General features: G+C 42.3%; 1 protein-coding gene across 2 annotated transcripts; it reads left to right on the top strand.

Annotated features, from left to right (window-relative positions):
- The first annotated feature begins 46,923 nt into the window (after positions 1-46,923).
- Positions 46,924-56,077, top strand: SERPINB1 (serpin family B member 1). Of its 2 annotated transcripts, none has more exons than XM_021696991.2 (7): positions 46,924-47,012; positions 48,514-48,689; positions 50,708-50,845; positions 51,491-51,608; positions 52,611-52,753; positions 52,859-53,026; positions 54,732-56,077. In XM_021696991.2, exons 2-7 carry the CDS (start codon positions 48,522-48,524, stop codon positions 55,131-55,133), a joined length of 1,137 nt encoding a protein of 378 aa, XP_021552666.1. In that variant the 5' UTR covers positions 46,924-47,012; positions 48,514-48,521; the 3' UTR covers positions 55,134-56,077. The 2 variants fall into 2 exon arrangements, with proteins under 2 accessions (XP_021552666.1, XP_021552667.1); XM_021696992.2 differs by lacking the exon at positions 46,924-47,012 and adding an exon at positions 47,437-47,593.
- The last annotated feature ends 9,726 nt before the right edge of the window (positions 56,078-65,803 follow it).

Raw genomic sequence — 65,803 nt, 5'->3', positions numbered from 1 at the left:
GACACTGCTTTCAATTCTTAGAAATACTTTCCCATTGAAGCCAGCACGGCACCTATATTTTCTTCTAAACTGTTATGTTTTTAATTGATTTAACTATTTAATCCATCTGAAATTTGTTTTTGTGTTGTTGACATTCAGGAGAAAATATAATTGTATTTATTTACAAATGGCCAACTTCTCAACATTAATTGTAAATAATCTGTTTTTCCCTAGTGTTCACGGTGATTTTCTCATCTTCATTCTTCAAGGTGAACGTCAGAATAATTTTGCAATACTCAAAATAATGTTTTTAACTTTGGTATTTTTTGGAGGGATTAGTGTGACATTAAACATATAAATTTGGGGATAAATTAATCTATTTACAGGGTTTAGTCTTGTTCGGGAAATGTGAGGAGTCTCCATTTATTCAAATCTTTTTTATCTCCCTCTCTCTCTATATATTTATGTATATATATATAGACAGAGAGAGAGAGAGACATAGTTTTGTTTTTCTTGTTATGGTATTTCTAAGTTTTATTGTCATTATAATAATTGTAGTGAGAGCATTTTTCCCTCATTTGGTTATGGGTGGCATATAAGCAAATGAAGTTTAGTACATACTAAAGAGAAACATCATTTCTCCCTCCTCCTACTAAATACTTTTGACCCGAGTTGTGTGGGTTTTTCCACACCAAGCAGTTCTCCGCTTCTCAGGGACACCGACTGGGTGCCTTACAATTTAACTGAATTTTATTTTTTCCGCAATAGAAGAATTTAATTCATTTATATTATGCAATACTCTGCAGAACATTTTTTTTAAATTGTGAAGGGTCTATATGCAGTTCCTGAAAAAGGTCATGAAAACAAATTAAGTGAAAAATACAGCTTTCAGTACAACGTGCCTACATGATGCACGCATTTATGTGAACAGACCCTGTATGTCTACACGTAAATTCACATATGTGAGTCTCTGGGAAAAGGTTTAAAAGGCTAAGCCATCACCTTTAACAGAGGTTATCTCTGGGAAAGGTTTTGAGGGGGCATGGGAGGAAAACTTCCAGTTTTTACTCTCTGTGTTTCAATATTATTTAATGTTTCAGCTAGGAAAATCTAATCCTGTGATCTGCACATAATTCAAAGGAAGAACTCCAGGATATAACCACATGTGTAATTCTGAGTGACACGGTATTGAAACTGAAATAAAATCTACATAAACAGCTTTAAAATATTTTATTCTTGGCTTTTAGAATAAATTTTAATAAGAATGTCTGTCAAACACGTATCTTCCTCTTTTCATGAATAAGGTTCATTTCCAGCTTTTTTTTTTAAATTATTTTTCAAAGCTTTATTTCCTGTTCTGTGAGCTGACTTCATATACTTTGCTCATATATTCCCTAGGGTTGTGTGGATGAGGAGGAGTGGTTTCACACGACTTTTAAGATAAAGATTAAACGCCCGCATAGAGCTAACCAGTAAGGAACTGGGTTGTGTTCCCTCCAAATGTACATGTCAATGCCCACACCCCCTCCCCAGTACCTCAGAATGTGATTATGTTGAGACATAGAGCCTTTAAGGAAGTAATTAAACTTAAATGCGGTCAGAAGGGTATGATCCTAATCTCCTTATAAAAAGAAGAGGGCCTGGGTGGCTCAGTGGGTTAAGTGTCTGCCTTCAACTCAGGTCATGATCCCAGGGTCCTGGGATAGAGCCCCGCATCAGACTCCCTGTTCAGCAGGGAACCTACTTCTCCCTCTGTCTGCCGCTCCCCCTGCTTGTGCTCTCGCTCTCTGTCTGACGAAGTCTTTAAAAAAAAAAGAAGAGATACTAGGGCAAACAAGCTCAGAGAAAATGCCACGGTGAGAAGGTGGCCATCCGCAAGCCACGGAGAGAGGCCTCAGGAGAAACCTGCCCTGCTGACATCTTGATCTCTGACTTAAAGCCTCCAGAACTGTGAGAAATGTCTGTTGTATAAGCCACCCAGTCTGCCGTATTTGATTATGGCAGTCTGAGCAAGCTAATACAAGACGCTTCCTAATTTAGCCCACTCTCCTGTCCATCCTTTGCCTTTCTCCAAGGACAATCCTCAACTCTAGCCTGACTAAACTATTTACAGCTTCCTGAGGATAGATTGATTCCATGCTCTGTCTTTCCTCTGGAGCTTCACGCTTTCCACATTCTACCTTGAAACCCTTCTTCCCCATCCCTCCCCCTCCATTCACCTCCCCCAGCCCCAAACCCTCCATCAGCAGCTAATACTCACTAATCCTTGTGGGTGAAATACTCCACCTGTGTGTTTAATTCTTTGAAGCTGAAGCTTTTGGTACACTGAATATAAATGAACTATCCACCCACCTGCCCAAGATTGTAAAGTCCTGGAGGGCAGGAGTTGTCCCACAGTTGTCCGCCCAGCACCCCGCACCTAGCACCAGCTACACAATTTATGAGGCCCTACTACAAAGGAAAATGAGGTCTCTCGTTTGAATTTCAGGACAGTATCGAATCAGGGACAGGGCATTTGCGAGCGCGGGGCCTTTTGCAAATCCGCAGGTCCCGTGCTGCTGAAGCTGGCGCTGCTTGAACACCACCAATCACACAAGCCCGGTACATAGTCTGGGTTTTGTGAGATTTGAGAGAGCATTTCAACTTTCTAATCCTTGGCTGTCAAGGGAAACAGAAACACTATTTTTTCTGAATCGGGTTCTAACAGGATACGACCGTGGGAATCTTTTAGTTTTGCCTGAAACACATAGTAGATGTCCAAGGCTAAAACAAACACCAACAGGGCTAAAAAATGTCAGAGCTGAGGTCATTAACTAGCCAGGCAAGGGAGCAATCAGAAATTCCATGAGTAGTTTGCCGAGAGGAAAAAGTCAAGGATGCTTTAAAGGCTGAAAAGAGGGCGCTTTTGGAACTCAGCACTCTGGCCAAGACAGAAGGAGCCCTCACGTTTGTAAAAGCTCACGGGACAGCAGTGTCTTCAGTCAGGTCTTCTACAGACCTGGTGTCTGAGGGTCACTTAAGGTTTCATGGTCCCTCATCCGCCTCCCTGGCTAGGGCACTGTGATGAGCTGCAGTGAATTATGGGGCGGTTCGGGTAAGGTGCAGGGAGGGGAAGTTACCTTCTCGTGGAATGTGTGACTGATGTCTCTCCCCGAGGACATCACCCAGATCTCTAGACCTCTCCCAGGTAAGAGGGATTAGAGAGAAGCTTTTGAAAGGGTATTTGTGAGAGATTCTTCCTCAGAGAGATATGGTGTGCTAGGACCCACTCCCCCAACCCCTGTGCATGGGGGAAGCAGGGGAAGACAGAGCCTGTTGAGTGAGTTTGGCTCATGCAGAGAGAGAGAGGACAGAGGCAAGAGACAGATGGATCGAGATAGAGATAGAAACTCTGTAAGTGGGCTTGACTCATGTCCCCTGGATATGCCAGACATTTGGATATTGCCCAGGAGAAACGTGCAGGGAGTGCAAATATTGATCCCAACAAACCAAAATGGGCCAAACTAGAGTTGCATGGCCTCTCTGGGCTCAGCTCCTGGCCCATAAAATGAGAGAGCAATTTGATTGTGATGTGAGGGTGGATAAGGTTCACAGAGCTGGGTCACACAACAGTGAAGGTCAAAAGCACTTGGCGATATTGCCAAGCTTCTAAAAGGGAGTGGTGACTGCAGGGACCAACGGCCTTTCTTCTTTGTTCTCTGGGGTTTGGGCTGCTTCTCCAACGTCTCAGGAGCTAAGGTCCTTTGTATAATGTGGGCGGGAAGAGTGGAAGTTTCCAGTCCCGGACCATGATGCTAATCCTCAAGTGGGAAGGCTGAATCCTAATACCTCCCTCCCCACTACCTGCTGTGGGAGCCAGGCCCTGACCTTCCAGGGCTGCGCAATAAGGAAGTCCATTTGGACAAGACTTCCCGCTCCAACATTCCCCAAGCCTGTTTCTGGATCTCTTCTCGACAACCAGGCAAAGATGACATCAGCATAGCCTAAGCCCCCAAGGAGAGGTGGACTCCCCTGAAAAACTATGAGGCAGAGAAAAAACGAGATCTAGTAATCCCTTCCTTTTTGGGGGGAAGGAGGAATTAGCATTTGTGAAATCCTGCTATGCACCAGAGACTGTGCTAGGCACTGCACGTGCATTACTTTACTTAGTCCTCACAGCAACCTGGGCAGGTAAATATTGATAAGAAAACTGAGCTTCAGAGAAGTTAAGCAACTAGTTCACTTAGGTAGTTCAAAGCTGGCAAGGGAAATGAAGCCAGAGCTCTCAGACTGCAAAGTCAGAAGGGACCGTGGCAGAGCCTCTGTGAAAAGCACGCACCCCGACTCCAAGATGCATGGACTCCCTGTTCACTAGCCTTGCCCAGATGCCCTCCCAGCAGCTTAGCTGTTCCACAGTGACACGTTGAGTTGCCAGTGTTTTGTCCTTGTTTTCTTTAAACATTAAGGAGGCTCTATTGCCGGAAGTTTCAGGCGAAGCGGGCTGGAGGGCGAGGATCTATCTGATCTCTGCAAGGAAGGATGGCTTATTGATGCCCCAGACCTTGCGCCACCACCCTGGGACCTCCGGCCTGGGTAGACAGGATGAAGCGGTATTCGGTGTAGGAACTGCCTGGAGTGAAGTCAGGTTGGTCCAGAGCTCGGGGTGCTGGCATGGTGGACAGCCGCTCTGCGGAGTTCACCAGGTTTCAGGCTGTCCAGCGAAGCCCCGCCCCGCCCCGCCCCGCCCCGCCCCTCCGGGTCCGACTGGTCCCGCCCCGCCCCGCCCCGCCCCTCCGGGTCCGAATGGCCCTGCCGCGGCCCTCCAGGCCCCGCCTCCCCCAGACTTTCCCCTCCCCTCCTCCCCCACTCCCCTCCTCCCGCCCGCGGAGGCCCAATCGCTGGAACCGGAAGAGGAGGAGCAAGGGCTGCGGGACACTTTAGAAGGGAGGAAGGGGAAGCTGTGGGGTTGATATCAATCTCAGCGGTTCGCTGGCTCCTGCGCGTGTCCCTGGAGAGCCCTAGGGCTCGAGGGGAGTCACTTTGGCTTTGGGAGAGGACAAGGAAGGACCACCAGGATCCAAGCATCTCGTGTGTGCCTAGGATTAGAAAACAGGGCTGCGTTGTTTAGTAACTACAGTTGCACTCGCGGGGACAAGACCTCAGTGTCCGTTTTCTTTTAAGGCCAAGGCTTTTGATTCCTCTTCAGAGAGAAGCTGGGAAGGGTCCCGAGGGAAGGCTCTGAGAGCCAGGACGTTATATGTCCTTATATGAGCACTGATTTTAGATACTGACCGTGTGGGACCTGGAATTAGTCATTGACTTGGGCAGAAGCCTGATGAGGCTAATCTTTAACCAGTATGCAGCAATATGGCCTCATTGGTTGTGTTTGGCCAGCATTTACTCTGATTGGCCACTGCCCAGGATAGTCTCACCACCACCCTGGGGCCTGCCCTCTGTCACAGATCAGCTCTGTGACCGCCCCGGCCCCCCTCCACTACCTAGTAAGCACCCTCTCCTTGGTCAGTGGGGCCTTCCAGAGGTAAGCCGAAGATAGTAGCCCAGGTTTGGGGTCCAAGGAGAGCGCTCCGCTCCTCTCAGGCCAGACCTTGGGGAAGCAGAGCTCTCAGGCAGGCATCTAGGTCATCAAAGCCGGGATGGCTTTGCCGGCAAGCGCTGGGAGGGACTCAAGTCCTGCAAGGACAAGAACTGGGACAGGGTTCTGGACTTACCTAGGGCAAGGAGAGGAGGGCCTTGGCATGGGAGGAGGATCCTCTGGTGTCCATCAGAAGACCCTGGTCTGGGAGTGCTCTGGCTGGGGGCCAAGCAAAACTCTGCCCCTGAGTTGCCTGAAATTTCCGAAATCAAGATCCGCTGGGTGTGCTTTGATCAGTCATATAAATTAGCGGAGCCCAAAGGCAGCACAGTGGTTAGGCTGCTGAGTTCCGCACCTGTGCAGCCTGGGTGTGACCCTTATTGTGCCACCTACTGACTGGACTCTCTTAAGTGAGTGCAGTTCTCCAGCCTGAGTTCCTCATCTGTAAGGATGCCTATCTCAAAGGATTAGGGTTGTGATACACTTGGGACAATAGGCGACTGACAGTAAGAGCTTGATGAATGTTAGCTTCTGTGACTGTTTCAAGTTAATCAGATTGTTCTCTTCCTGAGGCATAATTAAGGCCACAGAAAATGGGGAATGAAACCTTTTATGGGCAGATGGTGAAGAAAAGCAGTGGAATGATGAAGAGACAGGCGTTTATTAATGAATGCAGGGTCTGGGGGAGGGGTTCGCTGACCTGGGCCTCTGTGGGGGCCATCCTTGGACAACCAGAGGCAGCGTAAGGGAAGGCCATGAGTGGTGGACGGGCAGGGGAGAAGCGTGATTGCAAGTGAAGGGGCTAACGGGGAGTGGTGATTCAGATCTGACAGGTCCTCCCTCCTCCCTGTCAGATGGCGGCTGGGAGCTGCCATTGGCATGGCTCCCTCCCTTGGCAAGCATAACCTCCTGCTTCGCTGCTGCCCAGCCTTGCCGGGCCATCACCCTGCTTTGCAGAGTCCTCTGAGGGAGAGTGAGGAGAAAAGAGAAGAGGCAGCTTCTCAAGCACCCCCCCAGCCCTGCCACTTCCTTGGGCTGTACAGCAGCCAAGCTTCTCCTCCCCTCCAACCCCTTGAACACTCTGCTTGAGAAGCCACCTGTCCTTGAGGACAGCGAACTGTCAAACACACAAAATACATTTCTCTCTGTGCTCTGGTTCCAGACCCCCCACCACGGATGCCCTCTCAAGCAAATGGCAACTTTGCTATCCATCTTTTAAAGAAACTATATGAAGAAAACCCTTCACACAATGTGGCTTTCCCCCCCTCTCTCCCGAATGTCTCCTCTGCTTCGGCCATGCTTTTCCTGGGGGCAAAGGGAAACACTGCTGTCCAAATGCCCAGAGGTCTCCACGGCAGATGGAGGAGGAGGAATTGTGTTGTAGTTGTTAGAATCATGTGCCAAAAGTTTCTGGGTTTCCTCCCTTCTTGCACTTGGCAGGATTGTTTTTTTTTTCTGGCTCCCTTGTGGGGCCACATGACCCGTTTTAAGGCCACTGGGTTACGTGTAGAAGGGACACACACAGGAATATTAACTGACAGTTCGAGGTCCGCTAGAATTCTTTGTGTCGCTCTAGCATGGCGTCAGCAGCATTTGAGATGATGGTTACCCCACTGGCCTGGGACCCTCAGTGCCCCTGCCTATCCATAATGGACATACAGCCTGAAGATTAAATGACTCTTTGTTATTTTAAGCCACTGAGATTTGAGCAATTATTTGTTACCAAAGTGTAACCAAGCCTATCCTGACTGATACAATCAAACATTGTTTTTTTTCCACACCATCATAGAGCTGCTCATGAGGACTTTTGCTGGTGCTGTTGGAATGGGAAAGGAAGTGAAAAATGTGGTAGGACCTTGAAGATCTGTGATAACTTCCTCCATGGCTCACTTTTCACATAAACTCCAGAGGTGTTTTGTGGGAAGGCCCTGGGCTTGGAGCGAGTCAATCAGCTTTCAAATCCAGGCTGTGCCTCTGATCCACTAAGGAACCTTTCCTAAGCCACATAACTTTTCAGAACCTTATAAAAGGCAGATAATATCAGCTTGGCTTGTATTCACAAAACACAGAACATCTGTAAACTAATGAAATATGTATGTGAAAGTGCTTTCTAAACTGTTAATGTGTATCTTAGCCATAAAAATATTGACTCTGGGGGCGCCTGGGTGGCTCAGTTGGTTAAGCGACTGCCTTCGGCTCAGGTCAGGATCCCAGGGTCCTGGGATCGAGTCCCGCATCGGGCTCCCCGCTCAGCGGGGAGTCTGCTTCTCCCTCTGACCCTCCCCCCTCTCATGCTCTCTCTCTCTATCTCATTCTCTCTCTCAGATAAATAAAATCTTTAAAAAAAAAAGCAAAAAAAAAAAAATATTGACTCTGTAATACCTGAAGATTTTTCTAGTTCAAAAAGTTTCTGTAGGGCACCTGGGTGGCTCAGTCGTTAAGCATCTGCCTTCGGCTCAGGTCATGATCCCAGGGTCCTGGGATCGAGCCCCACATCGGGCTCCCTGCTCTGCGGGGAGCCTGTTTCTCCCTCACCCTCTGCTTGACTCTCTGCCTACTTGTGCTCTCCCTCTCTCTCTCTCTGTCAAATAAATAAAGAAAATCTTTAAAAAAAAAAAAGTTTCTGTAACTGCATAAGAGTTTATTCAAGAGAATAAATCTAACTTTTACACTGAAAACCCATATTGTAGGTGGAGAAAGTGTTGCCTGGACTGAGAAATAGTTCTGAATATGGGGAGAATTATACGCCAGATGTACAGCTTTAAGAGTGTGAGGACCTTTTGCCTAATTCAAATTGGTGCCGTTTTGAGAGTCCTCTCTTGGATGTCATCTCTGCTGGGGTGCTCATGTGTCCCATCTTTTGGAGCTGGGAATTCTACTTGGCAAGACTTCCTTGTCCTGCCATCTTGCTTTCCTTCCCCAGGTGAATAATGTCATTGTCCCTCCATTGCTTTGCAAGTTCCCCTCTGTATATCATGGATTTCTAGAAAGTCAGCACCGGAATGGCCACTAGAAACATCTAGCCTAGGGGTTCTCCACATTGGCCACATAGGAAAATCTCCTGGGGAACTACTCATCCTATCTAGGCCTTTTCAGTGTACTCCTTTGCAGTGTTTGAATTTTTATCATAAATGTGGTTTTAACAATCAATATAATTAAATCAATGAAAAGAAAATAATGATGTACACATTGAAGTTTGCACATAAAATTAGTTCTCCTTGGCCTCCTGGATGAGTGAGGATGGATGGAACAGTTCTAAAGACAGGTCTACTATTAAAACAAAAACATCCCGGGGCGCCTGGGTGGCTCAGTCGTTAAGCGTCTGCCTTCGGCTCAGGTCATGATCCCAGGGTCCTGGGATCGAGCCCCGCACCGGGCTCCCTGCTCTGCAGGAAGCCTTCTTCTCCCTCTCCCACTCCTCCTGCTTGTGTTCCCTCTCTCGCTGTGTCTCTCTCTCTCTGTCAAATAAATAAATAAAAATCTTTAAAAAAAAAACAAAAACATCCCAAGCCTAGCTTCCACTGGGAATTTTTTTAGGTTGGTGCCTCAGCATTGGTATTTTTAAAAAACCTTTATGTACTACCAAGGTTGAAACATATAGATCTAGCCCAGTGGTTCTCCAGAGTGTGGTCTTGTATAAGCAACATTGCAAACACCCGGAAATTTGTTAGAAATGTACATTCTCTTTTTTAAAAAAGATTATTTATTTATTTATTTATTTATTTATTTATTTATTTGAGAGAGAGAGGTGGAGCACACATGAGCAGGGGTAGGAGCAGAGGGAGAGGGATAAGCAGACTCCATGCTGAGTGTGGAGCCCAGTGCAGGGCTCAATCCCACAACCCTGAGATCATGACCTGAGCTGAAATCAAGAGTTGGACGCTTAACCGACTGAACAACTCAGGCACCCCGAAATGTAAATTCTTGTATACCCCCACACCAGACCTCAGTAATTCTGAGGATGAAGCCCCTCCAGGTGGTGCTAATGTTTGAGAACCACTGATCTAGCCCAATGCCTCATGCCACAGGTGTTGGTGAACCTGAAGTTCAGAGATTAATAAGCAAGTTGATGTCACTTCTAGTTCTAGGCAAGATGGAGTAACAAGCATTGGACTTGACTTCCCATTGTAATTAACCATGAAACTGAACAATATGTATGAACTAGCTGCTTTCAGGAATTGGGTGGACAGTGCAAGGCTGTGATCTTTGAAAGATGGGCAACACATGTGATGAGGTCTATATTCTACCTGAGTCACTTTCCAAACTGTAGCACAGGGAAGAGGAGCCCAAACAGAAAGGAGTAGTCTCACTGGGTAGAACGAACAAAGATCAGAGTCTGAGGTTGCTGGAGCAAGTTGCAATTGCAGGACATGGTGCCACAGAAAAGAGAGAAACACAGAAATGTAGCTCCCAAAACATGCAGAGAAGTTTCCTGGCGTCTTTGTCTGAATACTAAACTGCAAGATGAGATGAGATTCTGTGAGATTGGGCAGAGAACAGACTGGGTCATGAGGGCTGAACCAAGATTCCAGATCGCATGGTGCTGCAATGCAGTCAGACTGAATTGTTAGGTTTCTGACCTTACAGAGTTAAGAAACCCCTGCTGAGCAATGTGGGCATCTGATTGAGAGTCCAGGAAGCTCAGGTCTTAGGACTAGGACTAGTAGCCCAAGAAAAAGGGCTACTCTAGACCCTCCCTAACAAAACGTAACCTCAGCAGCATCAAACTGAGCCACCAAGTAAGAACAAAACTCAACTCTATTTAAAGGAAGGCAACATAAACCACAATGTCCAGCATAGAGTAAAACATTACTAATTATATCAAAGTGTAAGTAAATATGACCCATAACCAGGGGAAAAAAGCAGTCAAGAGAAACAGACACAAAAATGGTGCAAATGTTGAAATTAACAGCCAAAGATTGCAATGTAACTATTATAAGTATGTTAAAGGATTTAAGGAATCCATGGCATAATGAATGAACAGATGTGAAAACCCAATAGAGAAATAGATACTAAAACACACACATATACACACACATACACGAGAAAGAAAATTCTAGAATTGAAAAACCTGAAATAAAAAACTTAGTAGATGGTCTTAACAGTGGATCAGACATTGCCTTAAAAAAAAAAAATCAATGAATACATTATTACTTTTACTCCTAAATACTTTGGTATGCATTTCTTTTTTTTTTTTTAAAGATTTTATTTATTTATTTGAGAGAGAGAGAATGAGAGACAGAGAGCACAAGAGGGAAGAGGGCAGAGGGAGAAGCAGACCCCCTGCTGAGCAGGGAGCCCGATGTGGGACTCGATCCCGGGACTCCAGGATCATGACCTGAGCCGAAGGCAGTTGCTTAACCAACTGAGCCACCCAGGTGCCCGCATTTCTTTCTTTTAAAGAAGATATTTTCCGGGTACCTGGGTGGCTCAGTTGGTTAAGCATCTGCCTTGGGCCCAGGTCATGATCCCAGGGTCCTGGGATCAAACCCCACTTCTGGCTCCCTGCTCAGCGGAGAGCCTGCTTCTCCCTCTCCCTCTGCCTCTCCCCCTGCCTGTGCACTCTCTCTCAAATAAATAAATAAAATCTTTTTTTTTTAAAAAGACATTTTCCTATGTAATTATAATACCACTTACCAAATGAAAAATTATTTCCTCATATCCAATCCACATTCAAATTTCCCTGTGGTCCTGGAAATATCTTTTTTTTTTTTTTAAGATTTATTTATTTATTTGAGAGAGAGAGAGAGTGAGAGTGGGACCAGGGAGAGGGGCAGAGGGAGAGAGAGAATCCTCAAGCAGACTCCCCACTGAGTGCAGAGCCCAAAGATGTGGGGCTTGATCCTAGGACCCTGAGATCATGACCTGAGCTGAAATCAAGAGTCCGTGGCTCAATCGACTGCACCCAGGCATCCCTGGAAATGTCTTTTACAGCTCTTTTCTCCTCATGAGAATTCATTCAAGGGTTCGTCTTCAAATTTTAGTGTTATGTCTCTTAAAACTCTTTAAATCAAGAAGAGCTTCTCTGAATACCCCAGCTCCTTTATTTTCTGAGACATTGAAAAAGAAGAGATCATTCTTGTACCATGTCCTGCGAACAAGATTATTGTTGCTACTCCGTTGATTTCAGCTAAAACAGGATTGGGAGAAGAAAAGATACACAAAATAAACAATTTCTGGAACTTTATGAATTTAGCCCCTAAATCAGCTAGTGATGTCCTACTTACACATTTCACTTAACTAAATATCACATACGCTTTTTTCAATGTCCATAAATACATTTCTATGGCAGCTTTTTATTTTCACAGTCAGTCTTGATCACCTTTTCTTTATCCCTTCTCCCTCTCTTATACTGTCATGCATAGAAAGCCTTCTTGGCGCTAAAATTATATAAATATTCACCTATATTTTTCTTTAGAGTTTTAATAGTTTATTTCTTTTTAAAGAGTTTTTATTTATTTTTTGACAGAGACATAGCGAGAGAGGGAACACAAGCAGGGGGGGTGGGAGAGGGAGAAGCAGGCTCCCCGCAGAGCAGGGAGCCCAATGCGGGGCTCGATCCCAGGACCCTGGGATCATGACCTGAGCCGAAGGCAGACGCTTAACAACTGAGCCACCCGGGTGCCCCATTAATAGTTTTATTTTTTATATTGATCTATTTTGGAATTTATTTCAGACTAACATGAGGAACCAAATTTTTAAGCTAATAGGTTTTTGTGTTTATTAAAAATAGTGATGATATTAGTTAATTCAGTTTTATTGGACAAAGACATGGTAGGAGTCCTCCAAAACACCTGCATCTGTAACTCTGTCTTGAGGAACAAGTCAACGTGCATGGCTAGAGCAAGGCAACCACAAAGTGCTCCATATGTCCTTTTATTAATTAACCACAAAGGATTAATCCCAATATGTGAACATAACAGCTTTGATGATAGCTTGGGCTCAGAGCACTTCTGTCCACATGCAGATCAGATGTTGGAATCGTCATATTTGTTCACTGGTGATGAGTCAGGTACAGAACAAGTTTCAGCCCACGAAATATTAACACTGCTGCTTGGTCCCTTTCTAATTTTATACATGATTGTTCCCCGAAAGTGTGAACCTCCCAGACAACGTCACCCCACCTTTCTGTTAAGACAGGAAAGACCCAGTGGAGCTTAGTAGAAAAATTTTCCTTGACACCCACTGTTCTTGGAAACAGAAGCATAACACCTAAGGTAATTTATTTTTCTTTTTCTGAAAAGTACTTTCTGTAAATAGAGGTAAAGACGTTCGTTAAGATTTGCATGTTAACCTTACTTCTCATTAACATCAACAAACTGGAAACTGAGTACTTGCTTAGAATGGCCAATAGGCTCGTTGGAGAGAAGACATGATTTCCTCTAAGTCACACCTAATGAGATCATGACTGACAAGGAAAAAGTGGTTATGAATTTAGCAACACTATTAGTAAGTAGGAGTCCTTGAGAGGTTTTTTCTCACATGACAATTCTGTGACACCAACTGGCTGTCCAAAAATTCAGTTCAATTTTGTACACTAGCTACCCAGAGTTAGTGCAGACGTCACAAGTTGAAGAGCTTAGCCCCACCAGACTCCTCCCTGAAGTGGGGATGCTAGCTGCAAATGGGGTGCCCAGGAGACTTCTATTTCTGCCCAGATTACTACAAATTTGAAGGTCCCATGACCAACCCCTACATTCAATAATTTGATAGAATGTCTCACAGAACTCAGGAAGGCACTTACAGTTACTGGTTTCTTATAAGGGATGTCACTGCATAGAGCAATGTATGTGGGGAGGGGCACAGAATTTTCTGGGCATGCCACCGTCCCAAGCACTTTCATGTGTTTGTCAACCTGGAAGCTCTCTAAACCCCATTGTTTAGGGATTTCTATGTAAGTCCGATTGATTCATCATTGGCTTCATTACGGAACTCAGTCTCCAGCGCCTCTCCTTTCCCCAGAGGTCAGAGGGTGGAGCTGAGACTTCCTATCCTCTACTTGCCTGTTTTAGGAGCTCTGTGCTGGGAACTGGGAATGACGACTACTATTTTTTTATTATGCTCCACCCCAAATGAAACTAACTTACTAGGAAGCCTGAAAAAGAATAGAATGACTGGTTATGAGTCAACTGCTGAGTGACATCTGCTAGATGTTGGAGAGCAGAGGAAGGGGTCACAAAAGTGTACAATAAAATGCCATCTTTAAGGACCTTAAAATTCAGCCATGAAACAAGATGGCAAATGGGCTGATTGTTGTAGGATTGAGCCTCTCTGCAACAGGCTGCCCCTCTCTCCATCTGTGCCTGGCTGGTTGTCGGGGTTAATGTAGAGCATGAAATCGGCCATAATACCTGGCTTGCTAAAATGTCACACGGAGGCCGCTGGGGACGAGGGACGGTTTCTGAGAAGGGCATAGACCTTTGGAATGCCAGGGCCCACGTGACCAATCTGCCGTTGGAATGCCGGGGAGTTGCCTTCCCTGAAGCTCTCTTAGCCCAAACAGCTGCCCTGTGATCTAAGAGATGTGTGCATTGTCCCTTAGGCTGTGTTTAGCAGAACACGCAGATTAGCATATCTTTTCTTTCCCGTAAATCCTCCCAGTTCCAGTAAGACCCTTTGTCACATATCATGTGCTTGAGAGACAGTGATAAGGATTTGTGATTATCCTGAAGGACCAATAAAAGCGGGAGCAAAGGCGAGCAAAGGGTCTTCATCTCTGAGTGTGGACCGCCCTGCCTCCTCTTCTCTGTCATGGCGGAGTTTGGCGTCATCATTCATCCATCGGTGCAGGTTTTGCTGGCCATTCCCGGCAGCTGGTCAGTTACAGATCTCACTCTCTGCCCTCTGCCATGTAGTCCTGTATACATGGCCCCCTGGGGTTGTTGGGAGGAAGCTATCTCATCAGCATAATTTTTAGGATTTTCATTTCTCAGAAAAGTTACTGGCTATTTAGCAATGAGAAGGATTGCTTTAATTCTGGTCTTTCCAGTAGGACTTTATCTTGCCAGCAGTGTTATCAGGCAGGACCAGAGGGGCTGACCTTTGCTGGGGCTGTCAGCGTATCCAGGCAACACATTCGCATGCCTGGTGGGTGGGGGGCCCACAAAGCACCTAAGGGGAGAGCTTGAATCGTTGTGGTCTTATTAGGATTTTCCATGGATATTTCTGCTACGTATAAATGGGTAACATTTTTACATTAAGGAAAAGTGCTCTACTTTTAATTATTCCGGGAGACTTGTAAAAACAAACTTTATCACAATAGTCATCAGCAAATAATTTGTCCCTTTAGTTATCTCTGCACTTGGCACTGGAGCGGCGGTATACCTCATAGCTCAGTAATGTGCTCATAGCAGCCAAAAAATGCAAGGTATCCGAGGCAGCTTCCTTTGGTTTGGCTTTGTTTAAGGAACACATATGAATGCTGACTTTGGCCCAGAAGCTGCGGAAACAACAGAGCACCCCTCCCCCCCCAAACCCCACCTTGCCTGTGGGCTTTGGCATTACGAGTGGGAATGATTCCTGCATTCCTCAGCTCAACCCTACCTTCCATCGGGGGCTCTGCGAAGTCCCATTACTCTTAGCGTCCTGTGGGGGTCACCTTAGGACCTTCCTCCCAGGGATTATGCTGTGAGGATGAACCACTTTTATGTTTCTCATGTCCTTGGGGCAATGCCTGGGACGTGATCGGTCCCAGTGAGGACGCTGGTGTCTCATCCCAGACACCCCCCTTCCACCACCGGCCACACTGCGATTCCAGTCAGACAAGGTACATTTTCCTCATGCCGCCCTCCAATCCCACTCTGGATTTCTCCACACCCAGAGCAGGAGGATTCCCTTCACTCTTTCATTTCTTCTTTCTTCATAAAGCCAGATACAGCTACAACTTCACTATCTTCAATTTGCTCATTTATTTTAGAACCATTTCTCTGTTTATAAACGACTCAATATTGCTCTTCTGTTTCTTCCTCACGCCTTTTTAAGAGATTTATAATTTGCCCTCTGGCAGAGACAACAGTCAGCGCAAACTCTCTGCACTCCATTTGGTCCAGAATAGTTTCAGACACCCTGTGAAAAGTGCAGATTACTGTTTGATTAATTCGATTTCTAGGCATGATAACCATAACGCAGTTTGAGAAGTTGGTCCTCAGCTCATGATATATCCTTTATGTGCGTTATCATAGCATTACTTAGACCTGTCGTCTTCCTTTTTAAAAAAGACAAAATTGTAGACATATTGCCTGCCAATTCAACTGGTTTATTGACAAAACTGGCCCTTAATCAGTGCTGCATACTTCAAAGGAAAGCAGTCTTAGGCAGTTTGATGAAAAAATACACAGAAGAAACCTTTTTAAAATTAGCACGCTAAGCCTACGTCTACCTGTGCAGAAACTTGCCTGGAAACATTGGGATATTGCTACGAGCGGAACTGTGTCCCCTTGAATTCACGTGTTGAGGTCTTACCCCCCAACACCTGAGAGTAGGTACTATGTTTGGAGGTGGGATTTAAAGAGACCTTTCGAGAGGAATTAAATGAGGTCATGTGGGTGGGCCCTAACTCAGTAGGAAATTTGGCCACAGACACCGTGGGAAGACGATCTGTAGACACGTGTACAAGTCAAGAAGAGGCAAAACTACTGACACCTTGATCTTGGGCTTCCCGCCTGCGTCACTGGGAACTGATAAACTTCAGTTGTGTAAGCCCCCTCATCTATGGTAGTGGATTAAAGCAGCCACAAGAAAGTAATTCAGATTTTAAGAATCGCTACGATTTCTTTCGGGTTTTTAAATGCAAATGAGTGCCTAAACGCCAGAGGTGGTTTTCTTTTGGTCTACGGTCATGTGAGTATTCTGAGTCAGTTTTGATGTTGAGTAAGACCTTTGGCCTTCCCCTTCAGTCCCCTGGTTGTGGTTACCTAGTTAACACCTGCTTTGTTTTAGAATGAGAACAGATGGGGCTCAGGATGGACCAGCCGCTGGAGCTGCCCCACGTCCCTGGGGGGCTGAGCATGGCCATTCTGCTCCCTGATGTCAATGTCAACGGGGATCTAAATGCCGTGAGTCTTTGCTTGTTGTTGTGCTCTCTACACCCACTTCTAAAATATACCCTTCCCAGCACTGGTTCTTGGGTAAGAAATGGTTTAAAAATATCAATGCAACTTAAATTGTGGCAGAGCAAGGACAACTCATTTTCTGAGATGTTAGGATCCTCTCCTGGTTGGGGGTGGGGAGGGGAAGGGCCTCATTTGTTTGCAAAGCTCCAGAGCAAGGCATCCATGTTGAGTGTGACAGGTATGTTATCCCTGGAGCTGGGCAACCCTGTGGCCTGGCCCTCTGGCAGAGGGCTGAAGCATTGTTGAAATGTGCTAGAAACTGTGAGAAACCTGGAGAGAATTCTGACATGGTCCTGTTCTGCAAGGGGTTAACCACATATGAAAGAAAAGCAAGTCTACATGTAATACAAGGTAGCACGTGATAATAGGATAGGTATAGAGTACTTTAACAATTTAGACAACGCTTTCGATCTATTTGTGTATTCGATTTTTTTTTTTAAAGATTTTATTTATTTATTCGAGAGAGACAATGAGATAGAGAGAGCATGAGAGGGGGGGAGGGTCAGAGGGAGAAGCAGACTCCCCGGCCGAGCAGGGAGCCCGATGCGGGACTCGATCCCGGGACTCCAGGATCATGACCTGAGCCGAAGGCAGTGTCTTAACCAACTGAGCCACCCAGGTGCCCTGTGTATTCGATTTTTACAACAGCTCTAGGCCACAGGCAAAGCCAGAAGCAAATGAAGAATTTAGGACAAAAAGGTTTAGAAACTTGGCTAAGATCTCACAGACAGTCAGTGGCAGAACTGGGACAGAGAGAGACAAACAAGAGAGGAGGAAAACTGCAGGCCCCAGTGTCATCACTTAGCCTGAGTCCCCAAATTGAGGCTTAATACCTAATTAAGTTGCGGTCTCAACCTTCACCAGAAGTCTTACCGGGCTGGTCAGAAATTTTCCATCACCAGTGAGTCTGGCACAGGGGGCTCTCCATCCCCAAAGGAGGATGAGGTCATCTGCATGATAAAGACTCCTTGCTTTTCCCTCGAAGGGAAAGAGGCCTTGCCCAGAACAATCTTTTTCTTTTGCTAGTACTTTCTTGCCCCACCCTCTTTCTATAAAGACCTTCCATTTTGTAGAACTTCTCAGAGCACCTCTCTACGTGCTAAATGGGGTGCTACTGATTCAGGAATTGTTTCATAAGGCCAATTAGATCTTCAAATTTCCTTGGTTGAATTTTTGTTATTTGACAAAGTTAAACTCAAAAACTCAAGGAAAAGGCTGATGAGCTGAACAGATAGGGCATTCTAAGCTACTTGATCAGCAGGGACAAAGGTGAGGGGAGAGAAAACCCATCCAACGGTCACAGAAGGGACGGACAGAGAAGAGACAGGGAATAGAGCGGTAAGGGCTGGAGCCATCTTTAACCTGTGCTTAATTCCAGGCCCTTGTTTAGGATCAGTGGAGTAACATAATCTTGAAGGTTTCTTCAAGATTAGGTTCTTTCTACCATGAGAGACTATGGACTCTGAGAAACAAACTGAAGGTTCTAGAGGGGAGGGGGTAAGGGGATGGGTTAGCCTGGTGATGGGTATTAAAGAGGGCACGTTCTGCATGGAGCACTGGGTGTTACACGCAAACAATCATGGATCACTACATCAAAAACTAACGATGTAATGTATGGTGATTAACATAATAAAATAAAATTTAAAAAAATTAGGTTCTTTCTTCCCTTCTAACCTGATTCCTGGCACTTTACTCAAAACGGCACTGTAAACCTTTATGGTAAAAATAAGAGGTCAGAGGATGATCTGGCAGCCAGACAGTGGCTAGTTGGGTTGTGGGAGGAGAGGCGGGGAGGCCTGAACCAGAGGTGGGCATGAGAAAAGGGGACTCCTGACAGGGAGCTGGACTGGGCTCTGTTTGTTCAAGAAGACAGTGTATTTTGATGTGTATTTTGAAGGTGCCTGCAGTCAACTGGAGAAAATGAAATGAAACCAAACTATTTTTTGCATACCTTGAGTGAGAACTCTCTCTTTTTCTAGCTGCATAATAAAAGAAAGGGAGGGAGGGAGAGTATACAGTTTGGTATCATTGAATACATCCACCCTGTTGTGCAACCATCACCACTATCCACCCATAGAACTTTTTCATTTTCCCAGAGACTCATTAAGCATTGTCCCCATTGAACACTCACTCTCCCTCCCCCACTGCCCCAGCCCCTGGCAGCCCCCATCCCACTTTCATTTCTCCATTCTACTGTTAATATGAATTTGACTACTCTAGGTCCCTCATATAAGTGGAATCATGCAGTCTTTGTCCTTTTGTGACTGGCTTTTTTCACTTATCATAATGTCCTCAAGGTCCAATCCATGTGATAGCATCTGTCAGAACTTCCTTCCTTTTTAAGCCTGAATAATATTCCACAGTTTATACGCACCATATTTTGTCCAGTCCGAGGACACATGGGGTGCTTCCACTTTTTGGCTGGTGTGAATAATGCTGCTGTGAACATGGGTGTACAGATACCTTTTCAAGAGTCTGTTTTCAATTCTTTGGGTATGTACACAAATGTGAAATTCCTGGATCATAGGATAATTCTATATTGAATTTTTTGAGGAACCATCATACTGTTCCTCACAGTGTTGTACCAAAAGTGTGCAAGGGTTCAACTTTCTCCACATCCTCACTCAGGAACCTTTTTTGAAAAGGCATTTGTGCTTCTCCTTTGCTCATTTTTTCAGTGATCACGGGTCCCTCCAGTCTGACTCAGGCTGCCTATCAGCAGACCCTCTCCATACCACCTTCCAGTCTCCTGTTTCCAGCAAGACAGTTCCTCTCTTCTGCCTCCCCAAACATACCTCAGAGCCTGCAATCCTCTCCCTTTGGTCAAATCATGGAGGCAGCACAACCCATGCCCTTTTCAGTGACATCCTGGGACCTGCCTTATGCCTCCTCTAGCCTGTCTTCCTCTGGTTCCACTGTCTGAGTTCTTTGAAGTACCTCTGTGCCCCAAGGGGGATTTCTTGCTTTCTGTCACAGGCTAGTAGACACTGCTCAAGAACATCCTACTGCTTGTATTTTTTTGGTTTTAAAAAAAACCATGCTGGGCATGGACCCTGAGATCAAGACCTGAACTGAGATCAAGAGTTGATGTTTAACCTACTGAGCCACCCAGATGTCCCTCCTACTGCTTGTTTTATCCAAACCAGCTGGCCTCCCCACTAAGAGTACCCATGTAAGTAAAGTGAAAATAAGGCTTCTTACCCCTACTTCCATGGAAATGCCTTATGGGTTTAATTCATAACGGTTGGTTGCTCTTTTTCTGAAAATCCAATAGTACACAATTAGCTCTCTCCTTGTGGAAATTATTTGACTATTTTATCAAAGTACAGACTTTCTGGATCAAGTTTCATTTGCATTTTGAGATGAAAGAAAACAATACTTAGAACAAAATCTCTTAGCACTTCAAAATTACTCAAATGTCAGATGCAAAACTGCAGACAGGTTCAAAGGGTTCAAAGGAATATATGCACCCTTTGCACGCTTATGCTTATTGCAGCATTATTTACAATAGCCAAACTACGGAAGCAACCCAAGTGTCCATCCATAGATGAGTGGATAAAGAGGAGGTGGCGTGTATATATATATATATATATATATATATATATATATATTACACACACACACATATTTACATTTATATTTATATATATTATATATATAAAGTGGCATTTTATTAAACCATAAAAAGAATGAAATCTTGCCATTTGCAACAACATGGATGGATCTAGAGAGTATAATGCTAAGTGAAATAAGCCAGTCAGAGAAAGACAAATACCATATGATTTTACTAATATATCAATTTAAAAAACAAATGAATAAAGGAGAAAAAAAGAAGAGACAAACCAAAACAGACTCCTAACTTTAGAGAACAAAGTGATGGTTCCTAGAGGGGAGATGGGTAGGGGGATGGTCGAAATAGGTGATGGGGATTAAGGACTGAGCTTGTCTTCGTCATGAGCACTGGGTGACATATAGAAATGTTGAATCACTATATTGTACACCTGAAGCTAATATTATTTTAACTATACTGGAACTAAAATTAAAAAAAAATAACTGCAGGGGCGCCTGCGTGGCACAGCTGGTTAAGCGTCAGACTCTTGGTTTTGGCTCAGGTCATGATCGCAGGGTCCTGGGATTGAGCCCTGCTCAGCAGGGAGCCTACTTCTCCTTCTCCCTCTGCTGCTCCCCCTGCTTGTGTGCACACACTCTCTTTCTCCCTCTCTGTCAAATAAATAAATAAAATACTTAAAAAAAAAAAAAAACAACTGCAGATAGGCTCAAAGATGTAGGCTAAATTCTTTGCCAAGGAGATGAGAAACTCTTTACTGTCAGCTCTATAGCAATTCATGAATAGATTCAGAGTAGCCAATAAAACATAAAAATACAACCAATTAGTAATTAGTAATTAATCAGTCATTTGAAATCAACTTGACCAGCATCTTAAACCAGCTGTTGGGGATGGGAAACTCAAATATTTTTGAACTTTAACTCCAGTTTGACCTGTTGCACACAAACACCTCCCTCCAGGGCCCAGGTGACCGATCAGAGCTAATGTCAGGGTACTTGGGGATCTGGCGTAGTTTCCAGGCCTTGGGATGCCAGGCAGCAGGGCCTGTGACTCACCTCAAAGTTCAACTGTTGACATTATTTTCTAATGTCAATTTATGTAGAATCTAGAGATAGATACTGAAAAGATGGACAGACAATACTTTAATTATAAAATTTAGGCTCATGTCCCATAAAAGAAACCATTGTAACAGTGTCTTATTTATAAATCCTATAGTTAACTTGGGGATAGCACAACTATATTGCATTGCATTTTTAAAAGCATCCATTTGTTAAATACAAAATTTTAAAACATACCATAATGCTTGCATTTCTTAATTTTTTTTTTTTATTAAACTAGGAGACTCAAATCAAAAAGTGATACTGGTCTGGGCCTTGTCTGAATCTCCATGAAGCCCTACCTCATGGACAGAGGGATTTGTGATGCCATGGTCCTGGGTAATTCCACGGGAAAGCAGTGTAGACCCAAGTGACTGGCCCACCATCTGAACCTTAGGGCTCTTTCCTCTCTTCTTCCAGGTGAAAAACGAGCTTACACATGGCCAACTCAGTGAGTGGACAAAGCCAGTAGCAATGGACAACAAAAAAAACTGCAGTGTGGAGTTAGGGAATTACCAATGCTTTTGATGATACCAAACCTGACTTTTCTGGAATGTTCTCCAAGACAGAGCTGTCTCTATCCAAGTTTGTGCACAGGTCCCCTGTGGAGGCCAATCAGGGAGGCACAGGAGTGGCTCTTGTGAGCACTGTTGTGGTTGAGGTGGCAAAATGCACAAATCCCAAATGTTGAATACAGATCATCCATTCTTTTCTTCATCTAGCACCACAGAACAAAGAGCATTCTGTGGAAGGTTCTCCTCTCCCTAAGCTGATTCCTGCTGGCTGCTGTGCTGCATGCTTCTCTTTCCCATTACAATATCTGTGTAGCTGACCTCAACCCCACAGTGGGGAGAACACCCTAATAAAGGAGCTCATTTGAAATTCTGAGCTCAGAGCTTAATGATACGTGCACTTAAGCTTTATGCTGTGATTTTCAAACAACTTTAGAATGTCCTGAAGCTACATTGGAAATTAGAGCAGGAGTGGAATGAATGTTAATTTGGGTTTAGAAAGAAAATGCTTATCCTTGGTTTAGAGGAGCAAATAGCTATTTGCAGTTTTCTCCACAAAGGGTACATCTCCAATCCCCTGGATGTCTGTCTGTCTGTCCGCATTCACACCTTGACCCTTACAAAGGCTTCCAGTGCTTCAAGCCACCTACTCTCGTCTCAGTAGTGACAAATTTCTGTCCTCCGCTTTCAGGATAAAGATCCCAGATAAAGATGCCTCTGTTGTTCGACTCTTTTAAATAGCTTGAAAGTGCACTTGAAACATCTCTCCTTCTGAGAGATGATGTGGAAAGATAAAAGGGCTGATCTACTTGTGGGTTTTTTTTTTAAGACTTTATTTATTCATTCATGAGAGACAGAGAGAGAGAGAGAGGCAGAGGGAGAAGCAGGCTCCTCAAGGAGTAGGGAGCCCGATGCGGGACTTGATCCCAGGATGCCAGGATCATGACCTGAGCCAAAGGCAGACGCTCAACCATCTGAGCCACCCAGGCGCCCCTGATTTACTTGTTTTTGAGAATACTCTTACCTAAGAGAACTGTAAGAGCTAACAGAACTTCCTGACCTGTTGGTTCACTTGACTGGACTCAGATTCTTCTCTCAGGAGTAGTTGTTAGAATCTGTCCCATGGGTATGCCTTATTTACCATCCTGGTTGGCAATGTGGTCATGCTGCATTACATTCTCAAGAGGGAAGCTCTTGGCCAAGATTGCTGTTTGGCATTGGTTATCTGTTCTGGTTCTCTTTAAGGCACAGGATCTTCAAACACAGCCTTACACAGAATAAGAAATAAGGGAATTTTAGGCCGTTTGGACACCCACATAAACACAATTGACTGTAAGTTTTAAGGAGAAACCACAAAGGTGATTTTACCCAGGGAGAGTAGCAGTTTGATTTCTTTTTTTTTTTTTAAGATTTTATTTATTTATTTGAGACAGAGAGAATGAGAGACAGAGAGCATGAGAGGGAGGAGGGTCAGAGGGAGAAGCAGACTCCCTGCCGAGCAGGGAGCCCCATGCGGGACTCGATCCCGGGACTCCAGGATCATGACCTGAGCCGAAGGCAGTCGCTTAACCAACTGAGCCACCCAGGCGCCTGCAGTTTGATTTCTTTAGAGTAAGTTTCAGACCAACTTTTATAACTGAACAGGAAATTGTGTGAATTTTTTGGAAATGTCAAAAAATTTTAATGTTGACCTCCACACAAACTTTCCAATTTCAACATTAGCTGTAAGTATGCTTACTCCCAAGGTTACTAAGCAGCCTCAGTTATTCGGCAGATTGAAGATAAAGAAATGAAACTGTGAGAAAATCAAGGGGGTTTCATTTGAGGAATTGTAACTAGACATTTCTTGCCTGGTTTCGGTATCAAGGGGTCTGAGGGACTTTCTCCATGCCTCTCTTGATTAAAAGTAATATTACTAATGAACAATTAAGTAGATGGATGGTGGGAACAGGTTTCTCATTGTTGGAGTGGGAGAGTTACAGCACAGTAACCTGACAAACATTACCTCGGTCAGGTGACCAAGGTCAACAACAACAGTAAATAATCATGTTGATATAGCCTGTATCTTTGATATGATTTGATGAGAATGGCACTTTACCTCTGTGATCTTTCTTCTAAAGCCCACAACCCCTGTTTAACCATGAGAAAAATGTCATACAAATCCCAATTGAGAGGTGTTCTACAAAATACCTGAACAGTACTCTTCCAGACTCTTATGGTCATCAAAAGCAAAGAAAGTCTGATAAACTGTCACAGCTAAGATAAACCTGAGGACTACATGTGAGGACTGAATATAATGTTTTGTCCTGACTGGGATCCTGGAATAGAAAGAGAACGCTGGGTAAAAACTAAGAAAACATGAATCAATTATGGACTTTAATGATGTATCAGTATCGATTCATTAGTTGTGACAAATGTACTACATTAATGTAAGATGTTAACAACAGGGGAAACTGTACTATCTCTGCAACTTTTCTTTAAATCTAAAACTATTCTAAAAAAAGTTTAGTTTTCAAAAAAAAAAGAGATGTAGGAGACATATCAACTACAAACAGTGATACTAGTTCTAGCTAGTGTAATAAGGAAAGAAAAAAATAAAAGGCATATAGATTCGACTTGAGGGAATAAAACTGTTCTTTTTCACAGATGACATGATTGTCTATGTAATAACTCTAAAGGAATCCACAAAAGAAAGCCCTCTTTGAATTAATAAATGAATTCAGTCACTTAAAAGTGAGTAGAATCACTCCAAAGAAAATAATATATTTAGGTACAAGTGTAGTAAAACATGTACAGGATCTGTATTTGAAAATTACAAAATGCTGATGAAAGAAAGAAGAGCTAAATAGAGAGACATACCATGTTCATGAATTGGAAGACTCAACATAGTAAAGACTGAGTTCTCCTCAATGATCTATAGGTTTTGGATGATTCCTATCAAAATCCCAGCAGGGTTTTTTGTAGACACAGACAAGCTTATTTTAAAATTTGTATGGAAAGGCAAAGGACAGAGAATAACTTAAAAAGTTTTTGAAAAAGATTAAACTGGGAGGAATTACTCTACCCAGTGTTGAGGCTTACTGTCTAGCTACAATAATCAAGACAGCATGGTATCAGTGGGGGGTTAGATACATAGATCAATGGCACAGAATAGAGAACTAGAGAACTCAGAAATAGACCCACACAAATATGCCCAGATGATTTTTGACAAATATGCAAGAGCAATTTAATGGAGGAAGGATAGCCTTTTCAAGAAATGGTGCTGGAACAACCAGACATCCATAGTAAAAAAGAAAAAAAGGAACTTTGACTTAACTCTCACATCTAATACAAAAATTAACTCAAAATGGATTATGGACTAACACGTAAAATATAAAACTATAAAACTTTAGACCAAAAAAAAAAAAAGGAAAAATCTTAAGGACCTAGGGTTAGATGAAGAGTTCTTAGACTTGACACTAAAAGCACAATCCATAAAAGGAAAACAATTGATAAATTGGATTTCACCAAAGGTAAAATGTTTTTCTCTGCAAAAGACTCTGGGAAAAGAATGAAAAGACAAGATACAGACTGGGAGAAAATATTTGCAAACTGTATATCTGAAATATGACTTGTATCTAGAATGTATAAAGAGCTCTGAAAATCCCACGCAAAACAAAAAGTCTAGTTAGAAAATGGGCAAAAGTCATGCTCAGCATTACAGTGGAGAGGATTAATAGATGGCAAATAAACACATGAAAAGATATTTAGTATCATTAGCCATTAGGAAAATGCAAACTAAAATCACAATGTGGTATCACTCCACACCTACTGGAATGACTAAAACAAAAAATTGTGGTAGCACCAAATGCTGGCAAGGATTTGGAGAAACTGGATCACTCAGACTTCATCGCTGGTAGGGTACAGACACTCTAGAAATAGTTGGTAGTTTCTTTAAAAAACGAGACCTGTACTTAGTATATGCCCCAACAACTGTGTCTTGGACATTTGTCCCAGAGTAAAGAAAACTTTTGTTCACAAATAAACATGAATACAAATGTTTATAGTGGCTGTATTCATTATAGTCCCAGACTGGAAACCACCCAAATGTCCTCAATAGATGAATTGTTTAAAAAGCCATTTACGGGCACCTGGGTGGCTCAGTTGTTAAGCATCTGCCTTTGGCTCCGGTCATGATCCCAGGGTCCTGGGATCGAGCCCCTCATCGGGCTCCTTGCTCAGCGGGAAGCCTGTTTCTCCCTCTCCCTCAACTTGCCGATCCCCCTGCTTGTGCTCTCTCTGTCTGTCAAATAAATAAAATCTTAAAAAAAAATAAAATAAAAAGCCATTTACCATGGGATACTTCTCAGCAATAAAAAGGAATGAACAATTGATACAATTTGGATGGATCTCAGAAGTATGCTGAGTGAGAAAAAGCCAATCTCTAAATGTTACATACTTTATAATTCTATTTATATAATTTTCTTGAAATTATTTTCTTGAATATATTGGTGGTTGCCAGGGGCTGGGGGAAGGGGACGGGTAGATTGGTGTAGCTAGAAAGGGGTGGCAAGAGGGAACTTTGTGGTGAAGGAGTGGTCACGTATCTTGATTGTGGTGATTAAACAAATCTGCACATGTGATCAAATTGCACAGAACCATACATTGTTAAAATCTCCTGTCAACCCAGAAAACCTCTCTACAAAGGTAGAAGAGAAAACAGTTTATGATTGAACCAGAATGTGATGTGCATCCCAGGCAATGCACTAAAACATTGCAAAGATAGAAAGAACTTTCTATTAGCCTTTTATATCACCAGGCAGGTACAATCCATTACACACATGTTCTTGAGATAAACACTAACCAGCGCTCAAATAAAAGGACCTGACAGTGCCATTTATTACACATAGTTCATTCTAAATTCATCTGATAGTTGAGGTGACCATCTGTGTTAGCTACAACCAGAGATAGGTTTGCAACTTGGAAGGAGATGCCCACTGAAGTTAGGCTTATACTCTCCCATAGGGACTAGGAGACAGGAATGCTGTCTTCCTTGATGATTGCATTTCAAAGAGATGGTTCCCAAGTCCTTGAGAGAAATTTCATTTAGATTTCAAAAAGGTTTACAAGTGACTCAAAGGGATAGCGAAAGAATGTATAATTACAACTTTTCTTAAAAAGTGCTCTGAAAGAGAAGGGGGTGGGGGAAGAGTTTCTTTTCCTTTTTGTACCATGCAAAATTAATGTTTTGATTCTATTTGTATTTGCCCTTACAACAACAAAAACAGCAAATGCATGCATGCATAAAATGGGTGAAATATGAATAAATCCTGAAGATTGTACCAATGTCAATTTCCTGGCCTTGCTATTGTACCTCAGTTGTGCAAGATGGGACCACAGTACCAGGAAGAAGCCTGGTGAAGGGTGCACAGGACATTCTTGTACATTTCTTACAACTTCCTATACATCTGTAATTGTTTCAAATAAAAGGCTTTTCAAAAACATGGTATTAGACTGGCATTGAGAGAATTGGACAGCAACATGCAAAAGAATGAAACTGGACCACTGGCTTACACCATACACAGAGAAAATAAAAATGGATTAAGGACCTAAATGTAAGACCTGAAACTATAAGAATCTTAGGAGAGAGCACAGGCAGTAATTTCTCCCACACTGGGTGTAGGAACTTCTTTCTAGGTATGTCTCCTGAGGCAAGGGAAACAAAAGCAAAAATAAACTATTGGGGCTACATCAAAATAAAAAGCTAATGCACAACGAGGAAACAATCAAAACTAAAAGACAACTTGGTGAATGGGAGAAGATATTTGCAAATAACATCTCTGATAAAGAGTATCTAAAATATATAAAGAACTTAAAAAACTCAACACCCCAAAAACAAATGATCCAGTTAAAAAATGAGCAGAAGACATGAACAGACATTTCTCCAAAGAAGACATACAAATGGCCAACAGACACATGAAAAGATGCTCAGCATCACTCATCATCAGGGAAATGTAAATCAAAACTACAATGAGATATCACCTAACACCTGTCAAAATGGCTAAAATCAAAAACATAAATAATAAGTATTGGAGAAGATATTCTCCACATCCTCATGCACTGTTGGTGGGAGTGCAGACTGGTGCAGCCACTGTGAAAAACAGTATGAAGTTTCTTCAAAAAGTTAAAAATGGAACTACCCTATGATCCAGTAATCGCACTACTGGGTATTTACCCAAAGAATACAAAAACACTAATTCAAAGGGATACATCTACCCCTATGTTATATATATAACAAGATATTATTCAGCCATAAAAAAAGAATGAAATCTTGTCATTTGCAACAACAGGGATGGAGCTAGAGAGTATAATGCTAAGCAAAATAAGCCAATCAAAGACAAAAACCATATGATTTCACTCATATGTAGAATTTAAGAAACAAAACAAATGAAAAAGGGGGAAAAAGGAGAGAAAGACAAACCAAGAAACAGACTCTTAAGAGAACGAACTGATGATTACCAAGAGAATAAACTGAGGTGGTTGGGGGTTGGGTGAAATAGGTGATGGAGATTAAAGAATACACTCATCATGATAAGCACAGAGTAATGTATAGAATTGTTGAATAATAAATAAAATCTTTAAAAAAATGTCAGCAGTGTAGATGGAGATTTTTTAAATTATGTTCAATTAGCCACTGTATAGCACATCATTAGTTTTTGATGTAGTGTTCAGTGATTCATTAGTTGCATATAACACCAAGTGCTCATCACAATATGTGCCCTCCTTAAGTGCAGCAATGGATTGAATCACCTAAGGAAGATAATAAAATGAGGAAATGCAAAGTCTAGGACAGAACCAGGAGAGACAAAGCATAAAATGAACTCTCAAAAACCTCTGACACCATTGGTTTACACTACCCTATATTTAATGACCTCAACACAAAACTACCATAGATAAGATGAAATCTATCACCAGTAGTTGAGCCATACACAAGATGAAAGTAGTATGCCAACAAAGATTTCTCGGAATGTGAAATGCAGATTTCAAGTCAGAATCACTGCCATTCTAAGATATATTACAATTAATATTCATGTATCTGTGTTCATGATATCTACTCAGCCAACGTAATGTCATTCATTCACATCTTTCGAGAAGATTACTCTTGTGTTAAATATGATATGCTGCAATTTGTTCTATATAAACCACGTGATTGGAAATAAACTACAAGGTTATGTATTTAAAAAAATTATTTACTTTTTGCACCTTAATAATAATATATATATAAAAAAAAAAACTATGCCAAGCCCACTGAAATATGCTGAGATGCTTGCTACAGGGCATATAGCCGTTCCACCAAAATTAACCCAAAACTCTGTTAAGGTGAATGTGACAGCATGAAAGCCTCAGGGCAGAACTTCTACCTGATCTGGGGGAAATACAAGGGATAGTTTTATTCCAGAAAATGTGCTTATGTTCCAATATGTACGAGTTGATAGGTAATTCTACATTCTTTGTAACCTGACTTCATTTGTAAAATAATTTCAAAGTCAATAACATCTCATGTGCAGAGAACATTATTGCAAAGGTATTCTTCAGGAGGATGATCGTCTTATTTACCTTCTGTTTGTAATTTAGTTGAGGATATTTTACTTCCATATATTTTCTTGTGGTTATCATTTGCTTTATATATCCTTGAACTTTTTATTGAAATATAAATTACATGCAGAAAATAATAGCATTCATAAGTATACAGTGCAATGAATTTTCACTTATTGAACTAACTCATATAAAAAAATACTCAGATCAAGTAATAGAACATTAACCACACCACAGAATTATCCTTCCAATCATTGTTACTCTTCCTTTCAGGGTTATGCTGATTTTGAACATTGTAAGTTAGCTTAGTCTGTTTTGGGACTTTTTATTTAAATGTAATCTTACTTTTTCACAAATTCATGGTTAGCTTTTCCCCTAAATATATTACACAAGAAATTCCTCTGTATTTTTTAGTTCAGTTGTAGTTTATTCTCATTGCAGCATGCCATTGTATTGTGTAAATATGCCATTGTATTTGTCCATTCTACTGCTGATAGAAATTTGCATTGTTTCCATTTGGGTCCATTATGAACAGGGATGTTACAAACACTCATTTAGTGAAACTATGAGAGGACCTTTATTAGAGACATCACCATTAAACATCCTGTAATTTCAAGGAATTTACAGTACCCCCTCTGTGGCACATGAGGGCTTGCATTATCTTCAGGTGGTAGATTAAGAACCTGAGATTGCCTTTTGGTTTCACTGATTGTTTCCTTTGCTGTGCAGAAGCTTTTTATCCTGATGAAGTCCCAATAGTTCATTTTTGCTTTTGTTTCCCTTGCCTCCAGAGACATGTCTAGTGAGAAGTTGCTGTGGCCGATGTCAAAGAGGTTGCTACCTGTGTTCTCCTCTAGGATTTTGATGGTTTCCTGTCTCACATTTAGCTCTTTCATCCATTTTGAATTTATTTTTATGTATGGTGTTGGAAAGTGGTCCAGTTTCATTCTTCTGTGTGTGGCTGTCCAGTTTTCCAGCACAATTTGTTGAAGAGACTGTTTTTTTTTTTCCATTGGACATTCTTTCCTGCTTTGTGGAAGATTAGTGGACCATAGAGTTGAGGGTCCATTTCTGGGTTCTCTGTTGTGTTCCATTGATCTATGTCTGTTTTTGTGTCAGTACCATACTGTCTTGATGATGACAGCTTTGTAATACAGCTTGAAGTCTGGCATTCTGATGCCTCCAGCTTTGGTTTTCTTTTTCAAGATTACTTTGGCTATTTGGGGTCTTTTCTGGTTCCAAACAAATTTTAGAATTGTTTCTTCCAGCTCTGTGAAAAATGCTGGTGGTATTTTGATAGGGATTGCTCTTACACTGTTGGTGGGAATGCAAGCTGGTGCAACCACTCTGGAAAAGAGTATGGAGGTTCCTCAAAAGGTTGAAAATAGAGCTACCCTATGACCCAGCAGTTACACTACTGGGTATTTACCCCAAAGATACGAATGTAGTTATCTGAAGGGGCACCTGCACCCCATGTTTATAGCAGCAATGTCCACAATAGCCAAACTATGAAAAGAGCCCAGATGTCCACTGACAGATGAATGGATAAAGAAGACGTGGTATATATATATATATATATATATATATATATACACACACACACACAGTGGAAGAACTGTGAAACTGTGACCAACTGTGGACAGAGTTCCTATGCTGTGTTATTATGCTGTGTTATTAGCCAACTTGGCAACTTTGGGCAAGAGTCTCTGAGCTTCTCTGTTCACCTGGTGTCTCAAAAAAATGAGCTGAACTGGATGATGGGGAAGGACCTCTGCAATTCTATGATGGACCTGCAATTCTCTGCTTTCCTGAGTTCTCAGCCCCTTCCCCAGACAGCGCCAGTCTGACACAGAAGATTAGTGCCTGGAAGAGCTATCTGTGAGTTTAGGTGTGATATAGCAAAACATATTTGGCCTACGTCCAGTTCCTGCCATAGAACTTCAAAAACCTGTGGAATTTCCTGGGTGTTAGGGGTGTCTTTGGTTATTCATAAATAGTGTCTTTTTTATTCTAATGAGGTGATTCCAATGGGCCTGGTTGGCCATACCAGGAAGACCAAGCCCATGACATGTGGCCTCCACCTGAACTCTGGGTTGTTACTGTCAGAATGAAGTGAGGTGCAGGACCCCAGCTGGTGTTGGAGAGTTGTGTTGGAAGTTAATAGGTGGCAGGATGCCTCCATAGTTGGAAGAAGTTGGAAGAAGCTTCCTCTGTGTAGATGACCTGTGGGCTGCAAAAATCTTTAAAATGATATCTTTCCTTTTTTTTGTTTTAAAGATTTATCTACTTATTTTAGAGAGAGAGAGAGAGAGAGTGGGAGGGGCAGAGGGGGAGGGAGAGAGAATTTCAAGCAGACTCCATGCTAAGTACAGAACCCCACTTGGGGCTCCATCCCAGGACCCTGAGATCATGACCTGAGCTGAATTCAAGAGTCTTAATCAACTGAGTCACCCAGATGCCCCTAAAATGATATCTTTCTGAGCGCTGTTGGAAATACGGAAGTATGCTAAAAAGAGAGTGCTTAAGAAGATGAAAGGAGTTATATACTTTGTTCTACTTTTCCTGTGAAGGAAATGTCAGGAGAGGTGGGGGGAAGGGTGCCAAGGGCGTCAAGCTACAGAAGGCAGGGAAGCCACCCCTCCAAGGCAACTCTCACAGAGAGCCCTACATGGCTGCTGATGTGGGAAACAAAGGAAAAAGAACAATTAAATTTCCTTACCACTTACAGCCCTCTGACAAGTCCTTGAAACTGGTGGAGTGACATTCCTCTAGGGACTCAGCTGCTTCCATGTAAATACTTCCCTAAGGGCAAAAGGCAGTCTTAGCCCGACCCCCAGGACCCTGTAAGTCAACTTTCACATATAAAAATTCCTTTGGAAACTTCCTTTATCTCTACCCCACAAGATACATGTTGGCAATCAACCCGCAAGCATATGACCCACCGATATACATCTGAAGGGTCTCATGACTGAGTTTTTACTAAACAGTAATAAACAACTTTTTTCTAACAATAGCTGGCCTCCTCAGGATCCTGGAAACCTTGTTTCCAAAAGACCTTGGAGGTTGTGATTCCTGGGACAGGCTCTCATCAGTGTTAAACTTCCTGTCAACACACCGTAAACACCCGTACACAGTCTTAGGTATCCTAACTCTTTTTTTTTTTTTAGATTTATTTATTTTATAGAGCGAGCGAGAGAGCACATGAGCGAGGGGGTGGGGGGGAGGGGGAGGGGCAGAGGGAGAGGGAGAATTTTCAAGCAGATTCCACGCCAAGCCTGGAGCCTGATGCGGGTCTCGATCTATGAACCCTAAGATCATGACCTGAGCCGAAATCAAGAGCCAACCAGCTGAGCCACCGAGGCACCCCAGGTGTCCTAACTCTTAACAGTGATATCCAGTTATTATGCTGGCACAGTGGCACCACTCAGCCACCTTCCAGACCATATCTGAATTGCTTCTAACATTTAGAGATGTTTCCCTGAATCCACCCCAAAACCTTAGGAGGTTGCGATGATTAACCTCAGTGTGTAGATGGCGCAGCTGGGACCCGGACAGTATGAGATATTGGCCTCAAGGACTCAGCCACAAAGGGGCAGTGTTGGCCCTCTTACCAGCGGGCTTCCTTCAAAGATGTCCTACTGAATTGCCTACAACACCATAATGGTTTCCTTCCTGCCCATTTTCTCTTTGAATTAAGCAAATCTAATTCCTTCCAAAATTCCTAGCAGAGCATCACCCTCGCCTTCCTCTGGATATCTGTGGCACCCAAATCTGAAGGCTATTCTCTAGATAGATCAGGCCAGAGCACGAGGCAGGGGAGCTCCCCCCGACCCCCGGGCTGTGGACTATATGCTTCTACTAAGGCCCTCCTAACCATGTTGGTGAATACGGAGTTTGTGGTCAGTTCCAATTTCAGAATTTTCTTTCACATGAACTGCTACCACAACAGGCCTCCCACCTCTGGTATTTGCAAAAATTGTTTCTTAAGATCTAAATTTAAAACATCTATGTTCTCCTTATTACACTTTCATATTGGTTTGGGATGACTTATCAGTCATGGGAGTTCCTTTGAACCCACAATAGGTTTGTGCTTTTTTAAAAAAAAATTTTTATTGTTATGTTAATCCCCATACATTACATCATTAGTTTTAGATGTAGTGTTCCATGATTCATTGTTTGTGCATAACACCCAGTGCTCCATGCAGAATGTGCCCTCCTCAATACCCATCACCAGGCTAACCCATCCTCCCACCCCCCTCCCCTCTAGAACCCTCAGTTTGTTTTTCAGAGTCCATCGTCTCTCATGGTTCGTCTACCCCTCCGATTTCCCCCGCTTCATTCTTCCCTTCCTGCTATCTTCTTTTTTTTTTTTTTTTTAACATATATTGCATTATTTGTTGCAGAGGTACAGATCTGAGATTCAACAGTCTTGCACAATTCACAGCGCTTACCAGAGCACATACCCTCCCCAGTGTCTATCACCCAGTCACCCCATCCCTCCCACCCCACCCCCCACTCCAGCAACCCTCAGTTTGTTTCCTGAGATTAAGAATTCCTCATATCAGTGAGGTCATATGATACATGTCTTTCTCTGTTTGACTTATTTCGCTCAGCATAATACCCTCCAGTTCCATCCACGTCGTTGCAAATGGCAAGATCTCATTCCTTTTGATGGCTGCATAATATTCCATTGCAAATGTATACCACATTTCTTTATCCATTCATCGGTCGATGGACATCTTGGCTCTTTCCACAGTTTGGCTATTGTGGACATTGCTGCTATAAACATCGGGGTGCACGTACCCCTTCGGATCCCTACATTTGTATCTTTGGGGTAAATACCCAGTAGTGCAATTGCTGGATCATATGGTAGCTTTATTTTCAACTTTTTGAGGAACCTCCATACTGTTTTCCAGAGTGGCTGCAACAGCTTGCATTCCCACCAACAGTGGAGGAGGGTTCCCCTTTCTCCGCATCCCCGCCAACATCTGTCGTTTCCTGACTTGTGAATTTTAGCCATTCTGACTGGTGTGAGGTGGTAACTCATTGAGGTATTGATTTGGATTTCCCTGATGCCGAGTGATGTTGAGCACTTTTTCATGTGTCTGATGGCCATTTGTCTTCTTTGGAAAAATGTCTGTTCATGTCTTCTGCCCATTTCTTGATTGGATTCTTTGTTCTTTGGGTGTTGAGTTTGATGAGTTCTTTATAGATTTTGGATACTAGCCCTTTATCTGATATGTCATTTGCAAATATCTTCTCCCATTCTGTCGGTTGTCTTTTGGTTTTGTTGACTGTTTCTTTTGCTGTGCAAAAGCTTTTTATCTTGATGAAGTCCCAATAGTTCATTTTTGCCCTTGCTTCCCTTGCCTTTGGCGATGTTTCTAGGAAGAAGTTGCTGCGGCTGAGGTCGAAGAGGTTGCTGCCTGTGTTCTCCTCTAGGAGTTTGATGGACTCCTGTCTCACATTGAAGTCTTTCAACCATTTGGAGTCTGTTTTTGTGTGTGGTGTAAGGAAATGGTCCAGTTTCATTCTTCTGCATGTGGCTGTCCAATTTTCCCAACACCATTTGTTGAAGAGACTGTCTTTTTTCCATTGGACATTCTTTCCTGCTTTGTGGAAGATTAGTTGACCATAGAGTTGAGGGTCCATTTCTGGGCTCTCTATTCTGTTCCACTGATCTATGTGTCTGTTTTTGTGCCAGTACCATACTGTCTTGATGATGACAGCTTTGTAATAGAGCTGGAAGTCCGGAATTGTGATGCCTCCAGCTTTGCTTTTCTTTTTCAACATTCCTCTGGCTATGCAGGGTCTTTTCTGGTTCCATACAAATTTTAGGATTATTTGTTCCATTTCTTTGAAAAAAGTGGATGGTATTTTGATGGGGATTGCATTGAATGTGTAGATTGCTCTAGGTAGCATTGACATCTTCACAATATTTGTTCTTCCAATCCATGAGCATGGAACGTTTTTCCATTTCTTTGTGTCTTCCTCAATTTCTTTCATGAATATTTTATAGTTTTCTGAGTACAGATCCTTTGCCTCTTTGGTTAGATTTATTCCTAGGTATCTTATGGTTTTGGGTGCAATTGTAAATGGGATCGACTCCTTAATTTCTCTTTCTTCTCTCTTGTTGTTGGTGTATAGGAAAGCCACTAATTACTGTGCATTGATTTTACATCCTGCCACTTTATTGAATCCCTGTATGAGTTCTAGCAGTTTTGGGGTGGAGTCTTTTGGGTTTTCCACATAAAGTATCATATCATCTGCAAAGAGTGAGAGTTTGACTTCTTCTTTGCCAATTTGGATGCCTTTTATTTCTTTTTGTTGTCTGATTGCTGTGGCTAGGACTTCCAATACTATGTTGAATAGCAGTGGTGATAGTGGACGTCCCTCCCGCGTTCCCGACCTTAGGGGGAAAGCTCTCAGTTTTTCCCCATTGAGAATGATATTCACTGTGGGTTTTTCATAGATGGCTTTTATGATATTGAGGTATGTACCCTCTATCCCTATACTCTGAAGAGTTTTGATCAAGAAAGGATGCTGTACTTTGTCAAATGCTTTTTCTGCATCTATTGAGAGGATCATATGGTTCTTGTTCTTTCTTTTGTTAATGCATTGTATCACGTTGATTGATTTGCGGATGTTGAACCAACCTTGCAGCCCAGGGATAAATCCCACTTGGTCGTGGTGAATAATCCTTTTAATGTACTGTTGGATCCTATTGGCTAGTATTTTGGTGAGAATTTTTGCATCCATGTTCATCAGGGATATTGGTCTGTAATTCTCCTTTTTGATGGGGTCTTTGTCTGGTTTTTGGATCAAGGTAATGGTGGCCTCATAAAATGAGTTTGGAAGTTTTCCTTCCATTTCTATTTTTTGGAACAGTTTCAGAAGAATGGGTATTAATTCTTCTTGAAATGTTTGGTAGAATTCCCCTGGGAAGACATCTGGCCCTGGGCTGTTGTTTTTTGGGAGATTTTTGATGACTGCTTCAATTTCCTTAGTGGTTATAGGTCTGTTCAGGTTTTCTATTTCATCCTGGTTCAGTTTTGGTAGTTGATACATCTCTAGGAATGCATCCATTTCTCCCAGATTATCTAATTTGTTGGCATAGAGTTGCTCATAATATGTTCTTAGAATTGTTTGTATTTCTTTGGTGTTGGTTGTGATCTCTCCTCTTTCATTCATGATTTTATTTATTTAGGTTCTTTCTCTTTTCTTTTTAATAAGTCTGGCCAGGGGTTTATCAATCTTGTTAATTCTTTCGAAGAACCAGCTCCTAGTTTTGTTGATCTGTTCTACTGTTCTTTTGGTTTCTATTTCATTGACTTCTGCTCTGATCTTTATTATTTCTCTTCTCCTGATGGGCTTAGGCTTTATTTGCTGTTCTTTCTCCAGCTCCTTTAGGTGTAGGGTTAGGTTGTGTACTTGACACCTTTCTTGTTTCTTGAGAAAGGCTTGTATTGCTCTATACTTTCCTCTTAGGACTACCTTTGCTGCATCCCAAAGATTTTGAACAGTTGTGTTTTCATTTTCATTGGTTTCCATGAATTTTTTAAATTCTTCTTTAATTTTCTGGTTGATCCATTCATTCTTTAGTAGGATGCTTTTTAGCCTCCATGTATTTGAGTTCTTTCTGACTTTCCTCTTGTGATTGACTTCTAGTTTCAAAACATTGTGGTCTGAAACTATGCAGGGAAAGATCCCAATCTTTTGGTACCAGTTGAGACCTGATTTGTGACCTAGGATGTGATCTATTCTAGAGAATGTTCCATGGGCACTAGAGAAGAATGTGTATTCTATTGCTTTGGGATGGAATGTTCTGAATATATCTGTGAAGTCCATTTGGTCCAGTGTGTCATTTAAAGTCTTTATTTCCTTGTTGATCTTTTGCTTAGATGATCTGTCCATTTCAGTGAGGGGGGTGTTAAAGTCCCCCACTATTATTGTATTGTTGTCGATGTGTTGCTTTGCTTTTGTTATTAACTGCCTTATATAATTGGCTGCTCCCATATTAGGGGCATAGATATTTACAATTGTTAGATCTTCTTGTTGGATAGACCCTTTAAGTAGGATATAGTGTCCTTCTTCATCTCTTATTACAGTCTTTGGTTTAAAATCTAATTTGTCTGATATAAGGATTGCCATCCCAGCTTTCTTTTAGTGTCCATTAACATGGTAAATGGTTTTCCACCCCCTCACTTTCAATCTGGGGGTGTCTTTAGGTCTAAAATGAGTCTCTTGCAGACAGCATATCGATGGGTCTTGTTTTTTAATCCAATCTGATAGCCTTTGTCTTTTGATTGGGGCATTTAGCCCATTTACATTCAGGGTAACGATCGAAAGATATGAATTTAGTGCCATTGTATTGCCTGTGAGGTGACCGTTACTGTATATTGTCTGTGTTCCTTTCTGGTCTATGTTGTTTTTAGGCTCTCTCTTTGCTTAGAGGACCCCTTTCAAGATTTCCTGTAGGGCTGGTTTCGTGTTTGCCAATTCCTTTAGTTTTTGTTTGTCCTGGAAGCTTTTTATCTCTCCTTCTATTTTCAATGACAGCCTAACTCGATATAGTATTCTTGGCTGCATATTTTTCTCATTTAGTGCTCTGAATATATCCTGCCAGTCCTTTCTGGCCTGCCAGGTCTCTGTGGATAGGTCTGTTGCCAATCTAATGTTTCTACCATTGTAGGTTACATATCTCTTCTCCCGAGCTGCTTTCAGGATTTTCTCTTTGTCTATGAGACTCGTAAGTTTTACTATTAGATGTTGGGGTGTTGACCTATTTTTATTGATTTTGAGAGGGGTTCTCTGTGCTTCCTGGATTTTGATGCCTGTTTCCTTCCCCAAATTAGGGAAGTTCTCGGTTGTAATTTGCTCCATTATACCTTCTGCCCCTCTCTCTCTTTCTTCTTCTTCTGGGATCCCAATTATTCTAATGTTGTTTCGTCTTATGGTATCGCTTATCTCTCGAATTCTGCCCTCGTGATCCAGTAGTTGTTTATCTCTCTTTTTCTCAGCTTCTTTATTTTCCATCATTTGGTCTTCTGTATCACTGATTCTCTCTTCTGCCTCATTTATCCTAGCAGTTAGTGCCCCCATTTTTGATTGCACCTCATTAATAGCCTTTTTGATTTCGACTTGGTTAGATTTTAGTTCTTTTTTTTCTCCAGAAAGGGTTTCTCTAATAACTTGCATGCTTTTTTCAAGCCCACCTAGTATCTTTAAAGTGATGATTCCGAACTCTAGATCCGACATCGTACTAATGTCTGTATTGAGTAGGTCCCTGGCAGTCGGTACTACCTCCTGTTCTTTTTGTTGAGGTGATTTTTTCCATCTTGTCATTTTGTCCAGAGGAGAATAGATGAATGAGAGAACAAAATGCTAACAGGGTAACAACGTCCCCAGAAAATATACTCTAAACAAATCAGAAAAGACCTTCCAGAAAGTGGTCGCTTTTCTGATGAGAGAGTTGTTGCTCTTCTTTTCTTCGATCTCCTGTTGGGTTTGTAGGTGTTCAGAATGGTTTGATCCCTATCCAGCTGAATTCCTGAGAGGAGACGAAATCCAGGTCTCCTACTCCTCCCAGGTTTGTGCTTTTTGTGAACTTATTCTTTGTGCTCTTTGATGACTCCATCTAAGTTGTTTGTGAGGAGGTAAGACAGGACCACACCAAAGGCAGAGCCCTGCAGCATGCCTCGGGAGACCTCTGACCTCAAGTGAGCCACACTTCAGTCATTTCCATAAACAGCTAGCACTCCTTCGCTGTGCTCTCATCTTGCCCTTGGTGTGACAATGACAGGCTTTGGTAAATGCCTCTTTCTCAGTTCTGAGTTCCCAGGGCCAACTTCCTTGCACCATCCTATAGGCCATGTATATCATTTCCTGTCTGTGTTCCAGTTCATTGAGCTGGGACTTAAACTCCTTTGGTTTGGGCTCTGCTTCCACTTAAATTAGAGTTCCTCTAACTTTCAGTGTGAAAAGACTTTTCTTCCACTTACCATTCACCAAGAAACTTTACTAAATATCACATCACCTGTTCACACAGCTCAATTTGTCCTGGGCTTTAGCCTTCATTAATTTATTGAGGCATTTTTTTAAAAAGATTTATTCATTTGAGAGAGAGAGAGAGAGCACGTGCATTCACATGTGGTGGCGGAGGGGCGGAGGGAGAGAGAGAATCTCAAGCAGACTCCCTGCTGAGCGTGGGGCCCCACAGGACTCGATCTCATGACCCTGAGATCATGACCTGGGCCAAAAGCAAGGGTGGGATGCTTAACCGACTGAGCCACCCAGGCGCCCCCAGGCAGGTGACTACCTGCAGCTACCGACCAGGGCCAAAATTATTCATTGTCATGAAATTACTGTGTCTCACCTTAAACTCTCACACTATTGATAGGAAAACATTATTTGCATTTCCATGCTCATGGAATATTGTACATTTTGTTTATGTCTTGAGAGATTATCTAAAATAAAATATCTAGAGAGCACAATAACATGGAAATAAGTTACTCATAAGAACCACATTTAACATATTTACAAAACAGTATTGTGAAGCTTTTAACTCCGCCAAGCTTCAAGTTAATTAAAAAGTTAATTAAAAGTTTAACAGTTTGCTTAATAACAGTGTCTTAAACTGAATGGCAAAACAAGCCAATTCAAAATGACTTTTGAAAAGAGAGGGAAGAAAAATGAAGATTTTTGTAGGGGTTCTGGATGATCAGTGATCAGCTTGTTTTGAAAGTCAAGGCAAATCTAAGAGTAACTCCCTCCTACCTTCAGGATGTAGGGCAGGAGGAATAATTCAAGTCCAGATGGAGGGTCATGAGGAAAACCCCGTGGAGGACTGATCCTCCTTATTGTTGGAGGTTGAGCTGGGCCAGGAAGACTAGGTGGGAAGTTACGTTGGTAGTGCCCAAGAAGAGAGGGATGAAGAGGAGGTCTTAGGAAGAGCTTTACCCACCGGCAATGAGTCCTCAGACTGGGAGAAAGGAGGGTGCACACAGCATTGCAGAGAGTCTGTGTGAACACGGGGGGAAGCTCTCCTTTCCAGCCCAAACAAACCGATGAGGGGGTGGATGGGAATGTTCGCCGTCCCTTGCATTCTGTGTGGAAAAGGCACATGTGGTTTGATGGACTTTGATTCCGTCTCAATGACGGTGTCCTTCTTACAATGCCTTTAATCAGTTCATATCATTTTGAGCATCTGATTTTCACTTTTTTCAGTTCCTTTTTTAGAATGTCTACAGTTTTGCTTCGGAGCATCAAGTTGGGCGCACTCAGCTTTTCATATAGTGACTTGGCATTTCAGATGACTTGACTCTAGTCTGGCAGTCTTGACACATGAGTCTTCATACTCTTTATAAGAATGCCAAGTTTGTGGATTCGTTTGTACTTATCTCAGTTCGTGCAGTAAGTGCCTAGCAAGCTCTTTCCCCCTACGTAAGCCTGGCTTTCATCTGACTGGAAACTTCTGAACAAAATCAAAAGGTCTGTAAAAAATTCAGCTACTGCTGCATAGTACTTACCAACCCTGGAAGACAGCTCAGAGGAAGGGTCTGGTCTTGTCTTCAGGCGACGCTGCCACAGCCTGGCAAAGCCCCTCCATGTCTCGTCCAGCAGGCTGGGGACGCGCTCCTTACAGCCCTCTGTTGTCAGCGCCTCATCCCTCACGGAGCATTCCAGCAGGGGGCCACGCAGCACCGAGCACAGGGAGGAATCTCACCGGAGGGCTGTCAAGGGAGGTAGGGTTGGTACAAGAACCAGCTCACCTGCTCACGCACCTGCCCAGTATTCCTTTATCTCTGGCTCCTATGTTCTACTCATTTCTTAATTTAACTTTGTAATTACAGATACAGCACCATGTCAGGCATTTGGTTCTATGTCAGTCTGTTAGATCACTTGGTATGATTTTATCTCATTTATCGTAAAATGTACTGCACAGATCATAAAAGTAATTGAACAGCTAATTATAAAGCATGCACTCAAGTAACCCAAGTCAAAAAAATCAAATACTCTCCCCTCCATGTGACCCCTCCAGATCACAGCCCCCACATCCCCCAACGGGTAACAACTCTTCTGACTTTTGCAATCATTTCCTTGCTTTTCTCTAAAGCAGTACAGTTTGCTTTAGCTTGATTTTGAGATCTGTATAAATGAAATAAAGTTGAAATGTAGTTGTTGGAATGTAGCTTCTTTTGCTCAACTTATGTTTTGGAATTTCATCCATGTTGTGAATGCAGCAATAATTTGTGTCTTTTCATTTCTATCTAGTATTCCACTGAATGGATATATCACAGTTCATGTATCCATTCTTCTGCTATTGATCTTTGCAGTTCACCAATAAAGCTACCTTGAACATTCTTGTACATGTCTTTTTTTTTTTTTAAGATTTTATTTATTTATTTGACAGAGAGATAGAAGAGCACAAGCAGAGGGAGTGGCAGAGGGAGAGGGAGAAGCAGGCTCTGCACTGAGCAGGGAACCTGATGCAGGACTCAATCCCAGGACCCTGAGATCATGACCTGAGCCGAAGGCAGACGCTTAACCATCTGAGCCACCCAGGCGCCCACATGTCTTTTTTTTTTTTTTTAAAGATTTTATTTATGCCAGAGAGAGAGAGAGAGAGTGAGAGCTCACCAACAGGGGAAGAGGGAGAAGCAGGCTCCTCACTGAGCTGGGAACCCAATGCAGGGCTCAATCCCAGGATCTCAAGATCATGACCTGAGCCACCCAGGCGCCCCTCTTGTAAGTGTCTTTGATGTAAATGTGAACATATTTCTCTAGGAGAAGGAAGAATTGCTGGGCAACATTCTTAAATAACACTGAACTATTTTCCAAAGTGGTTTTACCAGTTCATAATCCTCCCAAGGAGTGAGAGAATGCCAGCGGCTCTGCATCTTTGTCCACACTTGGAATTGCCAGAATTTTAAGTTTTTGCCGGTGTGAGTATAAGGTATCTCATTAAAATTTGTACTTAACACCTTTTCATACATTATAAGCCATTTGGATTTTCTCTTTTGAAGTGTTTATTCAAATTGTTTGCCCTTTTTTTAGTTTTTAATGTGATGTGTATAAGTTATATACATGCACGTACACGTGATAACAGTCTTTGTCCATCATATGCCATTCAATTCTCATCTAACTGTGTGACTCATGTTTTTAACTCTTAATGGTGTCTTTGTAATAAACAGAAATTCTTATTTTTAAAGTAGTCAGATTTATTAATTGCTTCCTTTATACCAAATGCTTTCTTTGTCTTCTTTAAAAACTCATGGAAATATCTCCTACATTTTCTTCTAAAAGTTTATTTAGCTTTATTTTTCACATTGCTTTTCATAGATCTTAAATATCCATGGAATTGATATTTTGGTATAATGTAAGGTAAGGATTTTTTCGTCTTTCTCTCTCTCTCTTTTAAGATTTTTATTTTTATGTAATCTTGATACCCAACATGGGGCTTGAATTCACAACCCCAAGATCAAGAGTTTCATGCTCTACTAACTGAGCCAGCCAGGCACCCTGCCCCCCCCACCTCTCTCGTTACTTTTTGCATATAGATATTCAATTGTCTCTACCACTTATTAAGTATTCTATCCTCTCTCCGTTGGCATCTTGCCACTTTTGTCATATATCAAGGGTCAGTATATGCAAAGGTCTGTTCCTGGACCCTCCATTCTATTTCATTGACTTGTCGTCTCTCCCTGCACCAACACCATGCTATTTTAATTACTACAGCTTTATAAGTTTTGATAGATAGCAGAACATGTCCTTTTGCTTTGTTCTCCTTTAAGAGTGTTTTGATCAATAATAAATAACAACAATAAAAAAGAGTGTTTTGATCATTTTCAACACCATGCAAATTCTATAATCAGCTTGCCTAGTTTCATGTGCGCACGTGCACACACACACACATCCTTTGGAATACTGATTGGGATTGGGATTGATTTAAAAAATCAATTAGAGGTAAACAGCCATCTTTACAATAGTGACTTCCACTCAATGAACATGATATATTCCTTCATTTAGTTAGATTTCTAAAAAATTCTCTTAATGATGTTTAAGAGCCTGCTGTAGAGAGGTTTTTTTATATATCTTGCTGGATATATTTCCACTTGCTTGATTTTTTTGATGCTACTTTAAGTGGCATCTTTCTTTTCATTTTCCATCTGTTGCTAGTCAATGGAAATACTGATGTTTAGTTATTGTCTTGCTACATATGCTTGGTAGATCTAAGCAGAGAGCTGAATAAAATGATTAACTGCCCTTATCCGAATGGCCACATATATAGAACACTGCCCCTAATGGATTTCGGATATATCTTTTCTTCTGATACACAGGAGTATTTACAAAAATTGACCATAAGGTGGACCATTAAGCAAGTCTGAAGACACTTCTAAAGATGACAGCAATATAGAGTTCACGTTCTCTAACCACAGTACAGTTAACCCAGAAATCAATAACAAACGCAATTAGTTCTCAAACACCTACTGGTGCTGCTTTGAATTTTTCTCCTGGGTTTTATAAATCTGGCTGTGGGTCTTTGAAAAAATTATACTGCATCTCCTTTATTGTGCCCCTTGAGCCAGTGGTTGGTGTATGCTCACATGCAGGGATAGATGGGAAGGGCTTCTCACCTGGATTCGGAGCTGTGCGTTGCTGGATGTGGGGGAGCAGGAAGGGCATGGGACTCACCAGCTCATCTGGGTCCCTTGGGCACAAGCTGCTGACACAGTTAGGGGGTGGACATGCTGGATGACATGCCAGCCGGCTTCAAGCTGATTGATCCTGTGGCAGGAGAGAAAGGGGAGACAGGAAAAAAGATAACCACTAGCATTCAACATTTTTTTTTGCTGCTTTTTAATAACTTTTATTAATTTTTTTCAAAGACCCACAGCCAGATTTATAAAACCCAGGAGAAAAATCTCAAAGCAGCACCAGTAGGTGTTTGAGAACTAATTGTGTTTGTTAACATAAAATAACATACACACAGAAAAGTACAAAAGTTATGTGTACAACTCAGTGCATTATCACAAAATGAATACATCTGTGTAACCACTACCCATGTCAAGAATGCCACATTATCAGTACCCCAGAGCCCTCCCCACCCCATGCTGCTCCCACTCACGCCCCCTGTGTTAAAAATGAAACAGGGATGTGTTTTTGTCAGTTATGGTAGGACTGCTGACATGGACATGATAGTCATGAAGGAGGTTTATACTCACAGATCCCTAGAAGGAAAAGGCAAACCACGCCACACCATGCCAGACTATGCAGAACCTGGGGAGCACCCCAGGCAGAAGGCAAGAGGGCGGAGCATGGCCCAGAGCCTTTACTGGGGTTCTTGCAGGAAGAAATGGGCAAGGCAAGGTAGGCACACTAAGAAAACTTACGATTGGGTAGTTGAAATAATTTTGCTGGGCTCCTCAGGTGGTCTCTAGCTGTTTGGTACCTGGCCCTGGGGTGATTTAGGGCAGGGGGAGTACTGGCTTGAGGTGTGAGAGTTTGATAAAAAAGATAGTCGAGAGTACAGTCACCGAGCTGGTTGGTTTGTATGCCACAGTTTCGTTATCAGGGGAATCACTATCTCTAGGAATTAGCTAGCCCTGGTAGGGGCAGTCTCTCCAGGATCAGGGCCCCAAATGCCAGAGCACCAAGAATACAGAAAACAAGAAAATCGAGTCAGTACAGTACTCCTTCCTCCCCAGAGAGAATGTCTTTCCTGACTTCAAACACCATGAATTAATTTTGTTTTTGAACTTTCCATAACTAGAACACTCTTTTGTGTCTGCATTCTTTTGTTCAGCAGTGTGTTGGTGAGATTCAGCCATGTTGTTGCGTGTTGCCGTAGTGAGTTCATCTCCACTGTTGTATATTATTCTGTTGTATTAATTTATCTGTTCTTCTGTTGATGCGCACTTAGGTGGTTTCCAGTTTGGGTCTCATATAAATAACGTTGTTGGAAACATTCTTGTACATATTTCCAGGTGCACAATTCCTTGGGTGAAATTGCTGGATCACAGTGAGGGTAAGCATGCGTTTGAGTTCAGTAGATATGCCAAACATTGTCCAAGCTGGCCGTGCTGTCACCAGTGTACGAGGGTATCTCTGTATGACCTTTGATGTGGCCATGCACAGTTTAAAGCCACAAGTAGGACACTCCAGTGTCATTCAGCAGAACAGTTACTTTGTCTTGACAGTAAATGTATTGATTTAAGAAATGGTTTCATTTTATATTTGACTCAGATTACTAACTCCAGGTAAGCACAAATGCAAAATGTCAGGAGAAAAAAAGAAAAAGTCAGAACACTTTTCTTTTTTTGGTTTATGTGTCTCAGATTTTAATTTAACACATTTTCAGCGCAGCTTTGTACCCTTGACTTTCTCACGTTGACCTCTTAGCAGAAGCTACCAAATAGTTCTCTAGCTCTATGAGAAGTGGTGGAGAGTTTACCAGATTTGATCAAACCGCTTCAAGTTAATTGTGATTGGCTTTCCGTAAGTGTTGATTTCTTTATTTTCATAAACTGTAAAGCCCTCTACAATCCTAGTTATTAAAACCTTGCTGCCTTTTTTTTATAACTATGGAGAATATTTTTATTACTCATTACTGTGATCTTTTTTGCTCCTTTTCATTATAAATAAGTAATCACAGTTGAAAGAAATCTACTAATCTATTCACACTATATTATCCATACTAATAAAACAATAGGATTGTTTCCTTTGTCCCCCTTGCATGTTGAGATTTAAAAAAAAACAAACAGGGGAGAAGTTTCATGGACTAAGAATTATTTCATACCCTCGAACACCATAAATTTTGGTGAAATTACATACCTGGACCTTTAAAGGGAGAAACAGACAAAAAACCCCACAGAAATAGTTATTACCTTTATTATTCAACCACAGTCATTCTATTTCAAGAGTACAGGAAGAAAAACTGGTGAGTCTACATTTTTGTCTAGTGGGTAAGCAATCCTTCCTGGCTCACAGATGTGAGTTATCATGGTGTGTGGTGCGTGATTCGACTCAGCTGGTGGGGTCATCACCTGTGAGGGAGGTACTGGAGCGCAGTCCACTTTGGCACCTGAAAGACAGTGACGGCAAGGATGTGGTTTGGAACGGACTTTGTTTTCTCTTATTCTGGAGGCCCCTTTTGTGCCCTATGCAAGAGGTCCCAAATTAGTTTCCCCCACCAAAAGATAAACAAATAACCTCCGAGTTTGGAGTATATCATACATAGATGGGACTCGAAGGGGCTAGTTTGCCCTGTAAGAGGTGACACTATAATCATCGCAGTCATTCACATCTTAGTAAGAAATATTCCATCAGATCCTTGCCAGGAATCTGACTTTGCCTAGAACTCAGAAAGGGGCTGAAAGGAGGACGCTCCGCGGAGCCCCCATTCACCTCGGCTTCTACGAGGCCAAGCCTCCAAGCCCAGACTCCCAGGAAGTCCTGGGGGGAAGGGCCAAGGCCCTGCCCGCCACCCGCCGGCGGCCTGCCCGGGCGACACTCCCCTTCCGCAGCTATAAGGGCCTCGGGCCGCAGCGCTTCTTCCCACACCTCGCGCCGCCCGGAGCCCGTCCCAGCGCGGAGCCGGTAAGGCGGGGCCCGGGCGCCGTGGGGAGGTGGGCCGGGCGGGACAGGCCAGCCGGGGCTCCATCGGCGGCGCAGAGCCCCGGTGCCGAGAGATCACCGCAGCCCCGGCCGGTGCGCGCGGACTGCTGCCTGCGCGGCCCCCCTACCCTGCACAGCGCCCCCGCCGCCCCGCCCCGCGCCCCGGACGCCGCCGTCCCCGCCGTGCGCCCTGCGCCCCTGGGAGCCCCGGATCCCCCGGCACCGCGTCCGGGGCGCTAGGCCGGGCGGGCCTGCGCGGGAGCTAGGTTCCTCGGGGCGTGGAGCCTGGAATCGGCATGGCCGGGATCAGAATGTTTTTCTTCCTGTTCTCCCTTCTTGCCTGAGCTGTTCGTGGCAGTTTCCAGGCATCCCAGGCCCGGGCCGGAGGAGCCCGCTTCTCCTTTCTGCGATTGGAGGAAGGGAAAGGAGGCCAGATGAGAGAGAGATTTATCAGCAACAATAATGTAGCTTATTCCTTACCCACTAAGCAGCCAGCCCAGCTAGTCGTCTTCCTGGCCTCTCTGTGGGGACATTAATTAAGGCTCTGGGAGAAGTCACGAGGGGTAAGTGGGTGGCTAAGCTGAGATCGAAGGCCAGGTGCACCCAACTGTTGCAGGGGTGACCGAGAGGATGCTGTCATCTTCTCCCTGTCGGGCTGCCCGGGCCTAACCCTGGGACCTGCGGTGGGTTCTTAAGCTCTCACATCCAACACTAGCTAGAGAGACTCGGGACTCTCAACCTCGGGAAGCGTTAGACTGAATCTCAATAATGAGGACAACTGCATTTACTTAAGTGGAATTTGCTTTAGTGCCTAGGTAGGTAGTTAGGATTTTCTAGTAGAAACATTCTTTTTTTTATTTTATTTTATTTTATTTTTTTTAAAAGATTTTATTTATTTATTTGAGAGAGAGAATGAGAGAGAGAGAGCACATGAGAGGGGAGAGGGTCAGAGGGAGAAGCAGACCCCCCCCTAAGCAAGGAGCCGGATATGGGATTCGATCCCGGGACTCCAGGATCATGACCTGAACCGAAGGCAGTCGCTTAACCAACTGAGCCACCCAGGTGCCCCTAGAAACATTCTTATTTCAGGTAAATATGGACAATGGATTCATTGCCCAGATGAATCAGAGACTTGAACCCAAGGCGCACAGAAAGTCGTGTGCCCCTAAATTTAGCAGGAGAGGCTCAGTGTGGACCCCTCCTCAGACTCACCTGTCTGCAAGGTCAGAGCCCTTTAGGATGCCCTAGGTCCTGTGTCCCTGCTAAACCCCTGGCCGGTCATTCCCAGTCCCACATTCGTGTGCATGGGAAGTGTCTTGGCCCCCTGAAAAGAGAGGGAGAGAGAGAGACAGTACAAGTTCTAGGATGTTTCAGGGTGTTCCAGGGTGGCTGGCACCAGCTGAGGAAGAGATGGGGACATGCGGGTTGCCTCGTTTGCTGGTGCGGGCAGTGGGCAGCTCGGGGCCTCTGTTCTGTGTTGTAGCCTTCACCATGGAGCAGCTGAGCACAGCCAACACCCATTTCGCCTTGGACCTGTTCCGCGCTTTGAGTAAGGACAATCCTACTGGGAACATCTTCATCTCTCCCTTCAGCATTTCATCAGCGCTGGCCATGATCTTTCTGGGGACTCGAGGCAATACTGCAGCGCAGGTGTCCAGGGTCAGTAGAAACGAACAAAAACAGCCTGCCTTCCCTTGCGTCTCCTTGCTAATGTCAAGTCTGTACTGAGAACTTGTGCCTTTGAGCTTACAGTGTGTGTGTGTGTGTGTTTAAGATTTTATTTGAGAGAGAGTGAGTGAGGGTCGGGGGAGGGCAGAGGGAGAAGCAGGCTCCCCGCTGAGCAGGGAGCACGATGAACAATCCATTGGTATGCAGGCTTTCCTTCATGATCAAGTCTTTACTGAGCACCTGCTATGTGCCAGGCAGTTTTTTGTGTGGCTGAGGGTAGGGCAGTGAGGAAAGCTGACGAAACCCCTGCGGTGTGCCCGTCGCTTGACAGCTTTCCTGTAAGCCATAGCATCTCTTCCTGGATGAGGATTTTCCAGTATCTGCTTTGCATGTGATGACCCGCCGCTGGTAAATAAAGCCTGTCTATGGAATGCTACTTTTGAGCATAATGACACATAGGAAACGCACCACCGCGGAGAAGTTGGCGATGGCGCCCTTTGGAGGGGACAAAGCGGGTGTGTGATTGCGAATTGCCTCCGCCTAGCCCTGGGCCTGGCACTGAGTGTGGTTGTGAGGGCTGTGACACGGCCTGCCAGTGTGAGCGGGAGGGCCCCGCCAGGAGGGAGGGGTGAAGCCCGGCCGCTGCGGGGGCGGGGCCAGGCCCTTGGGGGTGTGGCGGCAGGAGGAGAAGCGCGATGCCCAGCCTTCCTCCTGTCCTTAGCGGGGGTGCAGGGCACTTCTGTGCTAGGTATTCTTTCCTTCTGAGAGGAGAACTCTGGCTTTACTTGGAATCTAGGGAAAAGGAGTGCCAAGAGTGAAGGGCTTCCTAAGGTGCCAGTCATAAAGTACATGGCACCTGACGCTAGGGAAGATCCAGCCCTGGATTCTAGTTTATGGACTGTTCCAGCTTCAGAGCTTCTATTACTGTACTTGGTGGAGAACCAGCCCTCTTCATCATTGCAGATATGAAAGCATTTTAAAATTTTCAAAAATCTACATTTTTTTTTTTTTTACCCCCTGGTACTAATTGTTAGTTGCTCCCTGCAGGGTAATACCAGCTTTTATTTATTTATTTATTTATTTATTTATTTATTTATTTATTTATTTAAGAGAGAGAGAACGTGCAGGAGCAGGGGGAGATGCAGAGGGAGAGGGAGAAGCAGACCCCTGCTGAACAGGGAGCCCTACTCAGGGCTCAATCCCAGGACTCCAGGATTGGGGCCCAAGCCGAAAGCGGACACTTAACTGACTGAGCCACTCAGGGACCCCCTGTCAGCTCCTATCTTGAGGCTTTCTTTATGCCTTCAGCAAAGAATAGTTTTAAGGTCCTCCCCCACCCCTATTTCCATTGAAGCAGATCGATCATGGCAACTAGGCAAACATTCCATATCTTGGTGAGTAACTGAACTTTGTACACGTATAGGTTTGTTTTTTGTGTCTTAAAAGCAAAGAACCAGCCCAGGCCTCATAAAACCACAAAGGGACTCTTGGTTTGTAACTGATACATGAGGAATTAAACTTTTGCCATATGTTAACTTTAAAGAAGTTATTTTCAAATAAGTGAGTTACTGATGCTAATAGTATAATAAAAAATCCCTCTACCTGTAATGTCTTTGTGTTCCTGCATAGCTCATGATTCTTATTTTTACTGTTTATTTCTGAGAACTTTCAGTGAAATTATATTAGATGCAAGATAAGCCCACGAACATACCATTTATGATTTTCTGTGGGACAAAAGCAGACTTGTATATACTGTAGAACTAGAATTATAACAAAAAGTGGTGTAAAAGCAGTTTCTAATGTTGTAATTATAGTGTCTCACAATGCTACACATTTGGATTCTCTATTATTTGTTCACCTATGAGAAATTAATAAAATATTGGGTTACGGATCATGAATAATCGGTAAAAAAAAACCACATTAGCTTAATTTGATGGAAGCAAATGCCAAGGAATCACCTTATAATTTCAAAATAAGTGGTTATAGAAAGAATGTTTTCTTTATTTTAGACTCTTCATTTTGATATGGTTGAGGAGATTCATTCAAGATTTCAGAGTCTGAATGCTGATATCAACAAACACGGAGCTTCCTATATCCTGAAACTTGCTAATAGGTTATATGGAGAGAAGACGTATAATTTCCTCCCTGTAAGTACTTTGTACTTCCTGTTCAGAAACTCACTAGACAGTGCAGATTTTTTTTTCTAGCATAACCAAGTCATAGAAATCAGTTTTAATTTTTATAGAAATTCAGAAAAATGTTACAGAATGAAAACATAAGACAGACAGGACTCCCATTAATTGACGTGGCTTCATTTTATAGTCTTCACAGTGAAAAGATCGATCCTGGCTGTTTTACCAAAGCAAGACTGAATTCCATAGTTCATTTCCAAGTACAATCAGTATTTGCTTATTTATGAAAATGTTAGCCAAACGTTGGAAAAGAATTGGTAAATTTTACACAAACACCCAAACTACTGAACTATACATTAAAAAATGGTTAGGATGGTAAATTTAATGTTATGTGGCTTTTTTACCCTAATAAAAAAGTATAAAGTTAGAATTTTTTTTGTTATAGTGCAATTTGTACCTTTTAGGACCATTTCTGCTTTAAAAAAACTCTCTCTGTGTGTAATAGGAGTTATTCATGATATTCCCCCCCTTTTTAAAAAATTTTTTATTGTTATGTTAATCCCCATACATTACATCATTAGTTTTAGATGAAGTGTTCCATGATTCATTGTTTGTGCGTAACACCCAGTGCTCCATCCCTCCCCCCTTTTTTTAAAACAGGAGTTCCTAACTTCAACTCAGAAAATGTATGGTGCTGAACTGGCCAGTGTGGATTTTCAGCAAGCCTCTGAAGATGCGAGGAAGGTGATTAATGAGTGGGTCAAAGGGCAGACGGAAGGTAAGAGACCAGGCAGAAAGTAATTATTACACACTGATGTTCGCCTGCCAGGTGCCCCACCTGCATCTGATTGCCTCTCCCTTTTTCCTGTTTCCTCATCCTGACCCTGGGAATCCTGGAGTTCACCCTGGGAATGAACTCTGCACCACCCAGTTGGACAGTGTTCACATGTAGAAATTCTTCACAGAGGAAACGTCAGCATGATTTAACTGAAGCAGCTAAATACGTTTCCCCCCATAAGTTCCCAAAACTACATTGTAAAATGAAAGCTCACCTTGAATGTAGAATAAAAGGGATAAAAAATCTGAGGGAAATCCAGCCTGGCCCCGATTGTTTCACATGCTCATGGAAAGAAATACCCTAATACTTGCGAATGAATACTCATGAATTGCTGCGGTCATAAATAACTTTTGTCCACTTCTCGTCTAAGAAATCAGGGATGGTAGCTGGGACTGTCGAGCACAACTGTCTCTAACCTAGTCGTGGGAGGAGTCAGGGCAGCTGCAGAACACCTGTCTTCCCCACAAAGAATTGTTCATGGCCATGCTCTGGTCAAGGGTGGATCCCGTGTTTCAGGGGAGTACTTGTCCTACCTTTTGCATATTTACTAAAATCCTTTTTTTTTTTTTTTTTTTTTTTTTTTGTGAGAGTAGGCTTCTACTTAGAGGATTTGAAAAAGTGATTTACTAGTGAGTAAAAATATTTTGTATTTTTACAGGATATTTTTTTTTCCTGAAAAAGAATGGTCATTCACAAAGTAAAGCTCATTGTTTACCATACACTCCAGAAAAGGAGAAATTTCCTGTTTTAGCCTGTTAGCCCTTTACTTGGATTATTTAAAGTAGAAACATGCTGATAGGGCTTTCCTAACTTAATACTATGTGAAAGGAAAATCAAGTACAGAATATGCTTTTGGATTGCATTTCAGTGCTAATCAAATGTCAGTTCCAATTTGGAATTCTGATATGTGGATTTTTAAAAAAGCTAACTTTATCATTTTAGGGAAAATTCCAGAACTGTTGGCTGCAGGTACGGTTGACAGCATGACTAAACTCGTGCTGGTGAATGCCATCTATTTCAAAGGCAGCTGGGAGGATGAGTTCATAAAGGAAGCTACTGCCGATACACCATTCCGGTTGAATAAGGTAAGGTGAGGTAAATGCCTAAACTTACTCTTCGCTCGAAGAGAACACAGATAAAAACGTGAGTGATTTGTTTTTTGTTTTGTTTTGTTTTTTTCAACTGTTCAGAAAAACAAAAAAACCGTGCAAATGATGTATCAGAAGAAGAAATTCCCATTTGGCTACATCCAGGACCTTAAGTGCCGGGTGCTGGAACTGCCTTACCGGGGCAAGGAGCTCAGCATGATCATCCTGCTGCCAGATGACATTGAGGATGAGTCCACGGGTCTCAAGAAGGTAACAGCTCCCAGCTTCACGCTTCGTGTCTCCTCCTGCTGTACCCATTCTGCCTTGCGTGGTAGTGGTTGGTGGTGCTAGTGGTCGGTGCTTCGTATGTGTTTACGGATGTTACCTCCCTTTCCAGTGCTCTGTCATTCTTTTGTCAAGTAGCTCATGGGCATTACTACTCCAAAGCCCTAAGTTTACATTTTCAGCTACTGTCAGGGAACAGTTGTGGTGGAGAACATCTAAAGATGTGTGCTCCATGTAACATGGGTCAGTGGCAGCTCATGGAAACTCTCTTAGAAGAACTTTGGGGAAAGTGCAATAAAATGAAGCTGTTTTATTAAAACGAATTTTTTCAAAATTAAAAATCCCAGAACATTATAGTACCTAAGTTTCATCGTGTACTATAAAACCCTATTACACTGCTCATCCTTGCTGCAATTCATATAGGTTGTGAATTAAATTTCCAATAGCTACAAAATAGAAAAAGACTCACGTGACATGTTGGCTTGAGCGTTCAGGCTGTCTCCTAACAGGAGCCTCGTATGAGGTTCCTATTCTGTGTCATTTAAGGGCTATGTCATGTCTTGCCAGGGCTCAGACTAAGCAAAACCGTGAAGATTACGGTTTGTCAGGGTGCCCGAGCGGCTCAGTCGGTGAAGCGTCCGACTCTTGATTTCAGCTCAGGTCACGATCTCAGGGTTGTGAGATCGAGCCCTGCGTCAGGCTCTCCGCTCAGTATGGAGTCTGCTTGAGATTCTCTCTCTCCCCCTCCACCCCAACCCTCTAAATAAATAAATAAAATCTTTAAAAAAAAAAAAGATTATGGTTTTTCTTCAGTGTCTCTAGGCTGCTGAGTGGTTTTTCGCTACCCTGTCCCTGATCAAACTTGCTTTTAGGAAGGGGTCTAATATTAGCCATTTCCACATATAGAGTATGTATTAGAATCGACATGTTCCTTCTATTTGTCTCTTTCTCTGATTATAAAAAGAAAGTCTGTAGCCTCCTGAAAAGAACACTCAGCATCAGTAGAGCAAGTGGGTAATGGTTCTGCTCTAGTCCAACAGCAGTAGTGGTAAGAGCATGAGAACAGCTTCTATTTATGTAGCACCCGCTGGTGCCCAGCACTTTATGTATGTCGACTAAGTTAATACTCACACAGTGCGATAAGGTGGGCGCTCATATTACTCCCTTTTTAGTGAGGGACGAGGTCTTTTTCTATTTTTACCTAGAAGCTAAGTCTACTAGAGATTTCTTCTGCTCTGTGAGGTTCACAGATAACCACTGTGATCAGTGGGGTTCAGAATAAATAGAAGAAAGCTTTTAAATTCTCCCTTGTACCCCTTGACTCATTAGGTAATAGAGTCATCCTGGCCTAGCACAGTAAGCTGCTGTGGTAGGGGCCTAGTAAGTCCTGGGAGGATGGATCGGTGGGTGGGGTGGATGAGTGTATGGTAGGGAGGAGGATGGATACTTGATGGACCCAATGTCCAGAGTCTCTGCACTTGGGCCCTTGATGGCCTGGAACACAGCTCTGTTCTATTATCACCAATCCCTGGAAAGAAATGACATCTTCCAAATGGCATCTGTTTTGACACAAGACACAGAGGAGACTAATTAGCAACTGATATAATGGGTCCATTCACTTCAATAATCCTTTTTAGTTTACTTACATAAAATTGTTCTCACCTCTTCTTTTTGCCCATTGGCATTCCAGATCGAGGAAGAGTTGACTCTGGAAAAACTGCGTGAGTGGACCAAAGCTGAGAATCTGGACCGCGTTGAAGTCAAAGTCCACTTGCCCAAGTTCAAGCTGGAGGAGAGCTACAACCTCAACTCCCACCTGGCCCACCTGGGTATACAGGATCTCTTTAGTCGCAAGGCTGATCTGTCTGGCATGTCAGGAGCCAGGGATCTTTTCATATCAAAAATTGTCCACAAGTCCTTTGTGGAAGTGAATGAAGAGGGCACAGAGGCGGCGGCGGCCACCGCGGGTATAGCCACTTTTGCCATGCTGGTGCCCGAGGAGAACTTTGTTGCCGACCATCCGTTCATTTTCTTCATTCGGCACAATCCCTCATCTAACATCCTGTTCTTGGGCAGATTTTCTTCCCCTTAGAGACTGGAAATACGAGGTCAAGCTTAGAGCTTTATTACCTGCATTTTTAATGGTGGCGGTTTTCACACGTCTTTGCCAATACCACTACCATCCCTAAGCAGATCTTCCGTTTCCCTTGTCAGTTCAGCTCTTTGCTGTTTACATACACCCATGAACTTTGGCACAAGTATCTATTTTCCTTTTTTTTTTTTTTATATTGACTAAGTCCAGTGATTACTTTTGAATGCAAGTCCAAAAAAAAAAAAAAAAAAGGCAAGAAATCAGATGTGTAGATTCTTGACAACATAGTAGTCTATGAAGTTGCTATGTTCTCCTGCTAGCCAAAGGAAACATGATAATTCTGTAATTTATTTTACAGATAGAATTTTGGAAGCCCAAATAGACACTGATTGTAGAAGGGAGGCTTAAAAATGGTTATTCAATTGAAATATAGAGCCTCAATTAAGGGCCTGGGTTATGAAGACAAACTTGCCTTGGCCAATATTTCTCATCCATTATTCTACAAGATTAGTATCTTTGGTTGTTGTTCTTATTCTTTCAAACTGTTGAAGAGCCATATGGTGATAGCCTGCCTTCCCCTTTTTGTTCTCCTTTATCCTACCTGATGTGGCATTTGTGTGGGATCACATGGAGTCAAGAAGTAGGTGCCCTATAATAAAAGATGCCAAGAGATGACAGAAAGAATAATGTAGTGGGAGAGACCGTTAAGCAAAGAGGGGGGTGTTAACCGTCTTCTTGCATGTTTTCTGATGAAGGTTCTTGACTTTCATCATGTGATGCAGGTTTTTGTGGCAATGGAATGGCTTTATGCAGTGCTGTGGGGGGAGGTGGGGGGTGGACTCTGATTAATATACATGTACTCCTTGGAATGAGGCTTGAAATGCTGCATTTTCTTGTTCCCACAAAACTAGTGGGTTGGTTAATAAATTTTCCTAAGATTCTACAAACCACACTGATCTCAGTCCTCTTCTTGTTCTCTTGGATCTTAGACAAGCCAAGAATAAAACAGGTAGTTCTTGGCCTGAAAGTACTGATGTCCATGATGGTAGTAAGATAGCCCTCAGAATAAAAACAACATTTGCCACTGGCAAATCTGTTGTGGGAAAGCTTTCCTTCCTTCTTTTCTTCTTCTGGAAGGAAATAGGGTAAAAACTCTAAAGTCCTTGCATTGTCTGGGAAGAGAATAAAAGTACAATTACAATTACATTCTTTTTTTTTTTTTAAAGATTTTATTTATTTATTTGAGAGAGAGAATGAGACAGAGAGAGAGAGCACGAGATGGGGGAGGGTCAGAGGGAGAAGCAGGCTCCCCGCCGAGCAGGGAGCCTGATGTGGGACTCGATCCCGGGACTCCAGGATCATGACCTGAACCGAAGGCAGTCGCTTAACCAACTGAGCCACCCAGGCGCCCCTACAATTACATTCTATTTTGATAAGTCAAGGGTGCATGTTGCATAGTCTAAGGTAACCACTAGAAGAAGAGTGAGAGGATTTATAACTTTGAAAATAAACCAAAGAGAAAAAGGGAATACCAAAAAATAAACCATCAATCCAAAAAGAGGAAAGAAGAAAGAGAGAAAGGTACACAAAGCAGGCATGACAAATACCAAGATGGTGTATTAAACTCCAAATATCTAAGTAGCTACTTAAAATGCAAATTGGCTGACAGTGCCAGTTAGAAGACAAAGATGGTTAGGCTAGATTGGCAAAATACTATCTGGTATTTACAGGAAATATGTCTATAACATAAAAATAGAGTTTGAAAGGAAAAGAATGGAAAAAATATATGGTACAAATACCATAGAAATAGATATAAGCTACAGATATTTTTGGTGGAACATGGTAAGTGGTTCTAGTATTTATACAACAAAGTAAATGACCAAAAATATCCGAGACAGTCTTGCAGAAGAACGAGGTGAGAAGACATACTTCACTGAATTGAGACTTATTCTAATTAATATCAATGCCCTCTTTTACTCTGAAAATTGAATCGATTTGGATAATAATGAATGTGGCACTTCAAAGTTGAGAGTGAAGGGAGAAAATTTTCAATCAATCAGTTGTTCTGGGATATTTGGGAATGCACATGGAAAACAGTTCAAGTTGATTTCTGCCTTGAACTTAAATATTAATACCAGCTGGACTTAAACTGTGAGAGCAAAACAATAAAATTTTTAGAAGGTCATATACAAATACATGTTCGTGAACTTGTGCTTTCCTAACAGGACACATAGACACACACAATATTTGGTTAAATTCATTTCTAGGCACTTGGACATTTTTTATGATGAATTGGGCCAAGAGAAAATTAAAAACTTCAGTCCTGTATCACACACCACTGAGGGTGAAGAGCGAAGCCTCAGGATAGTTGATATAGGCCAGTGCCCCAAGGAGAGAACATCTTAGTAGTGGTCTGAGAGAATGTCTCCAAAGGCAGGGTTCCAAGTCTGGAGGCTTTCCCTCTTTATCTCCCAGGCTAGAACTAAAAAAATACTGTTAGGGCAGCCAGACCTTGTGAGGGTACCAGCTTCGGAGAACGGGCTTCCAAGTATCTTCAGAGTTTTTATATATCAGAAACGCTGTCTTAGATTACCCAAAGAAACTGGCAGCCCATCTGGAGGAAGGAAAGAAGGGGAATCTGGTTGGATATTACAGAATCAAGAGGGCTTAAGATCATCAAAAGTCAAATCGGTCAGGTGATTTCTACACTGGTCTGTTTCTTTAAACAGATTACCGCCCTGTTCTTGCCCTCCTCAATTCTTCCTCACTCAGAAACAAATCATAAGATTGTAACCTAGAACTCTCACCTGCCCATAACTACTCTTCTAGTTTAGGTCAGGGAGGGACTCACTCAAACTTCATGAGGAATGACACGGGGCAGCCTCTGTGCTCCGTATATGACATTCGAATTAACACCAACCCCGTGAGGTAGGTGTTACTGTCTTTGTTCTTCAGACGAGAAGCAGAATGGGGATTGTTGCTCAAAGCTCCACGGTGTGGAGATCACCCTGATTTATCATGAGCTGAAAAGTCCCATTGAGTCTCACCCAGAGGGATGAGAAATGCATTCTAAGCGAGGCTTAGAGATTCTGCCTTTCAATATTAATGTTACAATTCCACTCTCAGCTGCCAACCTCAGCCACTGAAAAGGAAATCTCCAATAAGTTTACAATCTCAAATAAACTCGTTCTTGAAAAGGCAGAATATAACCTGGAATTGCTTGGAAACTGGAGGTAAAGGGCATTTCAGTAGAACGTGCTGAGTTACCATTTTTCCATGGCAGGAATTCTGCACCCTGTTCACCTCCAATGTCACTGCCAAAAGCTGAGGCACTACAAAAAATGCTCTGGTTGGGGACAAGAAATATACTGGAGGAAGAATTTGTCATTTAAAAAAAAAACAATTAGGGAATGAAGAAGCATCTGTTACATTTCAACTTGGAGAGGTGGATGACTCATAAACATGTACAGCTATAAAGCATTTCTTCATCTAAACGCTCAGGTTCTAATTACATAGAACTTGACGTCAGACACTTTCTGATCTGAAAAAGATAAAATGGTCAGCAGCTGCGGTGACAAGGGCCCAGTCTACAGGGTGTGAATGGAGAGATGTAGGGTGAATGAATCAGTTCAAAATTAGACTGCCAAAGAATAATTTGTAATGTGAAACCGCATATGTGTCATGGAACAAAGGTTATTTTGTAGTACACAGGAGGGACAATAAAAAAAAAAAAAGCAATGCATAGCAAGAACAAGAGGACGTTACTGAAAGAGGTTTTCAAAGAGTTCTTGCACAAGAGCCCTTCCTTCATTTTGTAACTATGTTACAACAAATCCTGGCAATAAGATTTTTTTCCTTCAGCAGATAAGTGAGTTTCCCTGTTAAGTGAACAATTTAAATATTTTATCGCTGTACAATATTTTAAAAGGTCAGTTTTCAAAGACTGAATATGCACTGCAAATTTTAGTTTTCTATGCAAAATTTGATACATTAGCTGAAATGTTTAGGAAACTGGGTAAGATTTTCCCCCTCTATTTTCAGGTAAACCCAGGTGTTTTCTATCAAGGCAAAATAAGAAATACTTAAAATTTTCAATTACTTTCACATGACATAACTATATTACTGTAAGGACTTACATACTTTTATTATTATTATTATTATTATTATTATTATTATTAGAGAGGGAGAGAGTGCAAGTGGAGGGTTTGGGGCGGAGGGACAGGGAGAGAGAGAATCCTAAGCAGGCTCCATGCTGAGCATGGACACGGGGCTCGATCTCAAGACCCTGAGATCATGACCTGAGCCGAAATCAAGAGTTGGATGCTTAACCGACTGAGCCACCCAGGTCCCCAGGATGTTTATGCTTTTAAAACTCATTAATTTGTTATTATCATTCATGTCCTACATTACTTGCTGAACTACTTTTAAAAAAGTAATGTTTTTTAATCATTGTGGGTTTTTGTAAGTAAAAATATATTAACTCCAGAAAAATGATGAGTCTAAAACAGGTAAAGCCCTTCATATTCAAGGTTCACCATCTTCTACTGAACCACAGTAGCATGACATATCTCTTAAGAGTGTTTGAATCAATTCTCTTTGCTCTAATTTCATTCACTCATTTTGTGAATTAATTTTCCTTCTCTCTATATTATGTGCTAAGCTCTGGCCTAGGCTCTAAGGATGCAACAACGGACAACGAACCCAGTAAGACCTCTGCCCTGGGGTAGTTTATGTCTAGTTCATATAATAGTTCTCCAATAACTCATTTGGTTAACTGACCCACTGGATAGCAATGGTACCAATTTGGTTGCTCGCACCTTAGTCCTGTGCTTTTGCTCCTATCTTTGCCCTTCTTGCAACCCAAGGGGTTATCTTTGATATAGAGTGCCAACGTTCTGGGATGCTTTTTCTTCTATATTATTTAGTAAACTGGTAATTAGCTGGTCTGTACTTATCTTGTTATCAGTGTATGTATTCTGGCACCTACTCCCCCTTCTGGATATACTTACCCCTGGGCGTACGGTCGAAACAGAGGTGTGAACACCCAAAGCACAGCTAATCCAGGAGCAGGTAAGCGCTCCCCTTGCAAAGGGAAGAATGTGATCAAAGGCACATGGTTAGGGAAACAAAATCAAGATGGTGTGACTGGAGATGAACAAGTAAAGGGAAGAGCAAGGGGGATGTGTCTAGGGAGTGGAGAGCCTGGATCATGCAGAGCATTGAAGGCAAGGTGCACCTGGGGATTTCTATCCTAAGTGCAACTACTCCATTTACCCCAGTAGGTCCCATACCCTGTTTTAGGTACTAAAGACAAAATGATGAAAAAACAGAGTGAAAAGTCTATGCCCTCATGGCTATTGAGGTGTTTTAAAGCAGGTAGGTCATGAGAAACATTTACTGTGCCTGGCAGGTGAAGACACATTGGAGGGTAGCCAAGAGTGGGAATCTGAGGGCTACTTAGGGGCTCTCCCAGGAATGAGAGATGAGGGCGTCTTCTACCAGGGCCAGTGAACGTGGATATCAAGAGATGGATTTGAGACATACTTGGAAGAAGCCACTTCTCAGGAGGTAAATTGTGGAGGGTGAGAGAAAATGAATTATCAAAGTTTTCTTCCAGCTTTCTGGCAACTGGGTGAATGGACAGAGATGGGAAGATGGGAGGAAGAGTAGTTCTGGTGAGAAAGCTGGGAGTCTAATCACGGAGGTTCAGTCCATGTTTATCATGGATGGGGCTCCCTGGTGTGAAGCGAGTGGAGAGGAGAGTGCCTGGGGCTGGGGGCGAGCCCAGAAGTGCTGACATTCAGGGCCAGCTGGCAAGTGAGGATGAACAGAGGATGCCTAAGAGAAGGAGCCTATGAGATGGGAAAGAACAGGAGAGGGAGTGGTCAGCAGACCCGCACGAAGGGAGAGCTTCAAGGGGGAGCAAGTGGACAAACTGCATCCAATTCAGGAGAGGTCAGGGAGGTGAGGACTGAACTGCCCTTGTGATTAGCAACTTTGAGGTCACTGGGGACCCTAGCAAGGGAATGTTGACACAGTGGTGACAATGCAAGCCAAAAGGAAGTGGCTCAGGGAGTAAGCAGCACAACTTTTGGCTGCAAGACTGTGGCAATAGCATAGAGTTTTTTTCTTATTTATCAACCTACTGAAGCATAGTTTACATATAATCACCTGCTCAAAGCATAAAGTTCAAGGAATTTTGACAATGTATATATACATGAAACCACCACCCCTATCAATAGATAGAACACTTCTGCCACCTCAGGCATCCACTGATTTTTTTTTTTTTATGTCACTATAGATTACTTTTGTCTGTTCTAGAATTTAAAATAAATGGAATCATACAAAACGTGCTTTTGGTTCTTTGACTTTTCACCTGGCATGATTTGGGGATTCATCCATGTATCACTTCACATGTATCACTTCATTCCCTTTTAATGCCAACCAGTATTTCATTGTATAGATAAACTACAACTTAATTACCCACTAATTTTTTAATGTACATAACTAAGGTGGATCTATGCTGATGAAAGCAAGAACACTTCAGCATTAGATAATCTAGTAATACATGTCATAATGACTCAATTACTAATCCCAAGAAGAAAAACAATATAAGAAGAAATATAGTAAAAATAATATTAAATAAGAATAAACAATTTAAGAGAAAACCTACAAGAATCCCAAAAAGAAAAAATATGTATGCTTATTTTGATGAATAGAAAAAAGCATTTAGTAACATTTAACATCCTAACTTGATAAGAAATTTCTGCTAGAAACCCACAACATCATGCTTAGTGATAAAATATTATAAGCATTTCCATTAAAGTCAAGAGCAAAGCAAGGATACCTACTACCACCAGTGTTATTGTACGTTTTTCTAGATATTCCAGATAGTAAAATGGGTCAAGAAGGAGAACAAAAATATGATTAGAAAAAGAGAAAGAAAATATCTAGAAAATTAGAGAATCAATGAGCAAACCATTGTAACTTATTAGTTATAACGAGACCAACAGGATAGCAAGATTCCAGGTAAATTTACAAAAATTAGTAGGTTTCTATTTAGCCACAAGAGTAAGTTAGAAATTGTAATAAAAAATCCCATTTACCATACCAACAAAATTAGAAAATATCTAGAAATTAATAGAGGTGCAAGAGTAGAAAGAAAACTGGGATGCCTGGGTGGCTCAGTCGGTTAAGGGTCTGCCTTCAGCTCAGGTCATGATCCCAGGGTCCTGGGATCAAGCCCCGCATCATTCTCCTTGCTCAGCAGAGAGCTTGCTTCTCCCTCTGCCTTCTGCTTCCCCTGCTTGTGCTTTCCCTCTCTCTCTCTCTCTCTCATTCTGACAAATAAATAAATAAAAATATAAATATCTTTAAAAAAAAAGAGTAGAAAGGAAACCATGAAACTTGAGTGAAAGACAGGAAAAGGATGACTTATAGCAACCATATTATAAGACAGAATTAATGTGGTAAATGCATGAATTTCCCCAAATTAACCCATAATTCTAATGTAATTCCAATCCAAACCCTAATTTGACAACTAACTCTAAGGTTTTCCTGGAGGAGTAAGTCAGTAAAACAGGAAAATTTTTTTTTGAAAAGAGGAAAAAATGAGAGAAAACTCGGCCTATAGTAAAGGGAACAGTGTGGCTCTGGCTCAGAAATAGATAAATAAATCAACAGAATAAAACAGAGTGTCAAATAATGAATCTGTGAGAATATGTGGGAGTTTGTTATATGATTAATGTGGTGCCTTAAATCAAAAGGATGGACTAAATGGATGTTGGGACAATCGGCTGACCTTTGGGAAAAAAATACATTTCCACTTCATACCTGAATGAATCTCAGATTAAAGGCCTAAACTGAAAAAATAAAGCTATAAATTAAGAAGATAAAGTAATAAAAGTACTGGAATAAAATATAAGAGAACATATTTAAAATCCTTGAGTGAGAAAAGACTTTGTAAGACAAAAGATCCAGAGTCATAAGGTAGAAATTTACATATTTGATTTCATAATTTTTTTCTACCTGTAGAAAGTATTTGCAACATATATGACTAAAGTAAAATATCCCTAAGATGTGTGCTACGAGAGGTGGTTACGACATGTCCAGGCATCAGGGACAGAAGCTGGGTGAAAGACCTCTCAGGTGCCATTGGCCCCATGCTCCTACAATTCTACTGGGACTGGAAATCCCTCCCACCAGGACCCAAATGGAAAGTCCTCTGTCCTCACAACCATTCAAGAGGTGGAAAATGAGCACCGTGTGTGTGTGTGTGTGTGTGTGTGTGTGTGTGTGTGTGTGTGATTGCCCTAGGTCCTAAAGATTAAAAGATAAATAAGACAAAATGATTCTTTTGGAAGGTGACTATCTATTTGGGAAGACAAGTACCAGAAGCAAATTACCACCATAAAGCATGAGAGGTGCAGGACAGAGGGAGGGACTAAGCATTTTCAAAGAAAGAACTGATTTATTTTGGCCCAGGGGGCCCGAAGGGGGGAGGGTGAGAGGAGGTCAGTTAATCCTGGAACTGGGTGATTTATCCACACATTACCATTCAGTTCTCTTTTGGATTATATATATATTATATTTTGGATTATATATATATATAATATATATATATTATATATTTTGGATTATATATATATAATATATATATTATATATTTTGGATTATATATATATAATATATATATATTATATATTTTGGATTATATATATATATAATATATATATAAATATTTGTTCAATCATTGCAACCATCAAATTTCCTTACGAGGGATCACCTTTATTTGACTTTATAAAACTTATAAAACTCTTTAAAAAGTCTATATTTTGATAAATGACACTTTCTAAGAACTAACTAGTGTTTTATTTTTTTAAGATTTTATTTATTTATTTATTTATTTATTTATTTATTTATTTATTTATTTGAGAGAGAGAGCGCGGAGCAAGTGAGAGAGAGCGCGCGCTCAAGCATGAGCGGGGGGAGGGGCAGAAGGAGAGGGTGAAGCAGACTCCCTGCTAAGCAGGGAGCCCAATGACAGGACTCCAGGCTTGAGCCCAGGACCCTGAGATCATGACCTGAGCCAAAGGCAGACGCTTAACTGACTGAGCCACCCGGGCACCCCGATAAATCTATTTTGAATGACCAACTTATGACCAAAAATCCCTTAGGACTGAAGCTCTGTGTTTGGCTTTTATGTGCACAAGTGATAATAAAGATTTCTCACCCTATTTGTTCTTAGTCACGGTAGTGCATTCAGTAGAATATAGGGATGGGCATGTGTTTAAGACACCCTCTGGCTGATTATGATTAACTCCGTGTCTTGAAGATCATTGCTCAGGTTGATGTATTAATACTCCTTTGACATGATGTGTTAATGTGCTGTGCCAGTGGCTGGTGACCAGGGATGAGTAGAGCAGAGTCCCCTGTCAAAGAGTCCTTTCGTGGAGGAAAATGACAGGACGGACACATCTGCAGAGGACTCTAAACATAAAGACCAGGTTCTATTTGGAATGGTAGACTCAAAGAGCAAAAGGAGATGGCCATTAGTGTATCAATCATAGAAGCCACATTCCTCACCTGGGAAAGTGAAGAATGTGGCCCCAATGTCTTATAAGTTTCCTTTAAACCCTAACATCCTACAGTCTTCATGCCTGGTCACAGTCCTGTTTATGAATGGGACTCAGTGGCCACATGTTGGTGGTCAAACCAGCAAGACTTTGCCAGGCTTGCAAAACAAGATATTGGGCACAATTTGGGTGCATCTTGTAACTGCAGTTCATTGTGCTGAGTAAAAATATCGCATACAGCTGGGGATACAACCATAGAGAAAAAGCCACAAAATGTTCCACTTACCAAGGACACTACACTCCTCAGATGTGCATAACCCCAGCGCCTTATATTTTCAGCATGGGTCTTATTATGGAATGGAATGGAATGGAATAGCTGGATGCTTTGGTTCTTTGGAAAAGTATTTGCCTTAACCCACTCATGACATCGACATTTTCTAGCTCAGAGATTTATGAGCCATTATTGAAGATTGCTCATGGGCTATTATTGAAGAATGTTCTCTCTCTTTGACAACCAAGCATGTTGCCTGGCAACAGTTCCTTTGTTGATTTCATATCTCCTCTTATCATTGTTTCTATAACTTCAGCAAATCTATCCCTATTTTGTTCCCTCCTACACAGAATAAAATCCCTTTATGTTCCTGAATTACCAGGCAGCAGAAATAGAGTGATAGATCATCAGGGTTTATTATAAGATAAGGGGCTGGGTGTTTCACTGTTATAACTGCATCTCAACTTCGGTTTGCATTTGAAGTATTATGGGGCAAATTACTGTTGAATTTAAAAAATACAACCCGTGAGGCCTATGGCAGAGCATGTGGTTATATGGGGAGAAAGCACAGGTGAAAAATTTCAGATTCAGATTGAGATGCTGTAAAGAATTTGGTCAGAATCAGGTTTTCCTGGAGAGCAAGAAGAGTGTGGTACTTTGAACACAAAGCAACAAGGCATGTTTCCTTTTTTAAGTTGTAAGAATGGTGGAAGATTCTTAAATAGTTGTAATTCAAACGTGGAAAACACTTAGCACTTACTGTACTTGAAACCAGGCTGGTGTAAGCCAAGTAGAAACGCTGATAGCCTACAGCTGTTCCTTGA

The sequence above is a fragment of the Neomonachus schauinslandi genome, chromosome 8 (genome assembly GCF_002201575.2).
Source record: "Neomonachus schauinslandi chromosome 8, ASM220157v2, whole genome shotgun sequence".
NCBI classification, from domain to species: domain Eukaryota; kingdom Metazoa; phylum Chordata; class Mammalia; order Carnivora; family Phocidae; genus Neomonachus; species Neomonachus schauinslandi.
This window is presented reverse-complemented; position numbering and strand designations above follow the sequence as displayed.

Bases quoted from the DNA above. Each gene is read 5' to 3' on its own strand.
- SERPINB1 (XM_021696991.2), top strand. From the start codon at position 48,522: ATGGAGCAGCTGAGCACAGCCAACACCCATTTCGCCTTGGACCTGTTC. The intron at 52,754-52,858 runs GTAAGGTGAGGT...TCAACTGTTCAG, and splicing joins CACCATTCCGGTTGAATAAG to AAAAACAAAAAAACCGTGCA. The intron at 53,027-54,731 runs GTAACAGCTCCC...TTGGCATTCCAG, and splicing joins AGTCCACGGGTCTCAAGAAG to ATCGAGGAAGAGTTGACTCT.